At 43.0% G+C, this 72089-nt stretch overlaps 2 protein-coding genes across 3 annotated transcripts; both read right to left on the reverse strand.

The window, feature by feature from the left end:
* Positions 1-299: 299 nt before the first annotated feature.
* LOC309554800 (C-terminal-binding protein 2) lies at positions 300-37567 on the reverse strand. Of its 2 annotated transcripts, none has more exons than XM_082256503.1 (10): positions 37526-37567; positions 21512-21581; positions 18517-18671; positions 17490-17634; positions 17200-17406; positions 16833-17047; positions 10474-10604; positions 10257-10384; positions 10023-10143; positions 300-1408 (listed from the first exon to the last, which is right to left on the reverse strand). In XM_082256503.1, exons 2-10 carry the CDS (start codon positions 21558-21560, stop codon positions 1246-1248), a joined length of 1314 nt encoding a protein of 437 aa, XP_082112629.1. In that variant the 5' UTR covers positions 21561-21581; positions 37526-37567; the 3' UTR covers positions 300-1245. The 2 variants fall into 2 exon arrangements, with proteins under 2 accessions (XP_082112629.1, XP_082112630.1); XM_082256504.1 differs by having other exon boundaries at positions 21512-21578; positions 37526-37545.
* Positions 28241-29994, reverse strand: LOC309554464 (protein BANP-like). The gene has a single exon (XM_082256208.1). It carries the CDS (start codon positions 29870-29872, stop codon positions 28352-28354), a length of 1521 nt encoding a protein of 506 aa, XP_082112334.1. The 5' UTR covers positions 29873-29994; the 3' UTR covers positions 28241-28351.
* Positions 37568-72089: the final 34522 nt, after the last annotated feature.

Raw genomic sequence — 72089 nt, forward strand, 5'->3', positions numbered from 1 at the left:
TCCCCATTGATACCAATGATGGAGCACCACTCCAAATCCTACTAACCACCAACCCTGAAGCCATATTTATTCTCACTGATGCTAAGCCATGGATATTTTCTACCCCGTTGGCAACAATTCAGCCCCCCTAAAGCCTGAAGCACAGTAAATCAGCCCTTTGTTTGAAAAGTTTGGCGACCCCTGGGCTAGAGGAAAGAGCAGCTACAACATCCATATAGCCAATTATACAAAATCAAATAAATGCTTTGGCATTGCATTAATATCCTGTGGCAAATTAAAAAGTTAAGATGTGCAATAAAAAAAAAAAACCTACATACACTGATGATACCCTATCTTCAGCAATGATTTTCTATAATAAAATGCCTGTGGGGCTGTGAAAATATACCTCTACATAAAATATTGGAGTATGAAAAATCCTGAAACAATGCTGCTGAACTCTCAGTACATCGAAAAGATTTAATGGTAAAGAACAACTGAATGAATGCCCATGCTCAGCATTTAAAAAATCATAAGACTTTCAGCTGGTGTGCAATTAAAAAAACAATTGCTATCCAGTTACTGTTTCCTTCTACACAGAGATGGTAACAAGGAATATTAGAACCCATTGTAGAAACTTTGCAAATCATTTACCTCATTTTACATAAATCCTTGATGAAGATTAATTCTCTTAAAAAACAGATGATATAAACACCCCTGCCTTAGTCAACCCTTGGGTAAGGAGGAGAGCAACAGACTATAAAAGAACACATTACAGATCCTCCAGCACTAAAGGGGGTTAACATGCAGACACCTACTGCTAATAAAAAAATTTGGTGATGCCTCAGCTCCCTGAGACAACTGGGCATGTCTTGTACTAGAGGAAGCAGAAGAGATCAGCATACCCCAGCACACAGAAGCACAACCCACCCGTATCATATTTCACTTAAAACTAAATCAGTTAAAAAATAGATCTGTTGAAAGGCATTATCTAAAGGTTTCCAGACATTGGTAAGAACATTCTCCTTTCCGGTGTGAGGAGAGATGATACACCTCAGGGCTTGCAGCCTGATTCCATCAACCGGGTTAAGCTGCTGAAAAAACCTGGATTCCTGCCCTTGACCCCCAAACTACACTGAGGGGGAAACAGAGCACAAATATGGGAGTGGTGGTTAAAAAAAAACAAAAAAAAAAAAAAAAAAAACCAAAGAAAAACAAAAAGCATAACAAACAAAATAAACAAAGGAGACCAAACTAAGCGCAGTATTGCTACTGGTCAGTAGGAATCTCTCTGTCTGGGTCAGGTTTGGTGGTCTGTCCAGGTGACGGAGTGTGAGAAACAGTGGGGATTAACGGGTGTGAGGCAGCCACCAGCGCTTCCACTGCAGCTGGGTGTCCTGGGGCAGCTACTCCAACAACTCCTGGGGGAAACCTGCAATGAGAGATAACAAAACTATGAGAAAGAAGCTGCAACTTTGCCAGTAGGAAATGCACAGCAGTAGCAAACATTCTCAAAAAAAATCATTAGTAATGCCTAAAGCCCCGTATACACGATCAGATTATCGTAGGATCGATCGTCTGTTTTTTGTGGCATGCTAGTCTGATGTGGAAAGGGGTTATTTTCATACGAATTTTCCCGTATGACAGAATTCTACTTCAGAAGTGATGTCATGTGCTGGATTGTTTTGTATGTGTTCGTTCGTCTCTGAGCATGCCTAGTCTTGCTCTTAAGTTTTTTTTCCATCGAAATCTGTACTAATGAGACAAAAATCGGACGTTCTTTTGACGGACGACAAAAATTATATAGCCTTCACATCAGGATTTTGTCAGCCAAAAAGTCAAGAGTCGGCTGCCGAAAGCTCCATACTAACAATCCGAAAATCGGCAGATGGGTCGTCGGATGAAATTTCCCATCAGATTTTCTTATCGTTTGTACGGGCCTTTAGGCTCATGTTACACTAGCAACAAGTTGCCAGTTTCAGGATCATTAAGAGACCACACCTTCTCCTGATGTTGCTGCCTTGCTGGCTGGTCCAGTGAGATGTTGATCTGACACAGCTTCCTTGCTAACAAGCAGGGTATCCACACAGAAGCCTGACCAGCAGCTGGCTCAGCCCCTCAGCGGACAGCCTGAGCCAGCCGCTCCTGCCTCTTCTCCAGCCCAGTGCTCTAGTGGGCATTGCCAGGGCAGAGCAGAGAGGGGTGACTGACAGCTGAACTGGGTGATCAGTAGTCATGTGACCGCATCAGACCGAAGCTGCAGCATCGAGGCAAGAATACATGTATGTCTTTTAAGAATCCCACACTTCTTATCTCTTAAAATCTTCAATAAAAATGCATTAATCACTTCAGCTCCAGAAAAGTTTACTCCATTTATGACCAGGCCGATTTTTGCCATTCAGCACTGCGCTAATTTAACTGGTAAATGCGTGGTTATGCAATGCTATATGCTCACAAAGTGTATATTATTTTTCCCCAGAAATATAGAATCTCTTTTGGTGGTATTTGATCACCACTGGGTTTTTTAGTTTTTGCACTACAAAAACAATAAAACATACATTTTGAAAAAAATAAATAAATGACACTGTACTAATAATGACACTGGCTGTGAAGGGGTTAACATCAGGATCAAAGGGTTAAGCCCCTTACACACCACTAGTTTTTCATCCAGCGGGCTGGAAAAAAAAAGAAAAAAAACTCACAGCTCAGATTGGGAGCCTCTGTACTAACAATATGATGTTAGTACAGTGATCTCCCTGCCGAATGTCAGCCCGTTGTAATTGAATTTGGCGATGTTGCCCTATATTCGACCAGTGTGTACTAGGCTTTAACTGTGTGCCTAACAAGGTTTATTGTGTGCTGATTTTACTAAGCAATGTGCCAGTTTTTATTGCCCATACAAAAAACAACACATCGCCGCTGCCAGAAAATGGATTTTTGTAAGATCTTACCGTAAAATCCTTTTCTCTTAAGCTCATTGACAGACGTAGTCTTCTTGATTCTCAAGAGCTGGGTTATGTTGTCTCCGCAGGAGTAGGACTAGGCAGAAAGACAAAACGTTCTGGCTCCACCTTAGGGGCAGTCCCTGAGGGTATATCCTCCCTCTCTCTGATACAGGGAATCAGTTCTGTTTAAAGCAGTACAGAGAATTTAACCCAACCCAACTCAATGATAGAGGGGCGGGTACTACGTCTGTCAATGAGCTTAAGAGAAAAGGATTTTACGGTAAGATCTTACAAAAATCCATTTTTCTCTATCGCTCATTGACAGACGTAGTCTTCTTGATTCTCAAGAGCTGGGACATCCAGAAGCAGTGCCACAAAATGAGGGGTGGGATTGACAAAATCAAATCCAATCTAGAAGGCCCAACCGGTGCCAAACTAGAAGTTTTAAAGGCTCATTATAAACAAAGAATGAGACTAAAGAAAAAAATTTTCCAACGGAAAAAAACCCTCGAGGTAGACCACTGGTCTCCTCAAATTGCGGCCTGCAAAACCTTGCGGCCAAACGAGGCATCAGACGATGCCATTACATCAACTTTATAATGTTTAGAAAAGGTATGCACCGACGACCAGGTAGCCGCCTTGCACACCTGGACCACTGACGCCTGATGGCGAAAGGCCCATGACGCACTAAGTGCCCGAGTGGAGTGCGCCTTAACAGGGAACGGGGGCTCCCGACCCTTAATAGAATAAGCCTGCACTACCGTCTGTCTGATCCATCTGGAAATGGTCGCGGCAGATGCAGGCAACCCCTTTTTGGGTCCATCTGGGATCACAAAAAGTGAATCCGTCTTGCGAAACGAGTCTGTCGTTTTCAAGTATACCCTGATCGCCCGGACCACATCCAAGGAGTGTTAAGCCCCGTACACACGTACCGATGGTCGGCTTACAAATGTTCCTCTTTTCTCCCCGGGATGTCGGTGTCTGCTGAAAAGTGCAAAGACAGCACAAGGACAGCACAAGAATTTTGTCCGCCAACTGCAGAAGTGATGTCATGTAATGGTTAACTTTCCCTGTGTTTTCTATTTTCTGAGCATGCCCAGTCTTGCAAATCTGCGGTCTGTCGGCCGAATTGTGTACTGACAGGCGAACAATCGTCCGTTCTGGTGTCGGCATACAAAAATTTTCATGTTTGCAAGAAAGACTTTTGTCCGCGGATTGTGCGCAGACATCTGTCGGAGGCACCATACTAACACGCGTACAATCGGCAGATCCTTCGTCCACCGACGTTTGTATGCCGACGATCGGTACGTGTGTACGGGCCTTAAAGCAAACTCCCGAGGATGACTGGGCTTAGGACACAGGGAAGGTAATACAATTTCTTCATTCAGATGAAATTCTGAAACCACTTTTGGTAGGAAGGATGGATTCGGACGAAGAACCACCTTATCTCTATGAACCACCAGATATGGTGAACGACAAGATAATGCGGCCAGTTCTGACACCCTGCGTGCAGAAGTAATAGCCACCAAGAAGGCCACCTTCTGGGACAACGTGGGTAGAGGAATCTCCCTAATATGTTCAAAGGGAGGTTTCTGAAGAACCGACAACACTAAATTAAGATCCCAGGGGGGTAACGGCGCGTGTACTGGCGGAGCCAGATGTCGCACCCCCTGGATGAAGTTCCGCACCAAGGAATGAGTAGCCAAAGGCTTCTGAAAGAAGATGGCTAATGCTGAGACCTGACCCTTGATAGTACTCAAGGCCAGTTTCTGCTCAACCCCTTGTTGCAGAAAAGCCAATATTCGACTAATCGAATAAGACCGAGGACGGAACCCCAAAGGTTCACACCATGCAATGTAGGACTTCCATGTGCGATGATAAATCTTTCTGGAAGTCGCTTTCCTTGCTTCAACTAGAGTAGGAATAACTGAAGCTGACAAACCTTTGTCCTTCAGCACCTGGGTCTCAATAGCCAGGCCGTTAAAGCCAGCGATCGTAAAGCAGGATGGAAGATCGGTCCCTGAGACAGTAGATCCTCCCTGAGAGGAAGTCTCCACGGGACGTCCGCCACCAGTCTGACCATGTCGGCGTACCAAGCTCAACGAGGCCAGTCCGGAGCTACCAGGATTACTGGGATTCCTTCCTCCTCTATCCTGCGAAGAAGTCTTGGCAGTAACGCGAGAGGAGGGAAGGCATATATTAGCTGGTATTGCCCCCACGGGGCGATCAGTGCGTCTGCGGTTTCTGCTAGAGGATCGCGGGAGCGAGCCACGAATCTCTGAACTTTCCTGTTGAATCGTGATGCCAACAGATCCACATCCGGGGTGCCCCACCGTAGGCACAACTGGTGGAAAACGTCTGGATGGAGGGACCATTCCCCCTGATCCAGGGTCTGACGGCTGAGATAATCTGCCTGCCAATTCTCCACCCCCGGAATGAACACCGCAGAGATTGCTGGAACAAATCGTTCCGCCCAGCGAAGAATGCAAGCCACTTCTTTGGCCGCTCGGACACTCTTGGTGCCCCCCTGGTGATTGACATAAGCCACGGCCGTGGCATTGTCCGACTGGATCCGAACCGGGCTGCCCTGGAGCTGCTCGGTCCAGTGAATCAGACAAAGTCTGATCGCTCTCAGTTCCAATACATTTATCGGTAACCTGGATTCTTCCGGGGACCAAAGTCCCTGGACAGATAACTGACCGAGAATTCCTCCCCATCCGGATAGACTGGCATCCGTGGTCACTATCGTCCAATATATTGGCAGAAATGACTTTCCCTGGCTGAGCATCGGAGACCGAAGCCACCAAACCAGAGACTCTCTGGTCTGTTTGCTCAATCGTATCTGATTGTCCAGGGATTCCGGATTCCGATTCCATCTGAGAAGAATCTCTTGCTGGAGAATTCGGGTATGGGACTGGGCAAATGGGACTGCTTCGAATGAAGCCACCATCAACCCCAGAACCCTCATGCAAGTCCGAAGGGAAGACCAGTTGTTGGACAGTAACAACTGGACTGCTGATTGAATCTTTCGGAGTTTCCCTACCGGAAGAAAAACTCTTGTCCTGACTGTGTCTAGGATTAGACCCAGATATTCGAGCCTCTGGGTGGGAACCAGAAATGACTTTTGCTGGTTCACCAGCCACCCGAATTCCTGTAAAGAAATCATAGTAATTTCTATGTTTTGTAGCAAGGTCTGAGGAGACTCTGCATGAAGCAGAAGATCGTCTAGGTAACCAAGAATCGATATACCTCTTTGGCGCAGAAGTGCCAACATTGGGGCCAACACCTTTGTGAAGACCCGCGGAGCCGTGGCGAGACCGAAAGGTAACGCCACAAACTGATAGTGGTTCTCCTCTACGGAAAAGCGTAGAAACCGCTGATGTCCTGCGAAAATGGGAATGTGAAGATAGGCGTCCTTGATGTCTATGGACGCTAGGACATCCCCTGGATGCAGGAAGGCTGCTACCGTGCGAATGGACTCCATTCTGAATCTTCTTATGTTGACGAAAGAATTGAGTGCTCTTAAGTCCAGAATTGGACGCACTTTGCCCTCTTTCCTGGGTATTGTAAACAGGTTTGAATAAAACCCTTGAAACCGTTCTGTCCAAGGAACGTGGACTACCACTCCTTGTTGTAGTAGATCTGTGACTGCTCTCCGCAGATCTTCTAAACGATCTGAGGATAGTCGGATATTGGAAGGGAAGAATCGCGCCGATGGGAGAGATCGAAACTCGATCTTGTACCCTGACCTTATGACTTCGCAAACCCATTTGTCCGGGATTCTGGAAAGCCATGGATCCGGGAACCGGCGAAGACGTCCCCCCACCCCAGTTATGGGTGGGGGCGCACCTTCAGGCTTTGGATGGTTTATCTTCAGGTCTGGAGGGGGCGGGCTTTTGCTTGCCCGACCAACGACCCCTGACGCCTCCTGCAGGAGCTTTGGAGGACTTAGTTTTTTCACCCGCTGGACGAAAAAACCTCTTGTGAGCAGAAAAAGAAGGCCCTCGTCTTTGACGAGTTCCTCTACCTTTAAAATTTTGCGGTAAAAAGGTGCTCTTTCCACCGGTGAGATCCTTAATGATCTCATCTAAGTTGGCTCCAAATAGACGCTCTCCTGAAAAGGGGATATTAGCCAATGCTTTTTTGGAACCTTGGTCGGCTAACCAACCTTTTAGCCACAGTGTACGCCTGAGAACCACTGCTGAGACTGATGCTCGCGCCATTAAAGGAGTGGCGTCTAACGCCGCATCACACACAAACGGTAACCCCTGTATCATTTGTTCCAACAAATCTGATACCGCCTGAGGGACTTCTTCTAAGTCCCGGCGTAACCACTTGGTCCATTCAGTTACAGCCTGCGAAACCAGACCAATAGCTATTATAGGTCTGAAAGCTGATCCAATCAAGGAAAACATGGTGCGAGTCATAGCTTCTATCTTGCGATCCACTGGATCTTTAAAAGACGGAGCGTCTTCTAAAGGAATAACCGTGGCTTTATTCAATCTAGCAATTGGTGAATCCACCACAGGTGGTTCTGTCCATTTCTTAATAAGGGTTTCCTCAAACGGATAACGCCTGTCAATGCGTTTAGAAATAGTAAAAGTGCGTTTTGGCAGACGCCATTCTTCTTCGATTGGATTGCCAAAACATTTGGGCAATGGAAAAACCTTCGCCACTTTGATGCGTTTTTTAGTCCCAAAAGGGATTTCAGTTTCAGTTATTTCCGATGGAATACCCTGTAACCTTAAGGTCTCTTGAACAGATATAATGAGTGCGTTTACCAACGCTTCCTCTCGGGCTATGGCGGATGCCGAAACATCCTCCTCACTGTCTGAAGAGACAGGACCCGAGACACCAATCCCAGATGAAGTACCTGCAACTGCAGAAATAGGCTCAGAGTCTGAATCCGAGGTTTCAGATAATAAGGGGTTAGGCGGGGGTCGCTTTCTTGCGCCCTGTCCCTGACAAGCCACTTCCACCCGGGACACAAAAGTTTCCATAATAGCTGACAATGATTCAATTGTCAATGGGGTGCTGGAGGATCCCGCAGACCCCTCGAGGGGATCCGGAGGAGATACATGAGTGGCAGGGTCCATGTTAATACAGGACACCTAGCAAAACAAAAAAACTTTTTTTTTTTTTTTTTTTTGTGTGTCTCCCCCTAGCGCAATAGCGCCCCTCAGAGTACCTGCTTCTCGATCCCAGAGAGAGAGAGAGAGGGACCCCCAAGGCTCACCAACCGATGCAGTGCAGTTTCCAACCAACTGCAGTCAGCGTCTGTCTTACACAGACTGGAAGGAGCTGTTTGCTTTTTCCCGGGTAGAAGGCGTGGCTCCGCCCCCTGTGTACGCCTTCCGGCGTTCCCAGCCCTCCACGAGGTAGCTGGGCTCACAAAACATGGCCGCCCCCATAGAAGAGACATAAGACTCCAAAAACATGGCGGCCGGCGTGACCTGAGGACATACATGCATTCGGTCTACGGCAAAATGGCGGCGGACCGCCGAAATAGTCTTCCCAGCACATCCACCTGCACTCTGCTAAGAGGTGATATATGGATCTACAGAGATACACTACACATAAGGTAGGATTATACCTCCTATGTCTGCTGTAATGTTACAGTCTGCTGGGTAGAGTGTTAGCTCTTAAACCAAGTCCACTTCCCACAAACACATGCTGTATTACAAGGGGGACTTGTAAGTATCAGATATATACTGACCATATATGGAGGGGCCCATAATACATACTGCCTCATAACGAGGAAAAAAAGGGAACGTTTACTCACCATACCGAACCGACAGGCACCCTCTCTTCACAATACCCTCTCCACCGGGGTGGGGGTTTGTGGACGCCTCGACTCTCTGGTACCTGGCGTCCAAGCGAGACTTCTAACTCGCAAAGTCAGTCCCTTCACTGGGACTCCGTCGCGGCCGACCCAGCGCGGAGCTCTGGTCTGCACGCGCTCGTAGGCAGAAACCGGGGTGACCACTGGATCTCAACATCCAGCCCGTCGCCCGGCCCCGCATACTTACTTGAATATGTCGCGGCCGACCAAGCGCAATGCCATGGTCTGCGCGCGCTCGTAGGCCGGCTGGGGTGACCACAAGTGTCGCCCAGTCCGGCATTTTTGCTTGAAGATCTCACAGGAAAAAAACACTGGAGAAAACTACCTAAAAAATGTCTTTTTCTTAAAGAAAAAAAAAAGTCTTGCCAGGACCAAAAGATCCCAGCAAGGAACTTGGGTCCTTACTCCTGACTAGACAGAAAAAAACTGATTCCCTGTAGCAGAGAGAGGGAGGATATACCCTCAGGGACTGCCCCTAAGGTGGAGCCAGAACGTTTTGTCTTTCTGCCTAGTCCTACTCCTGCGGAGACAACATAACCCAGCTCTTGAGAATCAAGAAGACTACGTCTGTCAATGAGCGATAGAGAAAAGGAGTTTTGTGTTGTTTACATACACAAAGCTCTCTCCTGTCAGTCGCTCAGACGAACTGCTGATCGGCATGTGCCAGAGCCAGCGACAGCACAGCCAGGCGGTTGGAAAGCGAGTGCTCTCTACCTAAAAATACACACACACACACGCACGCACACGTGCGTGATTATGCGCAGCTGGCCCACACTGTAGCAGTAAAACTACAGTGCGCGGTCAGCAAGGGGTTAAAACAAAACATTCATGTCACTAGAGTAAATTTATGTTTACCACACAAAGTTCCATTGACCCAGTTTCATCAGTTTATCATATACTTGTAACCTTATAATCTATTAGAAAACTCTAAATAAAAACTAAAGCTCTCACACACATTACAATCTGATTGTACAATCTTTTAGATCTATCATCAAATATGTAGTTCAAGGCCCTGCCTGATTGGATACTTTAGGAAAGCCCTTTATTAAATAATTATGGTAAACCTAAAGTTGATTGTACAGTTAGATTTTAACATGTAGAATGACTCTCAGATAAGTACATAAAAAATGCTTAAAAATAATTAAATGCATGTTATTTGGTTTCAGTTGAAGCTTGCATGTTTTATTTTGAAAACACATAGGGGCAGTGACTAAGTTACCAATTTAATATTTTCATACGACTACTTGAATTCCACTTACCTATATCCTGCTGCTGCTGCCCCATTAAGCTCTGGATGAACAGACTCCATTCCTGACCACTGTGCAGCTGCCAACAAATACTCCTTATTTACACAATTTCTCAAGCAATCTGGAATTGGACCTGCAAAAAGAAAAATCAAAGCCCATGTTCAAGTTCAATGACAATGAAGTACAATACATATTAAACAATGCTGCATACTTTATAACACAAATACGTTTTCTTTTTATTTATACCTGCAATGGCTCTACGAACTTCTTTAGCTGCCTCTTCTCTTGCTTCAATTGAAGCGTGCTCACTGTACCAAGCAGTATGTGGGGTACAGATCAAATTAGGGGCATCTTTCAAAGGTCCCTGAGAAAAGCTAAAGGTGGACATTTAAAATTAGAGTAGTAATGCTTTGCCATCAGAGCGAAAAAATAAATATATCAGCTTAGAAAACAAAATACACACCTAAAAGGTTCAGACTCATGGACATCCAGTGCAGCACCACGGATTCGGCCATCTTTTAAAGCCTGGGCTAGCGCTTTCTCATCCACAAGTCCTCCACGAGCTGTGTTTACCAGGAAGCAACCCTGCCTCATCTGTATAGAATGTAAAAAAATCAAATGTAAGAACAAAGCACAGCACAATTATTGAGCAAGCACAGAACTCCATATTACTTTTATTAAAAAGATCCAAGGGATTTTTTACCAGCATTTAACTATTTGAGCTTCAGAAAGTTTTACCCCTTTCATAACTAGGCCATTTTTTGCCATTTAGTACTGCGCTTTTTAACTGGCAATTGAGCGTTCATGCAACACTGTACCCAAATTAAATTTATATCATTTGTTTTTTCACTAATAGAGCTTTTTTTTTGGTGGCATTTGATCACCATTGGTGTTTTTGGGTTTTTAACATATAATGAAAAAAGAAGCCTGAATATTTTGAAGAAAAAAAATCGAAAAAAAAAAAAAAAAAAACACACACACACACACACACACACACACAACATGTATTTGCTGCTTAAAAACCTATCCAAAAAAATAAAATCTAAAATTTCTTCATAAATTTATACCAAAATGTATTCTGCTTCATGTCTTTGGTAAACAAAAAAAGTGTATATTTATTGGTTTGTGTGAAATATATAGCGCCTACAAGCTATGATTTGTATATTGGAAATTTAATTAATTTTTTTTTTTATACTTGTAATTGGTAGTAATCAGCAACTTCTAATGTGACTTTGATAGTACGGCAATCAGAAGGTCTCCACCATGAATCACTGGTGGAAACCTGTTAACAAAATCCTACTGCACCCTATCACAGCGGGAGTGGGCCAGGGGCATGCGTGTGCTCTGAACCAGCAAGACAATGCCGACGTACAGATATGGGATTGTGCCTGTACGAGCCGCCTGCCTGGTCAGCATGTGGTTAATTATACCAGTATATCTATAATCGAACACCTTGAAAACTGCCGCCAAACCAAAATATTAAAGTACTGTGGCAATCTTGAAAATGAATGCCCCGCCCCCCCCTCTGTCACTGGATTTGATTGACAGTAGCAGGAGCCAATGGCTCCTGCTGCCATCAATCTACCCATTGAGGACCCGAGACAGCGTCTGGAGCTGCTGGGCTTGTGCTCGTCTCTGGAACGTTCGGGTTCAGGTAAGCATAACGGGGGTCTAGGGGGTAGCTGCAAACAAGAAGGTTTTTCACCTTAATGTATAGAATGCATAAGGGTCCTTTCACACAAACGATCCAATCAGATCCGCCTGTCAGTTTTTCAGGCGGACCCGATCGGATGCTCCATGCATCCCTATGGGGCAGCGGAGGTCAGCGGAGACATCTCCGCTGACACCCGCTGCTATCCGCTTCCGATCCTATCCGTGAAATCCGGATGGAGGATTGGATGAGAGCGGACAGGCGGTCCATTCTAATCCGATCTCCCCATAGAGGACAGCAGGGATCTGACAGCTCCATCTCCGCACACAGAGCGGAGACGGAGCTGTCATGCGCCTGCTCAGCGGGGATCAACGGATCGATCCCCGCTGAGCAGAACAGATTCCGTTGGCTGATGCGGAACGTGTGAAAGAACCCTTAGGGTGAAAAACCTTGAGACTTTACAAACTCCTTTAAGCACTGAAAGGCTCAATGTAAACAAGCCTCAAGGAAGACTCTTGTATTAGATCATAACACAGACAAAAATTGCTTTTATTTTAATACTCCTATTTGATATACTTCTATCTACAGGATGCACCATAAAACTTCTCCAGTTTAGGTTAAAGTAGGGTTTCAATAGATGATGATGATAATAAAAATGTAGATTACTGCAGGATGTCCAGAAGCCATGGGATATATCTGACTTTAAAAACTAAACCATTTAAATAAGACATTGTGTCACTCAGAGCAGATTGTCTCCTGGGAAAATGGCAAGTCAGAAACCTATGATTTAATATGGACATTTGGACTTATTTCAGGCACTACTCTGACTTTGCATTCTTTAACCACTTGCTGATCACCTGAGAAAATCTGTCATTACTTTGACATAAATACTGGGGTTATGTCAGCAGCTAGGATTCCATAACCCCAGTATTTTCTTTTCCCTTAGGCACTGCTCTTTCAGATAAATGTGATCTCTGTGACCAAATCGCCACAGGATCACTTTTAGGTTCCCCCGCCGCTTCCCGGTGGTTCCCAGGTTTATGTTATCAATCTCCGAGCCCAGGAACCTCCCGCACTGGTAGGGCCTTGCCATAGAGATACGTCACTTCTGATCCTTGGGACATGTAAACATGTTTTTTTATTTTTTTCTTAAAAGCAAAAGAAAAAAAAAAAAAATACAATTTTGTTTTTTTTACTTTTAAGGGTAGATGAGGGATTTGGGGTCTTTTAGACCTCAGATCTCTCCATAAAGATAACCTGTCATGCTGTATTATCGCAAGGGATGTCTACATTCCTTGCAATAGCAATAAAAGTGATCATATATTTTCTTTTTTAAAAAGGGACAGTGTAAAAATGTTAAAAAAAAAAAAAAAAAAAAAAGCGCCCCTATCCCTGTATTCTCACGCACAGTAGTGAACGCATACGTAGATCACCACCACATATGTAAAAACGTGTTTGCACCACACGTGAGGTATCGCCGTGAACGTCTGAGTGGGTAGAAAAATTCTAGCACTGGACCTCCTCTAACTTTAAACTGGAAATCTGTAGACATTTTTAAAGCGTTGTCTATGGAGATTTATAAGTACTGTAGTTTGGCGCCGTTCCAAAAAATATATATAAATGTTTGGGGGTTCTAAGTAATTTTCTAGCAAAAATTACTGATTTTTATTTTTTAACAACAAAATGTAAGAAAAGGGCTGGGTCCCTAAAGTGGTTTTAAACCCCATTCATAAAAATTTGACCTGGGCATATCTATCTGTAGTGTTTTGTTATCTTTCTTCAAAGCCCTAAGTCCTGTGGCTTTCTCCTGCTCTGTTCTTCTGTTATCAGAATGATAACTTCAGACAAGTTCTCCGTCAACTGAGAAGAACCAGGCTGAATTTTGTGTCGGGGTGGGTGCTATAAATAGATTAGCAGAGAGGTGGTCTATTCACAGCACATCTCTTCATGATTCTGCCTATGTGGAAGGGGGGTGTGTGCCTTTTCTCCAATCAGCTGTCTTACAGTGTATAGCCAAACCTCCCTCCCACAAGTGAATCAGGACGAGAGAAAATTCTAACAGGATGTGCACTTTTTAAACAGTCTAGAAAACTAAAGACAGCAAATATACAAGTAAAACTTATGTAACTTATGTAGGGAGATTTGTTTCACCTTCGTGTATCATCTGAGGCTGGTAACTTCACTGGGTATATTTGAGGGTTTACAATCACTTTAAGTGGTTAACTGACAAGCTTTCTGGGGATAGGTATGCTAAGACCTGGTGTTGTACTATAGATCGGAAGCTTGTGGCGGCGCCGAGTTCCCTCTGCCCCGCCCTTTTTTTTTTCTCTTTTCTTTTTCTATCCTATTGTCAATTTCTAGCTTTTCACAGCTACTCATATCAACAATAGGTTTCTTATTGATATGACAGTCTACAGAGGGGATCGTCTCCCTGAAACTTGTGAAGGGTTATGGGCTTACCCTGACTAGATCATATCTCCATAACTCCCTTCTAGGAGACCGCTTTTGTATCCATGTACAAAGGCTCTTTTATTGCACCCAATATGTCTGTATATATTGTATTTGGTTACACTGGTTGTGACCGTCTATACGACATTTCTATATGTTTGTGCTTGGTGGCCTGTTTTGTTACCTCCCAAGATACGCTGTGTTGACTCTTCATATTTTGCCCTGTAGGGCGCTGTTTGTTTTAGTTTTTCATGAGCTTTCTCTGCTTGTCCAATATTGTACTGGAATTTTCTGTATGTACCACACTGTTACACTTTGCAAAAACCAATAAAAATGGATTTAACGCATATGACACTGTACAGCTTTTCTATTCTAGAGAAACCACTGCACCAGTTTTTGTAATTGTGAAATTTCCACAACCACACAAGGTTGTTTGCAAATAATGCAAAAGCAAAATCTGTCAAATCAATAAAAATCAAATTTATGCAGTGCTAGCATCAGTGATAATAATCAAGTGAAAAAAAATATGATAAATATTCAATTCATCACACACAAATTATATGAATAAACTCTAAAAAGTGATCAAAGTAAAGTGCTCAAGTGCTGTAGATTATCATATAAGTCCATATAAACAATTAATGCCACGTGAATATAAAAAAGTCCTTAATCGTGATCCAAAATAAGGTGCTGAGGTGCCAAAATATATAAAAAGTGCTTCAAAGTGATAGGTGCCCCTCTCGGTTCCCCACTCACCAAATTGGCAATAAATAGAAGCCTTGAATAGTATTGCACAGTAGCCCTTGTTGCCAGGATCTTTTAAGGAAATTTCTCCATATAACCTTCGATATAAATAAATGGGTCCGCTTCCGCTTCCACCATTAACCACTTGCCGACCGCCGCACGACTATCTACGGCGGCGGTCAGCCCCTCACAGGCAAAGTGACGTAGGTCTACGTCGCTCGCCTGTGAGGGTTTAGGGAGCGAGCGCGCTCCCGCGTGGTCACGGACCCCCCCGCGCGTGTGACCGGCGGACCCGATCGCCGCCGGCCACTCTGCGATCGGCAGGGGAGAGGGAGAAAGTCAGGCAGCTTGTGTAAACAAGCTGCCTGTCATTCTCCTCTCTGTATGAGAGATGATCACATGGATCTACTATGTAGATCCATTGATCACTCTGCATACAGTTGAAGCCACAGCCAATCACAGTTAGAATCACGCCCCTAGGGACACACACAGCCCCTCCCTCTCAAATAAAGTTAACCCCTTCACTACCAGTGTATTTTTACAGTAACAGTGCATATATATAGCACTGATTACTGTAGAAATGTCACTGGTAACCCCAAAAGTGTCAAAAATGTCAGTCAAGGGTCCGATCTGTCCGCCGCAATGTCACAGTACCGCAAAAAAAAAAAATCGCAGATCGCCGCCATTACGCGTAAAAAAAAAAAAAACAACAAAAATGACAAAAATCTTTCCCTTTGTTAGTAAACGCAATAACTTTTGCGCAAACCAATCAAAATACGCTTTTTGCGATTTTTTTACCAAACATAGGTAGCATAAAACAAATTGGCTGAAAATATTAAAAAATTTTGATTTTTACATTTTTTTTGGGGGGAATTTCATATAAAAAAAAGGGAAAAATATTGCTATTTTTGCAAAATTTACGCTCTTTTTTTGTTTATAGCGCGTGATCAAAAAAAAAAAATCGCACAGGTGATCAAATACCGCCAAAAGAAAGCTCTGTTTGTGGGAAAAAAAGGACGCCAAATTCGTTTAGGTACAGCGTCGCACGACCGCGCAATTGTCCGTTAAAGTCACGCAGTGCCGAATCGCAAAATACCCTCTGGTCGTTTAGCAGCCAAATCCTCCGGGGCTTAAGTGGTTAAATAAAAGAAAGGCCGTACATGGTGAAGTATGAACTATTTTTATTTCAACCATATAGCCAAATGGATACTTACAAACAAAAAGAACGTTATGGCATATACAGAAAAAAACTAGTGTTAGCAGCAAGTTTTTTTCTGTATATGCCATAAGGTTCTTTTTGTTTGTAAGTATCCATTTGGCTATATGGTTGAAATAAAAATAGTTCATACTTACTTCACCATGTACGGCCTTTCTTTTATTTAATGGTGGAAGCGGACCCATTTATTTATATCGAAGGTTATATGGAGAAATTTCCTTAAAAGATCCTGGCAACAAGGGCTACTGTGCAATACTATTCAAGGCTTCTATTTATTGCCAATTTGGTGAGTGGGGAACCGAGAGGGGCACCTATCACTTTGAAGCACTTTTTATATATTTTGGCACCTCAGCACCTTATTTTGGATCACGATTAAGGACTTTTTTATATTCACGTGGCATTGTTTGTATGGACTTATATGATAATCTACAGCACTTGAGCACTTTACTTTGATTACTTTTTAGAGTTTATTCATATAATTTGTGTGATGAATTGAATATTTATCATATTTTTTTCACTTGATTATTATCACTGATGCTAGCGCTGCATAAATTTGATTTTTATTGCTTTTACCTAAGGTTTGCTTAGTGTTGCAGCAGCTGCATACACTTTTCACATATTATGTATCTAGTCACCTAATTATCCAGTAGAGCGGGTTTAAATTAGTTTAGTCACAAAATCTGTCAAATGTCACATATTTCAAGCAGTGTTCATTTCACAAGCATAGACATAAATCTAAAAAATTCTGCTCAAAAAGGTAGCATACCTGCTTTATGGTAAAATCATTAATGAGGTGATGGTTGTGCTCATTCAGACTGCAGTGAAGTGTAATGCAGTCACTATGCATTAGCAGTTCCTGAAGAGTTCCCATTCTCTGCAGACCTAGAGAGCGCTCAACTCCATCCGAAAGATAGGGATCATAAAATATGATGGTAAATCCAAATGCTTTTGCGCGCAGAGCAACAGCTTGTCCAACCCGACCTACAAACCAATAGGCCATCAAAACTCATTATTGATAAGTGTCCCACTGCACAAACCAAAATAATATAAAACTTAAAAACATTGCAGACTATATTAATCAAGTAAATGGTTATTAATGTTGAAGTCTGTTTGTTTATTAGACTGAGTTTTACCAAGTCCAATGATGCCTAGAGTCTCTCCACGGATCCTGGCAGCTCCGCCAGCCACCTCTCTTATTTGTTCCACACTAGATGCTCGGTTCCCCTCCCTCATAGCTTGGTGCAGCCATGTAACCCGTCGGTACAAGTTCAAAATGTGGCAGAGGGTTGAATCAGCTGTCTCCTCTACTGAGGACGAGGGAACATTGCAAACTGCAATACCTAATAAAGAAAAAAAGTGCCATAATCAGTAATGTTAGTTTGATACAACTATGCAAGAAAAAAAAAAAATACTTCCAATTTACCTAATTCAGCTGCAGACTTAATATCAATATTGTCATATCCGCTGCCAATCCTTATTATGATACGAAGTGCCTTGAATTTCTCCAAGTCCTCTCGAGATAGGGAAATTGTGTGATACATAAGGGCTCCCACAGCTTCACTTAATACCTATACAAAATAAAGCATGGCGAAGAAAACACTGGTTATAGAAAACGAAAATTCAAAGCATGGATAATTACAATTGTGTGTCATTAGTGATGAGTCTCATATAGCCATCATATACAGCTATTGAGACGTGGGCTAGGATTTAAATGCTCTGTATGAATAGTAGAACTACTGAAGTCACAGAGGCTGCAGCCTACTGACTGGGTAAAGTGCAATCCTGAAACCCTAATGAGACAAGGGAGTAACGAGTAAAGCTGGTCATATAATCATATAACTTAATTTTTATTTTTAGCAATGAAAAAATTTGAAGGAGCAGGATGGAAACATTTTCTTGAACAAACAAAATTCTAACAGTGAATATGGTTCTCTTTTGGAAAAAAATCTTTATTAAAAAAAAGCTTTAAATGGTTAGGGAAAGATATTGTAAATCCAATGCACATAGAATATCCGAATAAAAGATTAAAAAACATTTAGGCTGGATTTAAACATGTCTAAATCTGTTGCTTCTATGTAGAGCGATCCACGTTCGGAGGTGATTGACAGGAAGGTAGGAGGCAATGTGATGCCTCCCCAACTCCTGATTCAACCCCATTTTTCCCAAAACACACACCGCAACTGCATGCTTTGCAAGCAGTTGAGGGGGCATATGTAGCACTAACCTAATTTGTGGTCACAAAATGTTGAATAGATTTTGCCACAGGCACGAAGCATCCTGACCACAGCATGTAAATGCCCAACTGCTGCCATTAACATGTCTAAACTTAAGTTGTCTCTTAATTCTAACAAGGCAAAAAAAAAAAAACTGAAACCAAGAAGGCTTTTATTCCATCAGTAAGAGAAATTTTAAAGAACTGAAATAAAGCAGGGGAAAAAAAAAAATATTACTTTCTCATGAATTTCTTGTGTAGATTGAGCATCACAAAATGCCACTGTAGCCACGTCCTTTAATATAGGCATTTCTACTGTGCAGTCTCTTCCATCCAAAAGAGCCACCAAAGGACGGACTGGCATAGGACCATTAAGGATTGGTGGTCGGATACCTACAAAAGGCAAACAATAATAAATATACAGCAAGAATACCTTTATTACAGTAATACATTTACAGTAAAGACAAAAAAGGTTGACAAAGTCTTGATGCTATTCCATCACTTTACTTAGTATATACCTTGTTCAAAATATTGTTCGGTCTAATTACCAAGGGGTTTTTAGTTTACCATAAAATCCTTTCCAGTACATAAAGAAAGACTATAGATACCAGAGTATAGTCATTTTCCCTAAGTGGCAGAGAAAGAAAAATGGAAGACCCCCTCTATTATAAAAGGCAATCGCTACTCTTTTTAGGACTTCTTAAAAAACTTAAAAATCTAGGATAAAATCAGAGAGGAGCTTAAAGCGGTTGTAAACCCTATAAAAAAAAAAAAAAACCTGCAAGACAAAGGCATAATGAGCTAGTATGCATCGCATACTAGCCCATTATGTGTAACTTACCTTATAACGAAGCCCCGACACGGACCCCCGGACATCGATGCGGGCGCTGCCATGATCCCTCGTCGTCTCTTCCGGGTTCGGCGGCTCCGGCGCGCTGATTGGCCGGAGCCGCGATGACGTCACGTCACGTGATTTTTCCGGCAAGCTCCCGGCAACTTAATTGAAGGTCCCCCCGGACCTTCAGAGCGCATGCGCCGCTCGCGCGAGCGGCTGCATGCACTGTAAATATCTCCTAAACCGTGCCGGTTTAGGAGATATTATTTGTACCTACAGGTAAGCCTTATTATAGGCTTACCTGTAGGTAAAAGTGTCAAAAAGCGGGATACTACCGCTTTAAGCATTTTTAAGGAACATCCAGTAGAAAAGAAATTAAAAAAAAAAAATATGGATGTTCAAAATATCTCAGAAAATCCTGGAAAAGTGACAGCTAAAAGAAACCGAGAAATAGCAGCCTGCAGCACATCATTCTCGTTGAAGCCTAATTAAACCAGGACCAAAGACAGCAGTCCATAGTATTTAGTGAAACTGTGAAAACATGTCTGGGTGTCTGCACTGTAGATTTGTTCAGCAAAGGCACCATAACCAACATGCCAAAAAGCAGCAAGTGCTCAAGTGCAGATACATGGGAAATACTAAAGTGTACACCCATGGAGGGCTGTGTTTACCAATTAGGGGATAACACAGGTGTCCTGTGCATCTATGTGCATGTAGTCCCAATGATGTTATTTGGGACAAGGCGGCTGCACGGACACAGCCGCTGCTCTCAATCTGACATCTGTTGGTGCGTGCCCCTGAACTCACACTGTTTGCGTTCCGGGCCATGCACCTGCAGGTCATCAGATGGGAAGCAGCGTCTGCTCGTGCACACGCTGCGCCCTGACAGGAATGAGTCTGCTTGAACGGAAATGCACGGAACACCAATGTAACTCCGTGCGGGCAAACACAACCCTCCATGTGTGTACATTTTAGTATGTATTAAACTAGATTTTACTGATCATTAACTTTTTCCTTTTCTATAGAACTAGAGAAGACTAGACTTTTATTCTTTTGCATGTGTTTACTTTATTCTTATTACATTTTCTGTATTTAAATAGCATGATTTATGTGAAGAACATAGGGGGCCATTGGGACTGCTCTAACAACGCATACTTTTAAGGACAACCTCTCATATCAACAATATGGTGCTAAATGTACAATATATGTACAAGTGCTGCATAAACTGGCAGCGCTATACAAAGTACCTGAAATAAATAAAATCATTTTTATGTAAATACTAGTAGCTTACTTTACATTCAGAGTTACCAAACCAGTGCAAATACTCATAATGAGAGGTTTAAAAAAAAAAAAAAAAAAAAAAAAAAAAAAAAAAGCATATTTGTTCTAGATTTCAAAGTATTAAAGCCACTGGTCAGCATGAATAGAAAGGCAACTAGTATTTTATAATACCTTTCCTGAGCTCTCCTAAAAAAATAAAAAAAAAATAAAAAGTTTGTTTCTGCTAAGAGAGTAAGGTAAGGCTAGAGCCCCTGTCTGGTTTTTACTGTATGTGACCTTATTACAGATTCTCCTCGACTTTTTGCATGGAGTTGATAAGCCTCTGCTCCTTGTAAAAATGATTGGATCACCTTAAAAAAAAAAAAAAAAAAAAAAAAAAAAAGAAGAAGAGGGGGGGCAGCATCGCCAGCAGAAAATGCCAAGATCCTGGTAAAACCACTTAAAAAACCCAACGACATACGGGTACATCCTTTTGCAGGAAGTGGTTTTAATTGCTGGCTCTTTCTGGTGTCACTGATAAAAAAAAAAGATAAGATCTACCTAATAAACTCACTGGGATTGATAATCTGACAGAGCCTAACCTATTCCCTCTATTCAAAACCAAAACATTTAGGCTAGATTTGGACTTAAAAGAAGAACTATAGGCAAAACTTTTTTTCATTTTGGATAGAGTAAGGGAGAGTTATAACACCTGTTGGTTAATTTTTTGCCATCTGTGCCACATTCGGGAGATGAACCTTCACTTTCTGCACCATTGTCAAAAAATGAAGTGAGAGAAAATCCCTGCAAATTAGGGGAATCCCTTAGGGCCCTCCCCCCCAGCCCACCAGAACTAGTTTCCCCATTGGAAGATTTCCCCTCTTACATTTCTGGGGACAGTCACAATTTTGAATTTTCTTTTAACTTTCAACGATAACGATAAACCGGACAAATAGAGAGGGTTAATCTCCCTAATGGGGGAACAGACAGCAATACAATTGACAGGGGCTCTAATCGCTCTCCGCTAAAGAAAATGTTTTGCCTTAGTTATACGAAAGAATGGAATATGATTCTATTCTATAGGGCCAGGTTAACACAATATGAAAGACACAACAAATTGTAAATTATATTTTCTAACCATCACAGATTCGGTCCAGACGCTGTCTTTTCACTTTGTGTTTGTCCATGGTTCGGTTCTTTGAAACCTACTAGAAATAGACAAAGAATAATAATTTTACTATCAAGTACGAGAAGTTAATTATCAACAGGATACGTTTAAATAAATCAAAGCTATGGCAAATACCAGGATCCAATGGAAATTTCCTGTACTGGATTTCTTAAAAAGAGCCACCCAGATTTAACTGAATTACCCATCCAAGGCTATAAGACACACAATTAAGAGATCAATGATGGAGGCTATAAGAAAAAATTAACCAGGTGGAATAAATGATACAAGCCAGAAAAACTAAAAATATGACTTACTTTAAAATGTGCAAGAAACTGCATTAGCAATTGTTCAGAAATCTAGCAGGCAGCTGCTTAACTAAGGATATTCATATCCCCAAAGCTATTTCTTCCCAGCAGGGACAACAATTTTGAACACCTGGCTTAATTGACAGGTAGGCTAAGAATAACAACCATGTCGTCCAGCAGCTTGCAATGTCCTTTGGGACCCTTATCCACAAAACTGTTGCTTTCATTCACAAATAGAGAACATATAATCTTTACTGATAGACATTTTTAATATTGTTGAACATGGACAGTTCCTATCATTTAACCACTTAAGGACCAGGCTCATTTCAGACACTTGTTTACAAGTATTTTTTGCTAGAAATGACTTTGAACCCCCAAACATTATATTTTTTATAAATTTTTTAGAATAAAATGGCGGTCGTTGCAATATTTTTTGTCACGCGGTAGTTGCGCAGCAGTCTTTCAACGAAATTTTTTGGGAAAAAATACATTTCACTACATTAAAAAAAAAAAAAAATTAACAGTAAAGTTAGCCGAATTTTTTTATAATGTAATTTGATAATGTTACGCCGAGTAAATAGATACCCAACATGTCATGCGTCAAAATTACGCACACCTCGTGGAATGGCGACAAACATTGGTACTTTAAAAATCTTCAACGGCGATGTTTTAAAAATTTCTACAGGGTACCAGTTTAGAGTTACAGAGGAAGCCCAGGGCTAGAATTATTGCTCCCGCTCGAACTATGGCGGCGATACCTCACATGTGTGGTTTGAACACTGTTTACAAATGTGGGCGCGACTTGGGTGTGCTTCTGCGCGCGAGCTCGGAGGGATGGGGCCCTTTCAATTTTTTTTTCCTATTTATATTTTACCTTTTCGTTTTATAATTTCCCTTTAAAAATTTTTTTTTTCGATCACTTTAATTTCCATTACAAGGAATGTAAACATCTCTTGTAAAAAAAATAAGCAGGACAGGTCCTCTTTAATTTTGAGATCTGGGATCAAAAAGACCTCAGATCTCACATCTATACTAAAAAGCAAAAAAGGTCTTTTTTTCAAAAAATTTAAGGCCGTTGGGAGGAAGCGACGTACAACGTCGCTCCGGTTCTCCAAGGCCATAGAGTCGAGTGGCGGCCAGCTTGCCTTCACTCGACTTCCTGCCTAGGAGGGGAAAGGACCAGATCATTTTCCTCGATACTGACAGCTCCGGTAAGTGGGGGGGGGGGGGGGCACCCTTTCCCGCCGCCCATAAAAGTGATCCCACGGCGAATCCGCTGCGGAGACCACTTTTATGAAAAAGATGACCGCCTGCCCGCTGCCATAACCCTAGTATTTAACGTCAAAAGTACCGACGTATAACTGCGGTGGGCGGTCCGGAAGTGGTTAAAGCTGGCCATAGACACAGAAACCAGGCTAAGAGTCCTAATTTTAGCAACACCTTCACAGATTTGGCCATACAGTATATGCATGCTTTTGCACATGACAAAATCAGTATATCAGGAGATTATGTACAGTGCTTTCCTTTTTCCACATGTTAGGTTACAGCCTTTTTCCAAAACGGATTAGATTCATAGTTTTCTTCGAAATTCTACAAACAATACCCCATGATGACAACGTGAAAGAAGTTTAAAATTATTATTTATTATTGGAGTATGATGCTACAAGCTTGGCACACCTATTTTTGGGCAGTTTCCCCCATTCTTCTTTGCAGGACCTCTTAAGCTCCACCAGGTTGGATGGAGTGTCTGTGCACAGCAATTTTCAGATCTCTCCAGAGATGTTCAATCTGGTTTAAGTTCTGGGCTCTGGCTGGGACATTCACAGAGTTGTCCCATAGCCACTCCTTTATCATCTTGGCTGTGTGCTTAGACTTGTTATCCTGTTGGAAGATTAAACTTCTACCCAGTCTGAGGTCCAGAGCGCTCTGGAGCAGGTCTTCATCAAGGATGTCTCTGTACATTGCTGCATTCAGCTTTCCTTTTATCCTGACTAGTCTCCCAGTTCCTGCTGCTGAAAAACATCCCCACATCATGATGCTGCCACCCCCAGCTTCACTGTAGGGAGAATATTGGGCAGGTGATGAGCGGTGCCTGGTTTCCTCCAGACATGACACTTGCCATTCGGGCCAAAGAGTTTAATCTAGGTTTCATCAGACCAGAGAGAATTTTGTTTCTCATGGCCGATGAGTCCTTCCGGTGCCTTCTGGAAAACTCAAGGCGGCTGTCGTGCTTTTTACTGAGGAAGTGGCTTCCGTCTGGCCACTCTACCATACAGGCCTGATTGGTGGAGTGCTGCAGAGATGGTTGTTCTTCTGAAAGGTTCTCCTCTCTCCACAGAGAAACGCTGGAGCTCTGTCAGAGTGACCATCGGGTTCTTGGTCACCTCCCTGGCTAAGGCTCTTCTCCCCTGATCGCTCAGTTTGGCCACTCTAGGAAGAGTCCTAGTGGTTCAAAACGTCTCGCATTTACGGATGATAGAGGCCACTGTGCTCATTGGGACCTTCAATGCTGCAGAAACCTTTCTGTACTCCTCCCTAGATCTATGCCTCAATATAATCCTATCTCGGAGGTCTACAAGACAATTCCCTGGACTTCATGGCTTGGTTTGTGCTCTGAGATGCACGGTTAACTGTGGAACTTTATATAGACAGGTATGTGCCTTTCCAAATCATGTCCAATCAACTGAATTTACAACAGGTGGACTCCAATCAAGTTGTAGAAACATCAAAGATGAAGGGAAGGAAGGAAACAGGATGTACCCGAGCTCAATTTTGGAGTGTCATGGCAAAGGCTGTGAATGCTTATGTACATGTGATTTTTAATTTTTAATAAAGTTGCAAAAATTTCAAAACAAACTTTTACAATGTCATTATGGGGTATTTGTAGAATTTTGAGGAAAATGATTAATTGAATCCATTTTGGAATAAGGCTGTAACTTAAAATGTGGAAAAAGTGAATCGCTGTATTATAAGGATAGTATGTATTCCCAATCAACGTCTGGATGCCATATGCAGCAATGAAAAGATGCATGAGAGTTACACAAAAGGCACTCATATGGTCACTGGTATTTTTTTTATTTTTTTATCCTGCCCACTCAATATCTGAGAGAAAAAAAAAATGAACATTAAACAAAAAAACGAATACATGGGTGAACATATGTAGAGAAATCGCATTTTCACTACACTCTAGCAAAATCAATGGTGCTTCAGTCAACCTTGTTTGCGCATTACTGTGAGCTGCAGCGAAGTTTATTACAGCGTGTTACTGTTATGCACATTAGAACATAGGTGCAACAGGCTGCTCAGATCTGAATCCAGTCAAATTACAAGAATATGTATCCTTTAGGATCAGTGTAATAAAATCAGCTTTCTAGAGGTGGAAAATTTCATAATGGTTTACTAATTATATAACGGATGCAGGATAAGGTTTGATAGGAAAAGTATTTTCTGCAGTTTTGTTGATCTCAAAGGGATGATATATTCAAGCTATTGTCAGTATAATTTGCTGGATATCATTGTTATGGTTACATTTTTTTTCTGTGGAGGAACACACAGAGAATTATCAAGAAACCAAAATCTGAAAGAACATTGGCTTATTGTAATCTTATACTCACAGACGATGGTGGGCACATCTGTTATGTCTTAATTAAAAGGGAAATTTCACTGAAAACTGACATTTTCGTTTTTGGTAAATATATACCTAAATTGGTATCCATGGCAGCAACTCCCCTTACAAGTCTCCTGTCCCACCAGGCCAGTCAGGGCCCTCTGGTGGAAGTTAATGAGCTGGAAGCTGTAAATCCCTGAACACACCCTACTTTAGAAATAAGGAGTTTAACACTTTCCTGGGAGAAATTCATTAACCACTTGACCTTCACAAGGTTTTGCCCCCTTCATGACCAGAGCATTTTTTTGATATTCAGCACCACGCCAACTTAACTGGCAATTGTGCAATGATGCAACACTGTACCCAAACAAAAATTAGATTATTTTTTTCACACAAAATAGAGGTTTCTTCTTTTTTTTTTTTTGCTATATAAAATATATACCGAAAATTTAGGAAAATAAAACAAACAAAAAAAACACACTTTTCGGTTATAACATTTTGTAAATAAATCTTTCTTCAAAAATATAGGCCAAAATGTATTCGGTTACATTTCTTTGGTAAAAATAACAGAAATCAGTGTGTTTTATTTAGTTTGTGTGAAAGTTATAGTCTACCAACTATTGGATATATATTTGAAAGTGGATTCATTCTGATGTACTGACAACCCATTTTATTTCTTGAGGCCCTAAAATGCCAGTACGGTGTAAATTCCCCCCAAAACTAGGGTATTCAGTAAGAGGATGGCAAGTTTTTTGAATGTGTAATTTTTTGGAAGAGTTAAGTTAAAAAAATAAAAAAAATTTCCCACAATTATTATTATTGTACGGGAATTATATAGCGCCAACAGTTTGCACAGCGCTTTAGAATGTTAGGGCAAACATAGTTACAATACAATACAATACAGGAGGAATCAAGAGGGCCCGCTCAGAGCTTACAATTTAAAAAGGCAGGGTCAAGTGATACAAAAGGTAATAAAAGACTTGTTTGATTTTTTTTCCCCATATACTGTCACTAGTGCAGTACAGCATAATCATAACTGGCATGGCAGTGATCAGGGATACTGACTGTTGACAACAGTGTGTATATAAAAAAATTTATATATATCACACATACATACACACACACACACACACAATATATATACACACACACACACACACACACACACACTTCAGAATAGTTCAGTGTCACCATAGTGACAAAGTACTCTTCTGGAGGGGGGTTTAAAATTTTTTTAAGACTGTGATTTGCTGTTTAACATCCTTCACTGTAACAGCATTGATTGAACTGTCATGAACGGGTTTCCGAATATATATTTTTTAATCGGAACATGTAGAAACAGTAAATATAAAGACTGCCACTGCTGACCTTTAAACATGCTAGTTGCCTGGCTGCAATACTTTGAGTCACTGAGCTGATACTATAATGTGGATTAAAAAAGGGTGTACCTATTCTGAGTCTGTGATTCAAATTACAGAAGCTACCAAATAAAGTGTTAAAACCTTAAAGTGTTTACCTGTGAAAAGCAAAAAAAAAAAAAAAAAAAAAAACTAAGACAAAGCTAAATGTAAAAACAAGCATTGGCGGGAAAAAAAAAAAAATCCCCCCCCCCCCCCCAAAATCTATACCAAGCCCTTCGCCAATGCCAAAATTAAATCTATACCATGCCCCGCCAAATCTATACCAGACCCTTATCTGAGCATGCAGCCTGGCAGGTCAGAAAAGGGGGACAAGCGAGCAGCCCCCTACCCTCCTGAACCATACTAGGCAAATGCCCTCAATATATTGGGGGGGGGGGGGGGTTTCCCCACCGACGGCTGATGACGCATCAGTTAAATGACACAGTGGCCAGCTTCCCAGCCACATCCTTAATCACCAGAAAATATTCTCATTGTACCAATGTGCCACAACCACGCTGCAAATGTGCCACAACAGTATGCAAGTGCGGTTGCGACGTGTTACTATAGACTTGAATGGGAGGCGTTGAAAGACTTCAAACGCCTCCTGACTCGACACGAGTTCCTCAAACAACTGCTTTTAATGCCAGTGTGAAATTAACTTTAGAGTTCTGATGTCAACAAAAAAGTTGGGGTTATCTTTTATGTTCACTTTTGATAACAATGGTAAGCAGGACAAATAGAGAGGGTGGCTCTCCCTAACGGGAAAATTAAAAAAAAAAAAAAACACAGACACATGTTCTAATTCCTTTCCACTCGACCCAAAACTAAGGCGAAAAAAAAAAAAAAAAGTTATGCTTTTATTTACACTTTAACTACTTGACCTCGTGAACCTTTTACCCCCCCTTCATGACCAGGTCATTCTTTGCTATTTAGCAATGTGCTACTTTAACTGGTGATTGAGAGGTCATGCAACACTTTACCAAAACTACATTTATACCTTTTTTTTTTTTTTACAAAAATAAAGCTTTCTTTTGGTGGTATTTTATCACCACTGGGGTTTTTTTTTTTTTATCTCAAAAAAAAAAAAAAAAAAAAATGAGAACATTATTTTGTTTTCTAGCAGTTTTAGTTTATTGGCCTATGAATTATTTCACACATGCAGAACAGCAAATAAATTGTTCCTTGATCATTGCATATTTTTTTTCTGCCAATCAAAGATCTATATTAAACAGAAAATGTAAATTTAAAAGATAGAATTGTTTTTTTCAGATACAAAATAACAAAAAAAAAAATAAAATAATAATAATAGCATATTGGAGAGTACAAACAACTGAATGAATTCTGCACAGCTAGTTGCTTCCATTGCAGTTTGGTCCTCTGAGATATTCACATTAAAGTCTGCTTAGTGGGTTTCATTGGTGGGTTTGTACTGCTCCTGTGCCTTCCATGCTAATAACGGCTGGCACACACTTGCTCCTGACATGCTCAGCTGCTGGGATTATTGGATCTGGATTGATTCATGCTCAGTATGCATCTCCGGCTGAAGAGTGGACTGTAGAGTTTCTACAGCCTGAGCTGTACCCGATGGTTCAGTGACAGGTGCGAGCTGAACATACTGGACTTGGATGTCATTGGCCTGTAGTGGAGAGCCATTAACTACACCAGATGTCGGGTCAGAGGTGACGGCGATGAGTTGTGCTCCTTGAAGAACCTGGCCGTCCTGGCCCATGTGGACTTGATGAATCTGCAGGTTTCCCTCGCTGTCTTGAGTTATTTGTACCTGCTCTCCCTGCGGTACCTGTGCAATATGTAGGTGTCCCACCTGGACCTGGCCATCTTCCCCAATCTGGTGGATCTGCACCTGCTGGGCATTGGCCAGAGCGTACTGAAGCCCCTGAGGCGGTGATTGCTGTAGGTCACTGGAAGATGAAACAGTATTCTGTACACCATCAGCTGCGTTGTACGAAGTGTTTGAGGGGGTTCTGCGTGAGAAGCTTTTTACAGCCAAGCTCTGTCCTCTCTCCTTCCTGCGCCAAGCTGTGCGGCACTTGGAGTCAATGCTCTGTTTCATCCGGTACCAGTCGGACTCTGTGATTCGGAATTTGTGGAATAGATGACATCTTATGCCATAGATCATCAATGGATCCAGCTGTTTCTTGCCGTGCTTTCCTAGTCCTGATAGGTTAGAGACAGCCTGCACCTCACGGGGGAAGAGGTAATCAAGCAGAGTAAGGGCCATTTTCTCTGCTGTCCGGCAGTTGGTGCTTATGTGCAGCATATTGGCTGCTGTGATTGGACATCTCACTCGCATCTCAGGGTTGTTTTCATCACCAAGCCATGTGCCATTGGGGTAATCGTCTTCAGAGTTTAGAGTGATCAGGGTAACCTTGTTCCCCATGTTGGAGTTTCCAGAGTTGGACAGTGTATCACTGGCCTCTGATCCGCTGTCATTATCATCATGACTGTGGCTTTCATCTGGATCTGGTAGCTTCATCACGATAGTGTTATGTCTTCGTCCAAGGACCGCACTATTAAGTAGATTTTCCAGACTTTCTGTTGTCTTGTTCACTGAATCCTCCTGACTCTGCAGCCGGGCCACTACAGAATTTTGCCTTTCACTATTCAGGATAAAAGTTGTCTGAGGAACCACGCATCGCACTTTGTTCCAGGTCTGAGTGGCTCCAAGTGGTGATCCCGCCACCATGGGTACTTGAATGGGGTTTGATTTTTTGTTCATGATCATATCCAGTTTCTCCTCCAGTGATTTACAAGTGGCCTCCAGAACCTGCAGCTTGGACTCAATGCTGTCCAGCCTCAGACAGATGGTCTGGTTGATTGAGAACAGAAACGACTTTATGGATGGGTCCTGAGAGTTGATTTCTATCCTCTGACGTTTCAGTGAAGGCGGCATGTTGTCTTCTGTTACCTCATGATTTTCTAACATGACAGGGTGGTGGTTACCATGTAAATCATCAACTGTTATTTGAACCATTTCTGTCAGCTCCTCGTCTGACATCATTGATAACTGCCCAAATTCTTCGCAAATTCAATGCGATGAATTGTCCGTGTGGGCTCTGCGAGTTCTCGTGGTGTTTTGATGGATGATAATGGCGTCCTTCCTCACGTGAGAATCCAGGCACTCCTCGCTGCCGCCGATACTCAAGGACAAAAAATTTGAAAAAAGAATATTTTTACTTTCTGATATAAAACATATCCAATCAAAAAAAAAAAAAAAAAACAAATTTCTTCAAAAATGTTGGCCAAAATGTATTCTGCTACATACAAAAAAAAATTCTAATAACTGTATATTGACTGGTTTGTGTGAAAGTTATAGTGTCTACAAATGATGGTTTAGATACTGGAAATGTTATTAATTTTTTACTGTTAATGGTGGTGATCTGCGACTTATAGTGGGACTGGAATAGTGTGGCAGGCAATCTGACACTAACTGCCAGTGACTTTAATACAGTGATCAGTTATATTAATATACACTGTCACTGTACTAATGACACTGGCTGGGAAGGGGTTAACATCTAGGGTTGTGGTCCTCAACTCCAGTCCTCGGGGCCCACTACCAGGCCAGGTTTGCAAGATAACTAAATTACATCACAGGTGATCTAATTTGCTGCTCAGTGATTGCAGTATTCTAGTCTGCATCTCCCCAAGGTAATACTTAAAATCTGGCCTGTTAGTGGGCCCCGAGGACCGGAGTTGAGGACCACTGATCTAGGGCGATTAAGGGATTTAATGTGTGCCCAACTATATGTAAATGTGTTTAAGGTGTGCTGCTTTTACTAACATCTGTTTCTTATCCCTGTTTTATAACATTACATTTTCAGTTAGTTTTCTTATTCATTGCACGATCAAACTTAAAAAATGCTTAGTGCAATACTAAAAGGTCTTTCGCAACTTGTACGAGTTACAATTCACTTAATATGTTTATGGGATTGATATAATAATTACTGTTCACATATGTATTAGCATTGGTTTGCACGTTTTCCCAAATTATTATTGGCATTTAAAAGGGTTAGCGCACCTAATTAAGTTTCATATGTTTTGAGTGTTTTATTCAAACACTGTGTGCTGCTTTTCTACAAAGCAAGATTCATTTTCACATATTCTGAATTTGTTTAATGTACACTAAGCCAGGGCTTGACAAATTTGCTTTCAATCTAGGAGCCAGCCATAAAAGCTAGGACCCAGTTTTTTTTTTGACTGGCAGGGCTTTGCTTTGGGCGACAGAGATGGCCAACTCATGATCTCTAAAGAGGTCACTGATAAAAAGGGGACTCTGATATAATGGGGGGTCTCTAAGGGGAGTTCTAGTATAAAAACACTGATCTAATGGGGGTGCTAACCAAGGAACTGATCTAATGGGGGGGGGGGGTGCTATCAGGGACTCTGATCTAATAGGGGTGGGGGTGGGTCTCTATGCAGCCTGTCCTAAAATTGCTGGGGCAATGTGGTCAGAGTAATACACTCCTCTCACAGTGTCATCCCCCTTCCCCATACACTCCTCTCACACAGTGTCCCACCTTCTTTTACACTGTGGGTGGGGCCCCTGGGGTGTCTCCCATCACCTGGAGAGTAGAGTTCTACCAACTCCCAGGCCCCATTTCGGGTTGCCCTCCCTGCGGGGCTCAGGCCAGGTCCCTCTCAGCCATCGGGCAGAGCCAGGGCACACTGTGGGCTCCTCCACGCACTGTCCTCGCCATCTTCCCAGCCAGCCAATCGCAGAAGCCGTCGTCCCAAGCTCGCCTCCTGATTGGGGGGGGAAGGCCAAAAGGGGATGGGAAGCTCCAGCTAATGGAGGGGAGAGGCTGACAGGCTGCCCACTCATCGCTTCCCCACGCAAGGGAAGAAAGAAGGTGAGGAGTTTAGTGGGCAGCAGCATGAGAAGTTGCTCGTGTCTAGTGCCACAGCCAGCGGTGGATGGGCTCGCTGGAGCCTGGGCACCGAGATCCCATTTCAGGTCGCCAAAGCGACCTGGCACCTGGGTTTTGTCGAGCCCTGTATTAAGTGCAGTAGTGTTACATATGATTTACAATTATCACTGATGATGAAAGTAAAAGAAATTACCAAATTGTGGGTTGTCCCCAGAAAAGAAAGTAATAGAGGTGAAATCATCCAATGGGGACACCTATTTTGGTAACCTGGGGGGCCTCACTTTCTGCTTTGGCTATATGACAGGAAGTGAAGGTTCTCCCAAAAAATACGTAGATGGAAAAAAACAAAAACTGACAGGGGTTATAACTCTCTCTTACTCTATCCAAAATTAAAAAAAAAAAAAAAAAGATGTTTGTCTTTAGTTCTACTTTAACCCCTTCACGCAATCACACAAATATGTGGCCTCACTGGACTGGGCTTTTCTTTGCATGGGGCCGCATATTTGTCTATCTCCCTTTGTGCTGGGAGCGTGGCACCTCATCTGCAAAATGCTGATTTTTGGCTGCCGAAATTTCAGTGCCTCTCATAAATATATATAATTTCAAATTAAAATTGGGATCATGTGCACTGCTACCCAAACAATACATGCTGTCCTGATGTACTCTGAATAACAAACCATCACAACAATATAAAACATCATATATCTAGTAATTTTGCTAATTGGCACCCAACAATAGACCAGCTACAATCTAGTCCATGGCTCCACAGTCCAGACACAAATATAAATTAAAATAAAAACTTTGGGTAATTGCAGCTCGCTGGGTACCAGACACTATGAAAAAAAAAAACTGACAAAGAGTGCACAAACCCTAGTACAACTAACCTTTTAAATTTCCCTTGTTTGCTTCCTCCCCCCTCCTCTTACAATTGGCCCTTTTGACAGGTACTCGCTCTCCCACTTCCCCCCCAGATCACCTAGGCGATCCGAGCAGAAGTTCACCTTCCCCCTTTCGCCAACAGCCTTCTAGGACATATCACAGGTCCCAGAAGAATGTGGGACCATTCCCAAAGCGCAGCCTGCACTGCCTGCATCTAGGTTTAAGGCAACTGCATGGCACCTACTGTGAATGTATGCCGAAGGATTCTGTCAGCAAGTCCAGGCCAATGGTTTACGACCGGGATCTGCTGATCGGCTGTGTACAATTAAAGGCCAGAGCTCCGTGTTGACAATCAACACAGAGCTCTGTATAGAGAGAACGATCTCTCTGCAAAGCAGGAATGAGAAACTTGGAGATCTAGTAGTAAAATCAGTATACTGTACACACATTACACAGTTCGGTACACATTTAACGCCTTCCCAGCTAATGTCATAGTACAGTGCCAGTCAGTTCCCCCCGTCAGTTAGTGTCAGATTGTCCGCCACACTATCGCAATCCCATTATAGGTCACTGATCAGTGCCATTAGTAGTATATAAAAAAAAAAAAAAAAAAATCCAGTATATATACATACACAGCATAAGCGTTTGTAGGTGCTATAACTTTCACACAAACCAATCAAAATACACCTATTGTGATTTTTTTTTTATTTTTTTTTATCAAAGACATGTAGCAAAATACATTTTGGCCTAAATCTATGAAGACATTTTTTTATATGTTTTGTAGCAGAAATTAGAAAAAAAATTTTTTTTTTTTTTTCAAAATTTCGGTCTTTTTTCTTTAAATCACAAAAAGAAAAAAAAATGTGGTAATCAAACACCACCAAAAGAAAGCTCTCTTTGTGTGAAAGAAACTATATAAAAAAACTTTGTTTGGGTACAGCGTTGCATGACCGCACAATTACCAGTTAAAGTAGCATAGTGCTAAATAGCAAAAAATTGCCTGGTCATGAAGGGGGTAAAATCTTCCTGAGGTCAAGTGGTTAAATAATAATATATTGCTACACAATGCTTGAAAAACCTCTTGATATATTTACATATGTTGGTTCTTGCTTAGATTTAAGATAACTTATGAGCTCTAAGCAAGATGTGCCTTTGTAAGTGCATTAGATTAGGCTGTTAATTGAGTTTTACAATAAAAAGGTTAATCACACTAGGGTCTGTGTGCTCTGTTTTGTCAACTCTGCATGACATCAATAATGTTTTGGGCAGCATAGCAGCAAAAGGAACTTTTAGTGCTCATATGTAGGATTCAGCTACCATCAACACAATTTTAAAGAGCTTAGGCTTAGTTACCAAAGCTAGACAATTGATCATTAATGTGTATGTATACCTGGATTTTTTTTTTTTTTTTCAATTTTGGAAAGAGTACCATTGGAGATACTTCCACTTCACGCCCTGTCCCAGAGTTGTAAAAAAAAAAGTTAGAAGAAATCCTCTCTTAGATGGCTGAACAGGGGTCTCCACTGGAAGATGTAACCTCACCTCTTGTTCTGGGGACAACTCCAACATTTTGGATTTCTCCACACTTTGTATTTCTGACCATTGTCCCTGAGAAAAACCGAGGGGGGGGGATTTCCAAAAGGGAAGAGAAACAGAGGGGTGAACTTTCTCTTCAGGGAGTGATTACACCAGGCTCATTGCTCCAGCCCCTCCCACCGTCTGGTGCCCATCCGTTCCCAATCTCTTCTTTGAAGTAAGAAACCACAAGTGACAAGGATTTCATCACTACCGGCTATTTACTAGCCGTTATTGGCTAGTGAAGCAGCCAATCAAACCGATCTTGGTCCAATAGTCCTCAGATCTTTCCTTAAAGAGTACTTGTCGCTGCCTATGCTATCACAAAAGATGTTGCTCATTCCGTGATTGCAAAAAAGTTGAATTAAAAAAAGGGCCGGGGGGGGAAACAGTGTAAACAAATGCTAATAAAAAAACATTAAAGCCCCCCCTGTTCCCTCTGTGCACATAGATCCTGCATGTATGTGTAAACGGTGATGGCGCCACACATGAGGTATCGCCACAAATGCCAAAGTTACAGCAATAGTTCTAGTGCCAGACCTCCTGTTTAACACTAAACTACTAGCCGGTAAAGTATAAAAGCGTCACCTATGGATAATTTATAATACAATGGTTTATCGCCATCCCACAGGCATGCGCAATTTTAAAACACGTTTGGAGTCTATTCACTTGGCATAGCATCATCTTTTATATTTTGCAAAAAATAAATTGGGTTTGTGTGCACTAAGATTTATTAAAAATGTATTTTTTCCTGATAATCTGCATTTAATAAACAGCTGGGCAAATATTGTGTGACATAAAAAGTTGCAACAACCACCATTTTATTCTCCAGGGCCTTTGCTTTAAGAAACTACGTAATGTATGGGGGGGGGGGGGGGTTCGAGGTAATTTACTAGCTAAAAATAAAAAAAACTGATTTTAACATGCAACATGCTTTTAAAGTGGTTCTAATGGCAGACCTTTTTTATCTTATTGCATTCTATGCATTAGGATAAAAAAAAACCTGTGTTCAGGAGCCCCCCTAACACTTACCTGAGCCCCATCTCGTTCCAGCGGTGTTGCACAAGAGCCTCAGCGGTCTGGGGACTCTCTTATTGGCTGAGACAGCGGCGCCCCTGCTCTCAAAGTCAGTGAGCCAATGAGGAGAGAGAGGGCAGGGCCGAGCCATGGCTCCATGTATGATTGGACACACAGAGCAGCAGCTCGGGTGCCCCTATAGCAAGCTGCTTGCTGTGGAGGCACTCGTTAGGAGGGAGGGGCAAAGAACGCAAAAAAGGGACCCAAGAAGAGGAGGATCTGGGCTGCTCTGTGCAAAACCAACTGCACAAAGCAGGAAAGTATAACATGTTTGTTTTTAAACCGAAAAAAAAGTCTTTAATATCACTTTAAAAAGAAAAACCCAGATATAACAGCCCATTCAGACTGGCATGATCCGACTTTGAGGGGCAACCTATGAAGTCACAGTGCGACTTGCAGGGACTTCACATAATGGAAGTCTATGCAAGTCACCCCAAAGTAGTACAGGACCCTTTTTCTAAGTCGGAGCGACTTGTGTCGCTCCTATTAGAACGGGTCCTGTACTACTCAATGGCGAGCAACGGACCGCGACTTGGTCGCCTGACAAGTCGCGCTAGTCTGAATGGGCTCTTATACTCTGTAAGGTTTGCCCACACCTTTCATTCCGGAGACAGAAGTAAACTTCTGTTATTGCTTTCACTCTCTGTTAAGCCCCTTTCACACTTGTGCGACTTGTCCTGTGACTTGGGACAGTAAAGTTGCATGACAGGTCGTGCCACACGATTTCCAATGAGTACCGTTTATATCTGTTCAACTTCAAGTCATAACGACTTTGATGCGACTTGAGGTCCATAGACCTCAAGATTACACAGGCATTGCTTCAAGTCAAGTCAAAGGCGTGCCAACATCACAGCCAGGTGTGAAAGGGGCCTTAGAGTGACAATGGCGAAGAGTAACTGTCCCCAGTGAGGTCGCAGCAATAAAACCAAACAACATTCTTCTCCCTCCCCACTCTGTTTAAAACTAGAAAACAAAATGTTTGGCCGGAGATCTACCTTAACATAAGCGCATCCGCGGCTGTGATTGGCTGGACTGACGCAAAAGGTTTGGAGACCGATGTAAATGGCTACAGAACACGTTGGGGAGACATGAAAGGAAATAGAATACAATTAGGGCACCTGGGGATGAGAATGGCTGCTGTGTAATTAGACATAATGAACATACTGACTAATACCTCGTACACACGATGAGATTGGAAGAATTACCGCCCCCCCCCCTTTTTTTTTGGCATGCTAATCTCACACTAAAGTTACGGAAATTCTTGTACGACGGAATAATAATTTAGAAGTGATGTACTGTACTGTATTTTCAGACAAAGACTGTACTGACTCAACAAAAATCGTACGATCTGGTATCGCACAAGAAAAACTTTTTTTTTCGGATAAACTTTCGTGATCGGCTCTCGAAAGCTCTGTACTAATAATCAGATTATCGTTATGATCACTTAAGCTGGATACACACAATACAATTTTCTTTAGATTTACCAAAAACACATACGAGGTCAAACCTAAACACTTTCAAATTTGTTTGCATTTAGGCAGGCCCTTGCACTACATGATTGAAGGTAAATCTAACAACAAAAGTTGCATAGTGTGTATCCAGCTTTAGAAAGCGGAATTTTGAATCTGATCGTTTGTAGGGGTCTTTAGACTCCTAGAGATCAGCGGTGTCCCCCCTTCCAGGACAGCAGTGCTTCCCAGTCCTATAATAGAACATACCCCTGGCCAGTACATGTTTACCAACAAGCCTTTGTGTCAGTCAGACCAGCTAATGGATGGCAGAGCTGTGTGATTTTATGAGTAGCCCCATCTGAACGTAGAGGGGAAACTCTGATGGCTTTTTTATATGAGCCAGGAGCAGAAGTCTACAAGTGTTACCCAGTACAGAGCAGGATGAACACACCCCATCAGCCCCCGGGCAACGGCTGCCCTGCTAAGGACAACCGCGTATCACACAGCGCTGCTGCCCGGCTACAGCAATAAGCCAAACAGTGCACTGGGGGCAGCGCAGAGCTCACAAGCAATGCCATATGGATGCATGGCTGGGGGCGGCAGATGTGCCCGGAGCCCAGCGCTGCTCCTCCACTCGGAGTAAGTCACTACAATGAGAAGACACCACAAGCGGACAGCAGAGAACGTGTGAGGGTTAAACTGTCCTTTCTAAAGCCACACAGCCAAGGCGCGCCCTTATACCCGCCCCGCCGCCACCTCCCCGGTCCCCCACTTCCCTCCGCCCCCTGTCCCTCGCCTACTCACCTTCTCCTCCCCACCGGACCCGTCGCGCTCTCACCAGCTGCTCACGCAGGAACCAGGAAGTGCCTGCTGGGAGTACCACCGAGGTCACTAGTGTTAAGAGAGGCTATGTGCCGGTCTATGAACGCCCAGCGCCATCTACAGCTTAGAGTCAAGAAATACAACTCGCCCACTCCTAACACCGCCAAGAGACCAGAGATTGTATTTCAGGCAATTTCAGCTAGTATTAACCACTTTACCACTGGAGGATTTTGCTGTCTTCCGTCCAGGCCACTTTTTGCGATTCGGCGCTGTGCGACTTTAACTGACAATTGCACGGTCGTGCGACGCCGTACCCAAACGAAATTTACGTCCTTTTTTTCCCCACAAACAGAGCTTTCTTTTGGTGGTATTTGATCACCTGTGCGATTTTTACTTTTTGCGCTATAAACAAAAAAAGAGCGTTTATTTTGAAAAAATAACAATATTTTTCACATTTTTTTATATGAAATTCCCCCCAAAAAAATGTAAAAATCTAAATTTTTTTTAATTTTTGGCCAATTTATTTTTTGCTACATATTTTTGGTAAAAAAAAATCACAATAAGCGTATTTTTATTGGTTTGCGCAAAAGTTATTGCGTTTACTAACAAAGGGAAAGATTTCTGTCACTTTTGGTGTTTTTTTTTTTAACGCGTAATGGCGGCGATCTGCGATTTTTTTTTGCGGGACTGCGACATTGCGGCGGACAGATCGGACCCTTGACTGACATTTTTGACACTTTTGGGGGTACCAGTGACATTACTGCAGTAATCAGTGCTATATATATGCACTGTTACTGTAAAAATGACACTGGCAGGGAAGGGGTTAATTTTATTGGAGAGGGAGGGGTTAATGTATGCCTGGTGCTTACTGACGTGTGGGGGGGAGGTGACAGAGTGACACAAGGACAGATCCAGGGTTCAGCTATGCTGAATCCTGCAATCTGTCACTGTCTGTCACTTCAGACACACAGCGGGCGGATCTCCAGACTCGATCCCCGACGATCGGGTAAGACCAGCGGCGATCGCCGCTGCTCCTCCCCTGGCCCGACTCCCGCTGTGACTGAAAACAGCGGGAGCAAGCCTCCGGCGGCGCGCGCGCCGCCCACAAGGGGCGGAGTCCAGCGACGTAGGTCTACGTCGCTGGACGGGAACGAGCCACTTTGCTGCAGTAGCAGCAAAGTGAGCGGGGGTAAAGTGGTTAAAGCGTGACTCCACTTTTGTTGAGAAAAAAACCCATCCCCCTCTGGGTGATCTATGTACATTGCAAGGATTTAGTCCCGGTTCACATTTGTGTGATACGGGAACGCTGCGAATATGCACCCGCACCCCTGGCAGTTCACATTGCCATATGCATGACACCCCCAGTTGCGATCGCATATCGCAGTGCGATCTGCAAGTTCGCACAGAATCGCATAGTTGCCAACATTTAAAAAAAAATTCCAGGGACACTTTGCAGCACAGCTATCAATTACCACACTTCCCTGAAGCTCCGCCCACTCTGCATAATTAATCTCGCCTACTTATAAGATTATAGAGTCTACTAAATATAGAGAGAATTACAGGAAATTAAAAAGGGAATTTCAAACTTAAGGCCACAGTAGCAGAGTTGGAATAAGTCTCCCATTCAGCTGCACTTCTTCTGCGTAACATTTATGGGCAGCCCGATTAACAGGCGCTTCCAGGGACAATATAAATTACCTGGGACAGGCTCCTATTTGCAGGGACTGTCCCTGGAAAAAAGGGACAGTTGGCAAGTATGGAATCGGATCGCACTAGTGTGAACCACTATGCAATCCGATTCTGCTGCGGATAAAAAAAGGGTCAGGTGCGTGTTTAGTGCAGATGCGGTGCAAATTCAGCCTTACAAAGTGTATGGCTGAAATTTGCACCGCACATGAGATCGCATGTAATTTAGGAGCAGTGCGCTCCAAATTACATGCGATCTCTGTGATCACACTAATGTGAACCGGGGCTTAAACAAACTTTGATGAAGATTTCTACCTTTTGTTATTCGAAAGAAATCCCTGTGTTTGTCTGCGTCCACGTGGGAAAATAAATCTAAGTGGTTTCATAATTGTCAATCAGCTGTTTCACTTGCAGGGCACAAATGAGGAAAGCTACTGGGTCTGCATCCCTTTAGGCCCATTTCAAACTTGTACAACCTGAAAGTCACGCTACTGTGATGCCTCTTTGACGCAACTTTCACCTGACTTGAAGTAATGTTGAGGTCTATGGACCTCAAGTCTCATCAAAGTCGGACCAAAGTAGTGCAGGGAATTCTTTGAAGTCGCACAGGTATGAATGCATAGCTCTCAACTGTCCCTGATTTTGAGAGACTGTCCCTGATTTGGAATAAAGTCCCTCTGTCCCTATTTCCTCCTCATGTGTCCCTCATTTTGGTCTGCTCTATATAGTTGTATATAAAATGCACTTTTTATCTTTCAAAAAGTGTTTCCCAGTACTAAACCTGTCACCCCGTTTGTAAATTGCTGCATTTGTAAATTTCAAAACCCAGTATAAAGGAAAAGTAGTGGTCAAAATCAAGCACTTCTAGGGTTAACTAATATTTTTTTGTATAATTCTCCTTTAAGGGGGCATGACAAGGGGTGTGTCCTATGCCTACATACTTTTCTTAAAAGGTGTCCCTCATTTCCATCTCAAAAAGTTGGGAGGTATGTGAATGGGCCTCATTGGAAATCATGAGGTACGACGTGTCATGCGACTTTGCAGTCTCAAGTCGCAGGACAATTCGCACAAGTGTGAAAGGGACCTTAGATGTGATTCCCTTTGGGAGTATCTCACCAAAAATGACATTTCTGTTGCAGAGGATCATGGCCAGAGTGGGAATAAAAACCAGCCCTGGAAATAATTTCATGCCAGCCCCATAGCTATATATAGTATACCATCCCAACAGCATAACGTCATTGTTTTCTTGTTCATAAAAGGGAAAACCATGCATTTTAAAGCACATTTGAAGAGTGTATTATATATAAATAAGATAGATATGAAAGCACATAGGGCTTTATATATATATATATTAGAGCAATCTCCTCTCCAGCCTCCCCCTCAGAGACTGCAGACATGATTAAAGACAAGAGATGGTCAGAGGTTGTGGACATGGTATAGATGTCAGAGGCTGCAGACATGGTGCAGGTGGTGGTCAGTGGCTGCAGACATGGTGCAGGTGGTGGTCAGTGGCTGCAGACATGGTGCAGGTGGTGGTCAGTGGCTGCAGACATGGTGCAGGGGTTGGTCAGCGGCTGCAGACATGGTGCAGGTGGTGGCCTAGTCAGAGGCTGGGGACATGGAGCAGGGGGTGGTCAGAGGCTGTGGAGTGGTCCAGGGTCTGATCTTACCTGCTGATGTGACAACAAGGCACCTTCGCTGCGCAGAGACCGCATGCCTATTTAGTGGCTACGGACATGGTACAGGGGGTGTTCAGAGGCTGTAGAAATGGTGCAGGGGGTGATCTGGTCAGTGGCTGCAGTCATGGTGCATGAGGTGTCCTGGTCAGTGGCTGCGGACTTGTTTCAGGGGGTGGTCAGAGGCTGCGGGTATGGTGCAGGTAGTGGTCTGGTCAGAGGCTGCAGACATGGTGCAGGTGGAGGTCTGGTCAGAGGCTGCAGACATGGTGCAGGTGGTGGTCTGGTCAGCGGCTGTGGACATGGTGTAGGGGGAGGTCAGAGGCTGCGGACATGTTGCAGGTGGTGGTCAGGTCAGAGGCTGCAGACATTGTGCAGGTGGTGGTCGGCGGCTGCAGACATGGTGCAGGTGGTGGTGTTGTAAGCGGACATGTTGCAGGGGGTGGTCAGCGGCTGCGGACATGGTGCAGGTGGTGATCAGCGGCTGCAGACATGGTGCAGGTGGTGGCCTAGTCAGAGGCTGGGGACATGGAGCAGGGGGTGGTCAGAGGCTGTGGAGTGGTCCGGGGTCTGGTCTTACCTGCTGATGTGACAACAAGGCACCGTTGCTGCGCAGAGACCGTGTGCCTCACATTAAAAAATGGTGGCGCCATTACTTTACGGCGCATTCGCCCGCTCGGCCGAGCGTGTATGAGCTTTCTCAAGCCCGGCAGGCTTTGGGAAGGGCGCATGCGCAGTTGCACTGTCGGTCCGCAGCCATACTGTTTACGGGCGCTGCTGCCCATAACCGACATATGCAGGCGGTTGGCAACACTGAAGCGGCCTACTGGGAAATCTCCCGCTATCCCGGTAGGCCAGTCCAGCCCTGCAGGGGATGCCTGAAATCTGACTTGTATGTTAGGCAGACTTCTGGGAAAATCAGTGAGCCAATCAAACAAGCAGGAAATTATGTTTCTGGGGTGTGGTCAGAACACATTCTGTGTACAGAACACCTCCAGTTAGCCGTATTGAATTGCATTTTCAGAAAATTACAGAGCTGCAGATTGAAAAGGAAAGGTCATTTTTAATAATCGATAGAAGATTTTGTCTGGAAAAAGAACCCAAAGGCACCACATTCCAATTGTAAAGATAGGAAAACTCAACCACCCATACGTATTGGGTGAAAGAGAAAATTGGGTTGGGGATTTTTAAGGTGCCAAAAAACAAATAAAGATTTTAAAATATACACATTCTATTGTTATGTTTAAAATAGGAAAAACACAGATGTGAAAGACATATAGTAAACATACAATATTAAAATCAATTTATGAGCTGCATATACACTCATAAGCAAAATATATATGTATTAGTATCACAGAGTAGCAATCCATGATAACTTCAAGTTTGTCTTGCCTAAGAGCAATGTCCTCCCGAAAGTGGAGTGGGGGGGGGGGCACAGCTGGAAGGGGCACTGTGGTGCCGCTGTCAGGACTCTAAGATCCTAGTCATGCTTCCTCTGTGTTTACCTCCCCTGAAGGGCCAGAGGCAACTAGCCAATCTCAGCCATAACCGTTGTCAGGCATAGTAGCCACATCTTAGCCTATGTCACTAAGGATGATTTGGCATCGGCCAGCCTTGAGGGTAAGATTACTGGCATGATTGCATCATCGCAAGGAGGGAGGAAACATGATAGATCCCCCTCACCTGAGCCACCCTTTGAATCAGTTTAGGATTGGGCAGAGAATGTGGAAGAAGTAGCTGACAATGACCTTATGGATGATCAAGCTGAGGTTTCCACTTCTGGGGAGTCAGGGTCAGAGGAGTCTTTATCAGTCTCTCAAACCCAGAGATTGTTGGTTCGGTCTCTTACTGAAATGCTTCGGTCTGGATACAAATTTCCTCCCTTAAAAATTTCTGAAGTCTCTTTTTCCTCTCTAGGCTCATTGCACCCTCCTCATATTCCTCAGGCTTTTCCCTTACATCCTCTCTTGGAGCAGGTAATGTATGCTGATTGGGATCATCCTGATAGGATTTTTGTTCCTCCCAAAATATGTTCTCTATTGTATACTTTTGAGGAAAGGTTAACAAAAAAATGGAGTATACCTACTGTGGATGCTGCCATTTCTTCTGTTAACAAAAGTTTAACCTGTCCTGGGGATAATGCCCAGGTTTTTAAAGATCCAGGTGATAAAAAGTTGAAATCTTTGCTAAAAGCCTCCTTTGCTGTTGCAGGGTCTACAATTCAACCAGCAGTGGCAGATATAGGATTTTTTTCAGTCTTTAAAAGACCGTATTAAACGAGTTTCCAGGACAGTTCCTTCTCAAGGAGAGTCTGTGAAAGATTTGACAGATCTACCTCGCACTTTATGTTTTGCTGTAGATGCTCCTAAAGACTCTATACAGCAAACGTCATGGTTTGCTCTTTTTACATAGTGCATATACGCAGAATCCTATGGCTAAAAAGCTGGTCTGCGGAATTACCGTGTAAAAAAAAGTTGCTGGCTGGCTTTCCCTTTCATGGAGAATGCCTATTTGGTGATAATCTGGATAAATATATCCAAAAGATTTTTTTTGGGGGGGGGAGGTGCGTGGCTACCCGTTAAGAGGAAAAGTAAACATCCTTCTTTTAGGATTCCCAGCAGTCAGACCCCCAGGCAGTTGCGGCGGCCCCAGCTGTCTGGATCTAGAACCAAGCCTTCAGGGCAAGGGCACAAGAAACCCTGGGACAAAGACCGACCAAGTCTAGCTCTAAGCTTACCTTGTGAAGGGGCGCCCCCACTTAGTCGGGTGGGGAGAAGGCTCCTAGGGTTCTCAAAGGTCTGGGTACATATAACTCTAGACAACTGGGTTATTCCCGAATGGAGTCAATTCGCTCAGTCATGGCCACCCTGCAGGGAGAGGAATTGAATTTTTAGCATTCATAGACATCAAAGATGCATACTATCACGTGCCTATCTTTTAGGTGCATCAAAGGTTTTTAGGTTTTGCAGTAGAGGACCATCATTATGAGTTTGTGGCTCTGCCCTTCGGGTTGGCCACGACTCCAAGAGTGTTCACAAAGATCTTAGCTCCAGTATTGGCTGCTCCAAGGTCTCAAGGGATATCAGTGATAAGATATCTAGATGATATATTACTAATAGATCGATCAGCTTCAGCTCTAAGCCAGAATGTGTTCCAGACAGTTCAGTTCTTAGAACGTCTGGGTTGGATTCTGAACTTGGCCAAGTCAGCATGACAGCCGGTCCAGAATCTGGAATATCTGGGTTTCCTTGTGGACACAAGACAGGCAAAGGTATTCTTGCCATCATGAAAGGTCACAGACCTGAAGGATCTGGTTTGGTCCATAAGAAGGAGAAAGCATCCTTCTGTATGTCTTTGCATGATGTTATTGGGAAGATGGTGTCCTCATTTGGAGCAGTTCCATGTGCACATTTCCATGCCAGACCTTTACAGAACAACATTCTGACAGCATGGACCAGAAAGGTCCAGTCCCTAGACTGGTACATGGCTCTGGTTCCAAGAGTACACCAGAGTCTAACTCTTACTTTCTGAGTCGTCAACAGATATTTCCGGGGGAATGGTCCCTACACCCCGAGATCTTTGCATTGATCTGCCAATGCTGGGGGGTACCAGATGTAGACCTATTGGCATCCAGGTTCAACAACAATTTTAGGAGATTTGTGTCCAGGACCAGGGATACACTCACAGTTGGAGTAGATGCCTTGGTGACTCCTTAGGAGGAGTTTTCCCTGATCTATGCCTTTCCTCCGGTTCAGCTGCTGCTGTGTCTGCTACACAGAATCCAGGTAGAGGGCAAACTAGTAATCCTGATAGCTCCAGCATGGCCAAGGAGGTTTTGGTATGCATAAATTCAAAAATTGGCAGTGGCAAGGCCTTGGGTTCTTCCACTACTTCCGGATCTGCTCTCTCAAGGTCCGATATTCCACCCTGCTTTACAGTCTCTAAATTTGACGGCTTGGCTACTAAAGCCTTGATTTTGAAAGAGCGGGTATATCTGGCCCTGCAGTCTCTACCCTAATAAATGCTATAAAACCAGTCTCTAGAGACATTTTTTTACAGAGTCTGGAAATCTTACATTACCTGGTGTGAGGCCAGGAAATTACATCCCTGCAAATATATCATCAGGAGAATTCTAGCCTTCTTGCAAGTAGGGGTAGATATGAAATTAGCCTTAGGCTCTATGAAGGGTCAAATTTCAGCCTTTTTTTCCAGAGACTGATCGCTTTACATTCCTTGGTTCAAACCTTCGTTCAAGGGGTGTTACGTATGCTTTCACTAGTAAGGCCACCATTGTGTCTTGGGATCCAAATTTGGTGCTGGCAGTTTTACAGAAACAGCCTTTTGGGCCCATGGGGCATATTCCCCTGTTTTTTTTAACTAGAAAATTGTTTTTTTTTTATTGGAATAACTTCAGCCAGAAGAGTATCAGAACTAGCAGCTCTTTCTTGTAAATAGCCTTTCTTGATTTTACATCAAGATAGGGTGACTCTACGTCCACACCCAGGTTTTTTGCCCAGGGTGGTGTCCGCTTTTCATTTGAATCAGGACATTATACTGCCTTCCTTTTTTCCAAATCCTCAAACAACGGAGGAAAAGTTATTACATTGTCTTGATGTAGTACGTGCACTTAAGATTTACTGGAAAAGGTCAGCTCAGATTCGAAAGACCAACCTTTTGTTCGTGCTGCCAGAAGGACCCAGGAAAGGGGAAGCAGCATCTAAGTCTACAATTTCTCAACACATTCGCCAGGTTATTATTCAGGCATATGGTTTGAAAGGGAAGGTTCCACCTTTTCTGGTAAAGGCACACTCTGCCAGAAAAGTAGGTGCCTCTTGGGCAGTTTGCCATCAAGTTTATATGGCTCAGATTTGCAAGGCCGCGACTTGGCCTTCGGTGCAAACGTTCACTAGATTCTATCGAGTGGATGTTAGGACCCAGAAGGAGTCTGCATTTGGCCGCAGTGTTCTGTAGGCAGCTATGTAGATCTTTTGTGGTCTGATGGTGGTATTTATGGTGTCCCCCTCCCCTCAAGTGCATTGCTATGGGATGTCTCATATGGTAATGAATATGGCTCTTTGTATTGTGATGTACGATAAAGAAATATGGATTTTTTCCTACAGCTTACCTGTAAAATCCATTTCTTGGAGTAATTTACGGCACACAGAGGTCCCTTCCCTCTTGTATGGGATGTTTATTGCTTGCTACAAAACTGAGGTACTTCCTGTGTGGGAGGGGTTATATAGGGGGACTTCCTGTCTGATTGGTTGCCTATGTCCATTCACCTGTAGGTGGCGTATAACCCACATGGTAATGAATATGGCTCTGTGTCCCGTGATGTACTCCAAGAAATTGATTTTAAAGGTAAGCTTTAGGAAAAATCCATATGTTCATAAATCATTAATTTTATAGTCCATATAAAAAGATTATAGCAATGTGATAGGTTGTGTAACCATAAAATGTCCATCCACAAATGGCAGCCTCCACAAGGGGATTAGAAACAAAATCTAGCGGGAGCTACAGTGTATAAAAGAGAAGAAAGGTGCCTCTAAGTGTAGCAATATAGTTACATTTAATGAAGGTACAACATTTAGCAACTCACATGGTTGATGATTAAAAGAGGCACATCTAAGAATGCTGGAATCCAGGGTAAAACTGTCCACATAGACCATCCTCCGCTCTTAGCGCAGTCAGTCTGCAGTCATGACCGGGAAGACTACCCTGCTGTAGAGCGATCTGAAAGCGAGCCTTGAAGCACTCATGAAGCTCAGCGCGGAGGGGAAAATGTCGATGGTGGTGCGGAGGATGGTCTATGTCTTCCTGAATACTTAGATGTGCCTGTTTTAATCATCAACCATGTGAGTTGCTAAAAATTGTACCTTCATTAACTGTAACCATATTGCTACACTTAGAGGCGCCTCTCTTCTCTTTTATACTCAGTTGTGACATGACACTACTTGTATATCAATATATCGTTTGTATATCAAGTCAAAATTTATAAAAAAAAATAAAAATTTGCTTGTTTTGCAAAACACTCTTAGACCAAATTACTCTCAATCCAAGATTTCACTGTATCTTCATACATGTAAAATGTGATGATCAATCGTGCCAAGTGCTGTCTCTATAATTAAACTGCACATTGTGCTCCCCTTTAGTGTCCCCACTTACTCACTGACTGGTGTGAATTCCTATATTATAAGAGTCACAAGCACTTTATATTGCCCTGGATATGCTGGAACTTGTAGTCCTCCTTGCTGGGTATGTTCCCCAGTGGTGTGCCATAATGCAGTATTTTTACTCGTTGTTGTTCAGTTGTTGGTTTGTGTTGTTTAGTCTGACTCTTCGTGACCTCTTAGACCATAGCGCGCCAGGCTTTTCTGTCCTCCCCGTGTCATCTATATTGTCCCCCCCCCCCTCACTGTCATCTATATTTTCCCCCATGTCATCTATATTGTAACCCCCCCCTCATCTACGGTATATTGTTCGTCTGTCCCCCCAGTGTCATCTATATTGTCCCTCCCCCCCAGTGTCATCTATATTGTCCCCCCCATGTCACCTATATTGTCCCTCCCCCCAGTGTTCTATATTGCCCCCCCTATGTCATCTATATTGTCCCCCCCCAGTGTCATCTACATTGTCCCCCCCCCCCCACTGTCATCTATATTGTCCCCCGTGTCATCTATATTGTAACCCCCCCCCTCCCGTCATCTATATTGTCTGTCCGTCACCCCAGTGTCATCTATATTGCCCCCCCCCCCCCCAGTGTCATCTGAATTGTAGTAATCACAAAGCTCAGATCAGCGCGGAGCATGGCATGATTTCCCTCCTCCTCCCCGACTCCTCCTGTCTGTGTACAGGAATACATCAGAGCCGTGGGAGGAGGAGAGGGCGGCTGCAGTCCGCTCTCTGAAAGGCGGCTGGTGGGTGGGGAGAGTGTGGAGCCGAGCGGAGATCATGGCACAGGCTGCGTTGGGTAGGGGGTGAAACTGGTGCTGCCTGGTGCCCACATTAGCGCGCTCCTCCCGGGCAGATGACTGGAGCCAAGTGCCGGAACTTGCTCTGCTCCAAGATTCGCCAGGACTCCAGGACCAGTAGGTATGAACATTTACCGCCCCCACCACCCTGCCGCCCTCAGGCAGCTGCCTGAGCTGCCTTATGGGTAGCGCCGGCCCTGATTGCCTCCTGGAGCTTGCTTAACTTCATGTTCATTCTTTTGATGATGCTATCTATCTATCTACCTTGTTTTCTGTCGCCCTCTTCGCCTTTTTCCTGCCATGTTTCCAAGTACATTCAAGGGTCATCTCCAACACCATAGTTTCAAAGCATCTATACAGCCTTCCTTCTTTTTACTCACAACAACTAACAACATAGTAGGGAGTATCCCTAAATGTGGCATGGAAAGACCCAAAGGCCAAGAGTCCTCCAAACCTGGAGAATAGAGTTGAGAACAGTACCAGCAGCCCAAAGGCAAAGTGAAGACCCAGAAATATAGAAAAGAAAAGGAAGAAAAAAAAGGTTGTGCGATGATGTACCCAAATAAAATGTATGTCTTTTTTTTCCCTCAAAGAGAGCTTTCTTTTGGTGGTATTTGATCACCTCTGTGGTTTTTATTTTTTTGCACTATAGACAAAAAAAAACAACAATTAAAAAAAAAAAAAAACAATATTTTGTACTTTCTGCTACGAGAAATTTTCCAAGAAAAAAATTTAATGTAATTCATTTAGGCCAATTTGTATTCTGCTATTTATTTTTGGTAAAAAAAAAAAAATCCCAATAAGTGTAGGTAATGATTTGGGTAAGATTTATGGACTTTTTATTTTTTTATTGTTTTTACTAGTAATGGCGGCGATCAGCGATTTTTAGCGGGACAGCGACATTATGGTAAGTGACACTTTTTGGGGACCAGTGATTCCAATACAGTGATCAGTGATTAAAAAATGCACTGTCACTGTATAAATGACACTGAAAGGGAAGAAGTTAACATCAGGGGCAATCAAAGGGTTAACTGTGTTCCCTGGGTATGATTTCTTACTGTGTGGGGATGGCATGACTGAAGGAAAAGAGACACTAGTGTTTCTGATTAGCAGGAACACAAGATCTCTCTCCCCCTCTGTGACTTGTTTACTTGCATGCGGGACCCACCGTTCTGTCTCTCCTACGAACGATCGGCCACAAAACCCGCTGATTGGCTCCCGCTGTGTCCAATCACAGTGGGAGTGTGGCTCTGGCGGCACGCACCTGCCCAGAGAGCCGACAGTGAGAATCCCGTACACGTATGTGATTTTGCACTTAAGGGCCGCCCTGCCACAGTAAATGAACGTTGGGCAGTCCTTAAGTGGTTAAAGAGACAGCACAAAAATTGCACGATTGATCTTTACATTCTGCATGTATGAAGATACAAGGATATGAACTAATTTATGAATGACACACACATTAATGTATTTATCCGTTCTTTATTTTACATAATTTCACATCATTTATTTTTTCAATTGTTTATTACAAAATTGGTTTAATTGCTTATTGCAATTGTATTCATCATGAGTACACACGTGAGAATTTTTTTCTATGTAACCAGGTAGCGCTCAAAACACCTATGTAAGTCATTTAAAGGTACAGTACCTTAATAGAGCAGCAGCCAGTGATTTGGTTATTATCCTAAGCGCGTGAATATATCGACACAGAAAAAAGTACGGTGTAATGAGGCCCTTACCCCTAATTGTTATACAAAATAGGAGGACAGAAAAAAGTGGGGCTTTGTGGGCCAATGGGAGGAGAAGGATCATGCCAAAACCAATATATAAAAATTTACATTTTATTAAATTAACAGATAAAAAACAGGGGCGGTCACGCACATGTTGGCAAAGACAAGACACAGAAAGAATTGTATAAAACCAATTAATAAGAGTCATTATGGTATAAATACATCCCAAAAGGGGGAAACCAAAGCCTGTTTAGGATGAAAGGTAGGTCTCAGATGGAGCACGGTCAATGTAGGTCCCCAGCAAGCCGACATGTGAATATATCATTAGTTCTAGTTTCCTTCTTTAGATTTTCTTTCTTCTATATTTATCTGCTGATCCAGCTAGCAAGTCTGTTGTTTTTCAAAAGTACAAATTCTCCAGAAAAAAATACAATATTTTTAACTTTTTGCTATAAAACATTCCCAATAAAAAAATCAAAATGTTTTATCAGTTTAGGCCAATTTACCACAAAGCATATTTTAATTAGTTTGCGCAAAAGTTATCGCGTTTACAAACTATGGGATAGATTTTTGGACTTTTAATTTATTTTTTTGTTTTGATTAGTAATGACGGCGATCAGCGATTTTTAGCAGGACTGCGACATTGCGGCGGACAAAATCTGACATTAAGTGACACTTTTTGGGGACCAGTAACATTAATACAGTAATAGGTACTAAATAAAATGCGCTGTTACTGTACTGTATAAATGACACTGGCAGGGAAGGGGTTAATACTGGGGGTGATCAAGGGTTTAAATGTAAGCCTAAATGTGCTTACTAACTGTGGAAGAGGGGGGGGGGCTCTGTGACAGGCACACAGAGATCGGTGTTTCAGCTTAGCTGAGACACACAATCTCACTGCGCCTGTGTGACAGGAGAGCCGTCTGCTTTGTTTACATAGGCAGGAGGCTCTCCTGTCAGTTTTTCTGAAGATTGCGGGAGGCCGGCGGCAATTGAGCCCGCTCCTCCCGCGGTTTGTGCCGCTGAGACCGTGTGCACATAATCACGTAGCTCTACGTGATTATGTGCAGCAGAGCCGCCCTGCCGCAGTAAATCTGCATGGGGCGGTCAGCAAGTGGTTAAAAGAGAAGTATGGCTAAAGCTTTCTTTGCTCATACTTTCCTTGTGGGTCCACTCCTGTGACCCAGAATCGGGCCATTAGCAGGCTAAAGCCCGTTGTTGACTAACTTCACAGAGCTGGACCAGCATCCGAAAGGATCCCAACGATATTGTCACGATCCACCCAGCTGCTTATTAACAGCTGGCGCGGGCTCTCCATGGGTAGCTTAGAGCCAAAGTCAGCTGCGCCTTCCCCTTCTGCAGCCCGGTGCTCCACTGAGTTCTGGAGGAGCAGAGCGGAGAGCAGTGACTGACAGTCTCTGCTCTCTGCTTTGAGAAGACCGACAACTGAATGATCAGCAGTCATCTAATCGCTCAGTTCTTAGTCTTAGAGCCATCAGGGAACAGCATCACAGCAATGCTGCAGCAAAGAGATATGTACAGTATGCCTTTTTAGTAACCCATACATTTTCTTCTTTAACCAGGGCTTTTAAGAAAAATATTTGGAATTATCTCCATACTTGCACAACTCAGGGAGTTCTATTTTGTCCAAATATAAATCCTATCAAGTGGAATTATTTACATATAAGGTTTATTTTCTGAACAAGGTTGGGGAACTATGACAATAACTAATACAACTGCATTTAAAATAGATCCTGGAATGCTTAATAGTGCTTGTCTTTAGCATCTTCATCCTCGTTAATTCTTTTACAATCCAGCAAATGATTTTAGCTCTGTAAATATTCTTGTAACTTTTCTTTACTAAGAATTTGATAAAGGTATTTTAAATAACTGATCTGATGCCTGTTCTTTCATTTTCTGACTAGATAAAGTGGGCCATAACTAAGGTTACCATTTGTCCAGTAGCTTGTGCCAACCACTTTCACTGTCACCTGCTGGACAGTTTTCTGGGTTCTCCAAACTATGGCCCTCCAGTTGTTCAGGAACTACAATTCCCATCATGCCTAGTCATGTCTGTGATTGTCAGAGTTTTACAATGCCTCATAGGATGTGTAGTTCCGCAACAGCTGGAGGGCCGTAGTTTGGAGATCCCTTTACTTAGTATGTGAAGGTGGGGAAAAATATTTTCATACTCTGCTAAAAAATAAGCTTGAAAAACTGGTGTAATGCACATTATGGGTATTTATTTAAACAGCGAAAGTGAAAGAATAGAACCACATTGTGGCTTATTGAAAGGTATCTGTTGAGGATATATTTCCTCACTTTCTGTCCCAATGACCACACAGGAAGTGAGGGAAAATCACAACAAGGATACAGAAAACAAAAAAAAACGTGAAAGTCCTAACAAAAATGGCCCTTGACACTGGACTATTTATCTTCACTGTCAAAAGAAGGAACTTTCTGGTGTTTGGAAGCTGGTAGGCTTGGCAAAGGAGACATATTCCTCATGCGTATGGGGTTTGTATTCACAAGCATTTTTTTGTTGTCTTCCACAGACAGGTGCATGTAAGTACAATGAAACATGGAAGAGCTGAGAAAGAACTTGGGAATGGAACTCAGCAGGACTACAAAAGGAAATATATTACTTCACAAGAGCCTTGAAAGGAACTCACCTTAATTTAAGAAAATCAAAAGGATTTAGAACCCTCCTGTTGAATGAAAACAATGTATAATGTATGGCCTGCCTTAGATAGTTAAAGGATGGTCAGGGGAGGAGGTATCTTTATAGCATTCCATGCTATGAAAGCCAAAGTACTAGTTATGTAGGATGGGAGGTCAATGGTGAAAATTAACGACTGCCATCAGTGCTGTATCTTGGCCTAGGCCAACAAGGCCCAGGCCTAGGGCAGCACTTTGCAGGGGGGCAGAAAAAAAGCTGCACCCCACATGGAAAAAAACAGCCTCCTCCTGGCTCCCGCACGAAAAGGGTCCCCACCGGCTTGCACTACACTTTTAGTATAGTGCCAGTCCTATGGGGCAAATCAGTCTGGCACCCCCATAAAGCAGTCACACTGCTACCTGCTGGTACTGATGGGCACTAGTAGGCTTCACTGATGGCCACTGATGAGGTGGCACTGATAAGCTGCACTGATGGGCACTGATAGGCTGCATTATTGGGCACTGATAGGCTGCACTGGTGGCCACTGATCGGGCTGTACTGATCAGGCTGCACTGATGGGCACTGATAGGCTGCATTAATGGGCACTGATAGGCTGCACTGGTGGCCACTGATCGGGCTGTACTGATCAGGCTGCACTGATGGGCACTGATAAGGCGGCACTGATGAGACTGGACTGATGGGCACTGATAGACTGGTTGTGGTCTGTGGTTTACAGATGACAGGGCGGGTCATAAACAGGAAGGGGTGTGGCCTTAACAGGAAGAGGTGGGTCATATTTAAATTAGGGACTGCACAAGTTTAGTCAGGCCTAGGGCAGCACAAATCTAAATACATCAACTGGCTGCCATATTTGGATTTGGAATTGGGAAGGAATCCCCCCCTCCTTGAAGGAGACATAGAGGGGCTGATTTACAAAAGGCAAATAGACTGTGCACTTTGCAAAGTGCAGTTGCCCTCTGCAAGTGCAGTTGCTCCACAGCTTAGTAAATGAGGTAAAGTCTAAAGCCCTGTACACACGATCAGATTATCGAACGATCTGTCATCTGTTTTTTGTGGCATGCTAGTCTGATGTGGAAAGTGAAGGGGTTATCTTCATACGAATTTTCCCGTAGGACAGAATTCTACTTCAGAAGTGATGTCATGTGTTGGATTGCTTTTATGTGTTCTTTCGTCTCTGAGCATGCCTAGTCTTGCTCTTAAGATTTTTTTCTGTCGAAATCTGTACTAATGAGACGAAAATCGGACGTTGTATTATGGACGACAAAAATTATATAGCCTGCAAATATGGATTTTGTCAGCCGAAAAGTCGGAGTTGGCTGTCGAAAGCACCATACTAACAATCCGAAAATCGGCAGATGGGTCGTCGAATTTCTCCCTACAGATTTTCCTATCGTGTGTACGGGCCTTTACTTTGCAAAGAGTACCCAATCACGTGCAAGGAAAATAAAAAGAAACAGCATTTTTACTTGCGCATGATTAGATGACAGAAGTCAGCAGAGCTTCTGCTCATTTACTAAGCTCTGGAGCAACTCCACTTGCAGAGTGCAAATGCAATTTGAAAAGTGCATAGTCTTTTTGCTTTTAGTAAATCAACCCCATAGGGTTGATTTACTAAAAATGGAGAGTGCAAAATTTGGTGCAGCTGTGCATGGTAACCAATCAGCTTCTAACTTCAACTCCTTCAATTAGGCTTTGACAAAACAACCTGGAAGCAGATTGGTCTCTATGCAGAGCTGCACCAGGTTTTTCACTCTTCAATTTTAGAAAATCAACCCCACTGTATATCTCTAGGATTTCTCTTCTTCTTCTAGAACAAGATACATATCACTGACATGTGTGTTTGCTTCCAGGTTCGGGGTGCCATTAACAAATAATGGCACTGTAAGTGCGACTAGTTCATTTTAGGTATATAAAGGTGGCCATGCAGTATACAATCTGATTGTAAAATCTCTGTACACTTTCCTTTAGATTTACCAAAACTTTAGAATAGGAGGATCCACCTATCTCTCCATTCACTTTGTGTCCAATCAGACAGGCCCTTGCACTACATCAGGGGTGGTGTCCAACCCACGGTCCCAGAGAGTTTAGCATGCAGCCCATCTGGAGGGATCCTGGGGATGCCGTGTAAATATAGCAACTGTGGCAGCTTACATTGACAAGCCAGGCAAATTCACGTGTGGAGGGATGTCGGGATGCCATGCAAACCTAATTGATGGGTGCAGGGTGTGTGCCAATGAGGTCAGCTAGTAAACTGCTTCCTGTGTCCTACTGGCCCTTACGTCCAAAATCTACATACCAGGAAATCATGAAGCTTTCTATGGAACACACCCAGGGCTAAGGTAAGGCCTTGTTTTCAAAATGAAAGAAAACTTTTATTTTTCTGAAACCGAGGTACATTAGCGATATATTGGTGCATTGAGGAGCTTGATTTTAGAGAAAAAAGGTGAACTTAGCCTTTAACGCTAGCAGGGGTGCTTGCAATGATTAGGTTTTATTTATTTATGGAAAATTTTTATCCCAAAGGAAAAAAAACTGTTTGCTGTAACTGATTATAAAATATTAGATAAGTTTGGCTTCAATTTGTTAGTGTATTTAAATTTTTGCTAGTGCATCTAACACTCCCCTCCCCCGAGACTGACAATGCTGCTGTCCTAATCTGCCCCTTGTGTTTCTTCATCCAGAGTAGGGCACTCTAAGATAGGGGATGTGTTACTGGCCAAATCACCAGATGAAAACAGAGGAAAAAAAAACCTTAAAGTGATATTAAAGACTTTCTTAAAAAAAAATAAAAATAAATTAAAAATAAACACGTTATACTTACCTGCTCTGTGAAGTGGTTTTGCAGAGAGCAGCCCCTATCCTCCTCTTCTCGGGTCCCTCCCTTCTGCCGAGGACCCCCAGAGCAAGCTCGTTGCTGAGCCGTGGCTCTGTGTGTCCATTCACACACAGAGCCATGGCTCGGCCCCAACTATTCTTTCCCCTCATTGGCCCAATGGCTGTCTCAGCCAATGGGCAGAGAGAGTCCCTGGAGAGCCAAGACTCTCGTGCACATCGCTGGATCAAGATGGGGCTCAGGTAAGTATTAGGATGGGCTGGGAGGGCTGCTGCACACAGAAGTTTTTTACCTTCATCCAAAGAATGCACAAAACCTTGAGCCTTTAGAACCACTTTAAAAAAGAAAACAAATGCAGCTACCATTACTAAGCTAATATATTACATTTTTAGTTTTGGGTTTAACACCACTTTAAATGCTCTCAGACGTGTCTTAAATTGAAGTCATGACTCTACATTTGGTCATTGAAGCCTGAGAACACAGAATCTAAAGAAAACTTTGTCATGTTTTTCAAGCTGGGTAAAGGCCCCTGACTATAGTTCAGCAATTGGCCTATGTAATTTTTAAACATTGATGCAAAACCCCTGTAAAAATATTGACCAAACACATTGGAATGATCATCAGGGAAAACCACCCTGAGAAATGCCAGGTAGCTATCATTGGAGTTCATACATATAGAAAGCAAGTGGCTAGAAAGAGGCTGCAGCACTGACTTGCAACAAAAGATAAAAAGGTGAAAATAGATATTTAAATAAAACAAAATGGCAGTTTATGATTCAAGCTGTTTCAGCCAACTTGTTCTACTTCTGTTAGTGTTTTATCTACTTTAACCATTGCACACATCGCTAAATTTACACTCAATCAACCCAATGGTTCCAAGGTTGTAATTCAACAGGTATGGTCTTCTGTAATTAGTGGATGTGTCGTAAATTCATGGCTTTTGGGTAGGTTCCATAATCTCATATTAAAGAGGAAGTAAAGCTTCCTCTGTAACGTTTACTTATAGGTAAGCCTATGATAAGGCTTACCTATTGGTACTGTAAATATCTCCTAAACATACACCGTTTAGGAGATATTTACTTTGCATGCAGCCAGTGACATCATTGGTGCATCCACTCTGAAGGAACAGCCGCCCATGCCGTTCCTTCAGAGCCCTGTGCCGTGAACGGCGGCTCCATCGCGCATGTACGGGAGTGACGTCATCACGGCTCCAGCCAATCAGATGGCCAGAGGACGCGAACCCAGAAGGAAGACCGGTGAACATGTTGGTCGTGTCAGTGGTGAGCGGGCGGCGATGCGGGGGCTTTGTTCTAAGGTATTTCATAATGAGCTAGTATGCGATGCCTTTATCTTTTCAGGTTTTTATTTTTTTTTATTTTTTGTTGGAGGTATACAACCTCTTTAATGATGTTAGTAAGTACGACCTTTAGAAAAAATCCAAGTGAGGTATGTACCTCTTTAGGGCTTTTCTCACAAGAAAGGCTAAATTTCTACATTTATCTCTTCCAGCAACTTTGAATAAAATATTGAAATATATTTTCCAAACTTTTATTTCAAGCCAAACACAAGAAGAAGAAACGAAATGTGTACAGTTTGTAGGCTGGTAGAGGTTCCTTTAAGGGTCACTCCTTCTACTGGGGGAGTGTCATGTTGGCGGAGTTTGTACTAGTGGGTCTTAGCTGGGAATCAGAGAGAAGAAAGGAACTGACAAGGATGCTAATGCTCTCCCCTTTGGGGGAGGGGCTTCAGAAGGTTTTCTCTCGATTAAGCCAGGGAAGAGACAAAGATCTGCAGAGAGGGAAAAGTTTGGTGTTTCCCCTAGTTCTCCCCTCCAGGGAGAGGTGGTAATTATCATGTGAGAATCTTGTAACAGGGGACTGAGAGAAGGAGATATCTATTCAAGCCAAAGCCTAAAGATACCTAAATGCTGTTGCAGTTCTTAAATACAATCTATTTCATACCATGATTTGGAATTATTGATGCCATTGAATTATTGATGCCATTGTTTGTGTTTGCTGACTAATGCAAGTAAAGAGTTTTATTTCAATGACAAGCCTCTGTGTAATGATTTAATGGAGTAAAGTGTCTAATATAGTCAAAACCTGGAGAGTGGAGTGAGTTATGTGCTTTACTAGTGCAAGCCTGTTTGGCGCTGGAGTTGATGGAGGAAAAGGAGTCCCCTCGCTTGGCGGTGAGAGAAAACCCCCTTGGGTGACCCAGGCCCCCATATGACATGAGCCCTGGAGGGTAGGCTGGATTTCTGCAGCTTCTGTCTGAACCACATGTCAAACATAGTACTCCAGGTGGGAAGGGGTTAACTGTGAGGGGAACAGGAGGATGGGAAGAGAAGGTCTAGGAACACCATCCATACACATTATAGTATGATGTTTAGAAAGGTACAGGTGGATTGATCAAAAAAAGCGGCCTACATCCCAGACAGATAGACATTTTGGAAAGGAAAAAACCCCCTTGGACGGGACTTTAATGGCCAATCTATATATGTATCAGCAAATTATAAACAATATTATGCATCATGTATAAAATCACATAATGTCCTTTTACAGAGTCAACCCTATGTTTATTTTCCCTCTTTTTAAACTCATTGTCAAATAAAATTATGTGATTTTTTTACATGATGCATATTATTATATATAATTTCCTGATACACACATAGATTGGCCATTAAAGTCCTGTCCAAGGGTTTTTCTCCTTTCCATCATAGTATGCAGGTTATTTCCCTACTTGAAACAAAATGGATTTTTGACTTAAAATCCTATGTCCCTTATGGTCATATTATAGAGTGGAACTTAAATAGTTTAATCAACAATAGCTAAATGTTGATAATCTTTTGGTATAGCATCCTTTGGGATTTTATAAGTGTATAATTTTTATATATCTCGGTTTTAAAAAGCTATTTTTATACATTTTTAATTTAAATTGCATTTGTATACAATGGTAGCGGTTATCCTTCTCTGGGTTTTTTTTAGCAACTAGTTAAGCAATAATTATATTGATCACTAGAGGGAGTTCAGTGTCCCCTGGTTCAATTATGTATTACTATTTTACTAATACTTTGTAGCACCCCCTAGAGTTGCTAGAGTAGGATGTTTTTGTTTTAGTGTTGGTAAATTATCAGGCTTAGCTGGTGTGGTTTTTCTGGGTCGGATGAGTGACACGGGTAGACTGGATGATTTAGCAGCAGCTTTTCTGGCAACTCCTCCCTGCTTGCTGGAAACTCCTAGAAGATTCCAGAAGCAGTTAGGAGGAGTCTAGGAGGAGTTAGCTGGAGTATTTTGAGGGCCCTGACTAATCCCTAACAGAAGGGTTGGCAGGGGGCAGGCCCCCTCAAATACTTGGGGTCAGCCCAGTTAGGGCAGTGCGAGTTCGGGTGGAAGATGGAGATGGAGTGTTAGGCTGTCCGAGGCCTTTGAGAGTAGCCCCCTAATCTGGGGGGGGGTGAACTCAGGCCTGGGCCTGGGTGCGGAAGTGACCCCACTTCATGATACACAGAGGTATCCTGACCAGGAGGCATGGAAGACACTGCCAGGCAAATCTCCAGGGAGGAAGACATCCACGTGGGCTGGAGCGGCATGCCTGAAGGCACTGGGTGCAAGCAGTCTGGGATGGATGCAGAGTCAGTCTGGGAGGACTGGGAGAAGTAGCCAGGAGGGCTAGTGAAAGGGGGGGCTGCTGCCAGGCGGGCTGGCAGTGCCCAAAGAGGGGATACTGGAAGCAGCAGCCACAGAAAAAGACAGCTAGCACCAAAGATCTCTATTTTTTCTGCCCTACTAAAGGGGCCCGCAGTTCCTGCCTGCAAAAGGTATTCACAAGGATCCAACTGAGTATGTGTTGGATCAAACAATCAGTGCTAGCTAGTCCTGGGAGTTGTAGTTCTAAAAGCAAGACTGTGCTGAAGGTAGGAGAGAAGTGTGTATATACCAGATGTATAAAGGTTGTGTCCCTGAAGGGCTTGTTTCTAATCAAGTTGGTATCCCATAAGAACTCCCATCCCATCCAAATTGAATCCCCCTAAATAAAAACAAAAACAAAACAAAGCTGCAAGGACTGATTCTTGTCTCAAGTGTGAATGGAAAATTCATGTGCCTAGCTGTGCAGGGTGGGAGATACCCATATTTAGCAGCAGCCCCTATGGGGGTAGCGTTACAACTTTTTTTTTTTTTTTTTCATTTATCTGAATATAAGTATGATTCCTCTTTTTCAATAATTAGGCATTTATTCATTGGCACTTTTTTTTACAAAGTTCTGTGCTTGTTTGGATAAGGAGACAGCTCCCATTCATTCAGGCTTTGTCTATTTATACCACTGTAGCACATCAGCACAACCAGTTGATCCCCTTTGACAACAACTGTTTGGACGAAATGTATATTGAGGTGGGGCAGAGCTTGTGCTGACGTCACCCACACTTTACTGGAGCTGGCGTTTTTTTCTTTATGCACTTACAAGATACTTTGTAAGTAGTTGTTCTTTGGCTAATGATAAAAATTGATTTTTAACCACTTTTAGACTGGAGGATTTTCCTGCTTAATGACCAGGCCACATTTTTCAACTTGGCACTGCGTGACTTTAATGCTGTACCCAAACTAAATTTACGTCCTTTTTTTCCCCACAAACAGAGCTTTCTTTTGGTGGTATTTGATCATCTCTGCACTTTTTATTTTTTTGTGCGATATTAATAAAAAAAAGCAAAACTTTTGCGAAAATATGACATTTTCTACTTTGACTGTAAAAAACTATCCAATATATTACATTTTTGTCATATATTTTGGCCAAGATGTATTTAGCTACATGTCTTTAACAAAAACATTCTCAATGAGTGTATTTTTATGGGTTTGCGCAAAAGTTATAGCATCTACCAACTATGGTGTAAATACTGGAATTTATGCAGCTTTAATTTCTGAATGTCTATCTCAATTCTTGAAGTGCTAAAATGGCAGGGCAATACAACCCCCCCCCCCCCCCGCAATTACCACTTATATTCTGCTGCTTCTCCTGAGTACAGGGATACCACATGTGTGAGACTTTTTGGGAGCCTAGCTGTGTATAGGACCCCGAAAACCAATCACCACCTACAGAATTTCAAATTGCGTAAATTTCTCATTGCACTTTCTCCCTGCCTATCACGGTTTCGGAGGCCCTGAAAATTCAAGATAACACCCCCCCCCCCAATGACCCCATTTTGGAAAGTAGACACCCCAAGCTATTTGCTGAGAGGCATGGTGAGTCCATGGAATATTTTATATTTTGCCACAAGTTCCGGGCAAATTATTATTATTATTTTTGTTTTTTTACACAAAGTTGTTACTAAATGATATATTGCTCACACATGCCATGGGTATATGTGAAATGACACCCCAAAATACATTCTGCTGCTTCTCCTGAGTATGGGGATACCCCACGTGTAAGACTTTTTGGGAGTCTAGCTGTGTACAGGACCCCAAAAACCAATCACCACCTTCAGGTTTTCTAATGGCGTAAATTGTGCATTTTACTTTCGCACTACCTGTCACAGTTTCAGAGGCCCTGAAATTTCTAGATAGCACAAAACCCCCCCAAATGACCCCATTTTTCAAAGTAGACACTCCAAGCTATTTCCGCGTACAGGACCAAGCCTTTTCTGTGACTTTTTGTTTACATGAAAAAATGTTTTTTTTTTTACAAGAAAATTACTTTGAACACCCAAACATTATATATTTTTTAAAGCAGAGGCCCTACAGAACAAAATGGTGGATGTTGCAATTTTTTTCGTCATACGGTATTTGCGCACAGATTTTCCAAACGCAATTTTTGCGGGAAAAAAAAACACTTTTTTTAAATTGAATGCAGAAATACACTATATAATTCATAATTGTTTGGTAAAATTTAAAAGATGATCTTCTGCCGAGTACATAGATACCAAACGTGACATGCTTTAAAAATTGCACACACACCCGTGCAGCGGCAACAAACTACGTACATTTTTAAAAGCCTTTAAAAGTCTTTACAGGTTACCACTTTGGACTTACAGAGGAGGTATACTGCAATAATTACTGCCGTTGACCTGGCGTTTTCCTCACACCTCACATGCATGCTGCAATTGTAGTTTACATTTGACACCAGACCAGCGCTTGCGTGCGCCTCTGCGCGCAAGCACAGGGGGACAGGGGGGCTTGATTTTTTTTTTTATGTTATTTTGACACCTTTCCTTTTTTTTTTTATCATTTTTATTGTTATCACAGTGAATTAAAATATCCCCTATGATAGCAATCTGTAGTGACAGGTACTCTTTTGTTTTAAAGAATTGGGGTCTTTTAGACTCTAGATCTCTCCTAACCGGTGGGACAGGAGAGCCCGAGAAAAACCGCGGAAGGGGGGGGGGAGTCCCCTCCCACTACTTCCACTACTTGTAAAAGCAGTCTAGCAGCTAATTATCCTGTAGGTTAACTTTTACATGTAAGCCGACCACTGGCTGTAAAAAATGATACCAAGATGATGCCTAAATCTGCAGGCATCATCCTGGTATAACCACTCAAAGTCCAGCAACAAACCAATACATTGCTGGTCCTTGTTTGGCATGTATTGTATTTTTTTTTTTTTCATGCAGCCTGTGGGCTGAACGAAAAAAAAGAGAAACTAACAGATTCCTTCATCCACATCGATCAATGTGGATGAAGAAATATCCACCAGAAAAGGTGTAGTATACCCATCATTAGCCGCCCAAAACATCCAAACCTGCTTTCTAATGACGGGTATACGTGACCAAACGCCATGTATACCTCATATTTTACCCCCTTCCTGACCAGGGTTTTTTTTGCGATTTTTTACTGCGTGACTTTAACGGACAATTGCGCGGTCGTGCGACACTGTACCTAAACGAATTTCACGTCCTTTTTTTCCCACAAACAGAGCTTTCTTTTGGTGGTATTTGATCACCTGTGCGATTTTTTGATCATGCGCTATAAACAAGAAGAAAAAAAGAGTGTAAATTTTGCAAAAATAACAATATTTTTCACTTTTTTTTTATATGAAATTCCCCCAAAAAAAATGTCAAAATCAAAATTCTTTAACATTTTCGGCCAATTTGTTTTATGCTACCTATGTTTGGTAAAAAAAATCGCAAAAAGCGTATTTTGATTGGTTTGCGCAAAAGTTATCGCGTTTACTAACAAAGGGAAAGATTTTTGTCATATTTGGTGTTTTTTTTTTAACGAGTAATGGCGGCGATCTGCGATTTTTTTTGCGGTACTGCGACATTGCGGCGGACAGATCGGACCCTTGACTGACATTTTTGACACTTTTGGGGGTACCAGTGACATTACTGCAGTAATCAGTGCTATACATATGCACTGTTACTGCAAAAATGACACTGGCAGGGAAGGGGTTAACTGTATTGGAGAGGGAGGGGTTAAGTGTATCCTAGGGGCGTGTTTCTAACTGTAGTGGGACAGGTCTACTATTGTAAAAACAGAGATCAACGGTTCTACATAGTAGAACCGTCTGATCTCCATTTTTACACAGGGGAGAATGACAGGCAGCTTGTTTACATAAGCCGCCCGCCTTTCTCCCGCTGTACCGACGATCGTAGTGTGACCGGCGGACATCGGGTCCGCCGGTCACACGCCCGCACTCCTCTGTGAACGAGCCGAGGCGGCCCGCTATTGGCTCAAAACCCGGTGACAGGCTAGCGACGTAGATCTACGTCACTCTGCCTGGCCGGGGCTGACTGCCGCAGTAAATATACTGTGCGCAGTCGGCAAGTGGTTAACTTGGTGGTGAAATCACCTCCTACAGCGCTGCCATCAGAGATTTCCATATATGCTGAGCGCAAACGCTGTTTGTGTCAGAATATATATAAATCAGTGTGGCAGCTGATGAGTGTACCTGCAAGGCAAAGTGAACAGTAAACATAAAACATTACATTGGTACCTGAAAAGTACCAATGAAAAACAGTAAAAGTAGGAAGAGTATAAGTAGAAGAGCAGAGTAATAACAGAAAAATACCTCAGACAACAACTATTTTTGGCTTTTTTATTTTATGTTTTTTTTTGTAATTTTTATTTTATGTTTTTTTGGAATTTTTTTTTTTTTTTACACTTTTTTTTTTTCTTCAACGTTTAAGTTCCAGGTTAGGGTCTCTCAAAATGACGATAGCCATCGAACATCTTTTGAGACCCTGTGTAAGTGTGCCCTAAACGGTGCCGTGCTGTACTCTACGCTAATATTCCACTAGTGTGTGGTAGCGACGGAAACAGTCACCGTGGCAAAGACCAGGTCGGTCAAGACAGTCGGGATAATAATTACGGGAGTCACGCCTAAATCCGCGCTTGGTGCAGACACGGCATCTTTTTTGGGGGTATCTTTAGGTAGGGGTACTCGGGAGGAATTCCGGAAAATGCCTCTCATGCAGCCGTCTCACTGCATCTGGTTGGGGAAATTGGGCAGGAGCACCTGCTGGATACAGAAGGGCTCTGATTATCTCTTCTTGGTAGTGTAGGAAGGATAATGTTCCGGCAGACGCTTAGTATAAGACAAAAGCGTTGCAAATAGCCAATTGAAATAAGCATACAGACACTTTTTTGTACCAGCGTCTGACCTTACGGGCAATTTGGTACGGTCCCATCTTCTGGTCGTTGAAGTCCACCCCTCCCATTTTACGGTTATAGTTGTGGACACAGAGGGGCTTCTCAACACCAGTGGCCGCAGTAATTTCGACTGCGGTGTCTGGGTGAATGGAGGACAGAACGAAAACGTTTTGTTTGTCCCTCCACTTCACTGCAAGCAATTCATCGCAACCTCAAGAAGGCTCTCTCCCCAAAAATCAGAGGGCATTCACCAGCCGTTGGGGGAACCCCCGGCGTTTGGATCGCACGGTGCCCCAAGCACCCATTTGTAATTGAAAGAGGTGTTTAAAAAGTGGCACACTCGAATATAAATTGTCCACGTACAAGTGGTACCCCTTTCCGAATAAGGGTTACACCAAGTCCCAAACTATCTTCCCAGTTGGTGGGGGTTCCACAGTGCTATCTTGTAAACACGGAAACTAACTGTATAGCCTGTGGCCCTGTCACACAGCTTATACAGCTTGACCCCATATCTGGCACGCTTGCTGGTGAGATACTGTTTGATAGCAAGGCGGCCAGTAAACTTAATCAGGGACTCGTCAACGCAGACATCTTGTTCGGGGATAAACAAGGCTGCAAACTGCTGATTGAAGTGGTCTACGAGGGGCCAAATTTTGAGGAGCCGGTCATATCCAGGGTCTCCCTGAGGACGACAGAGTTCATTGTCGTTGAAATGCATGAACCTTAAATATTTGTTCATATCGAACCCTGGACATAGCAGCAGAGAACACGTGCATTTGGTGAATTGCGTCAGTGGACCAATATGACCGCAACCCACATTTTTTTGTAATGCCCATGTTGAAGGATAGGCCCAGAAAGGTCTTAACCGCCTTAGCGGTATCCCCGAGCGTGACTCGGGGTAGGAATTTTCTGCTATTAGCGGTATCCCCGAGTCACGCTCGGGGTCAATGGGCAGAGCGTGCAGACAGCGCAGTGGAGCTTCTCTTACCTTATCCTGGCGATCCAGCGATGAGCTCTCATTGCTGTGACCGCCAGCCGAGATCTCCGCCGCTCGTCTGTCGGTAGGAGGACTTCCTAGTTCCGTTCCCTGCAGCAGCAATGCTGCATGGGAGCGGAACTAGGGAGGGAAATTCAAAAAAAAAAAAAAAAAAACGTTGCACAAAACACATAACACATTTTATATTTTATATATGCATATATATATATATATATATATATATGCATATATATATATATATATATATGCATATATATATATATATATATATATATATATATGTATATATATATATATATATATATATATATGTATATATATATATATGTATATATATATATATATATATATGTATATATATATATATATATATATATATATATATATATAAAATTATATTATTGATTCGATTATAATTCATGCATTATATATATATATATATATATATATATATATATACACACACACATATATATATATATCTATATACACACATATATATATATATATACATACACACATATATATATATAATATATAACGCATGAATTATAATCTAATCAATAATATAATTTTATTATATATATTATATATTAAATAATAAAATAATATTATTGATTTGATTATAATTCACTTGTTTGTGTTTCAAATTTATCACATCTGGGATGTCTACTAGAGACTTGTTTTGGTCAGGTTTAAGTCAGTAATTACTAAGAATTGTAGGCCTATAATACATAACGCCAAATTTCCATGAAAACAATTGTACCGCTTTTGGAACAGAATTCCTGACAGAATCATACCGCCAGGGAGGTTAAATTCGGAAACCGTTATAGGTTTCCAGCCAAATTCTCTGGCAAGGGGCAAATTTGAATTGGCGGTGATAAATTGGTTAGCATACAAATTACTTTGATCCACAATAGATCTGTAAAGATCCTCAGTGAAAAACAGCTCAAAAAAATTAAGGGGATTAAAACCAGCTGTTTCCACTTGAATTCCGGGTTGGGCAGTGCATGGGGGGGAAGTACGGGCGCTATAGTATCAGTGGGCTGCCAATTAGGATATGCCAGCGCTTCAGGGAGGGCACTATGGGCTCTACGGGCCTGTCTTCGAATACGCTGTGGCTGCGGGCCACTACTCGTGCTAGCCACCGCACTAGCTTCAACTGCACTTATGGGACTCGCCACGTCACCAAGTCTTACTACAGTGCTGGTATGTCTAGGTCCAGGGTGTACTAGGCCGCTGGTGCTTGCCAGATCACCAGAATGTTGAGCGGCACTAGTACTGGCACTATGCTGCATACGAGAAACATCCGGTTCTTGCATCTTAGCAACTGCAGAATGGGGTCGGGTATGCCTGACCTTAACAGGGACCCATCTGTTGTCTGAGCTATCTGTCAGGGAGCCACTGTTCTCTAAAAGTTTGTATACTGACCCTGATTCTGCCAGTGAGGCTTCCCCATCGCTCTCATCTGACATGGTCAGTATACTGTAGGCTTCTGCACTACTGTACCACCGTTTGGACATTTTAGCAACTAAATTTACAGGTACAGTAGTGTGACTAACAGGTGAAAAAGTACCTGGTTGTCAAGGACTATTTGGTCGCTAGCAGAGATCGGGGCTGACTCTGCTAATGCAGTGGTTTTGTGTGATTTGTGTTTTTTGGAAGTGACAGTAATCTATCGATTACTGCAATTGCCTGGGTGGGGTGGGCTGGGCGGAGGGGCTAAATGCAGGTGCTGGCGGGAATCAGTGCTGATCGTGCAAACACCGCATTTTGGGACCACTAAACTATGGGGATGCTAGTATAGTTCTGATCAGATAAGATATTGATCTGTTCAAACACTATACTAGTAATGGAGGTGTATGTATGTGTGTGTGTATGTGTGTTAGTGTTACTGGCAATCTGTAATTGACGCTAAATAACGGTGATGTGATGGGACCCTGACGCTAACTAGCCTAACTAGCGTCACCCGTGACACTAATACAGTGATCAGTAATCACTGTATATAGTGAATACTGTGACAGGGCAGTGAAGGGGTTAACTGGGGGAGATCAAGGGGTTAAACCTTTATAGGGGATGTATGGCAGGTGGCCTAAACCTATCTGGGCTTAGCACAAGTGCAAACTGGGGTCTCTAGTGACACTAATACAGTGATCAATAGTTAGCTGATATACTGTATATATTAGTGCACAGTGTGATAGGGAGTGAAGGGGTTAACTGAGGGAGATCAAGGGGTTAAAAGTTTATTAGGGGATAGATGGCGGGTGCCCTAAACCTATTTGGGCCTAGCGCAAACGCAAATTAGGGTCACAAGTGACACTAAATACAGTGATCAGTAGTTACCTATATACTGTATTTAGTGCACAGTGTGATAGGGAGTGAAGGTGTTAACTGGGGGGTGATCAAGGGGATAAAAGTTTATTAGGGGATAGACGGCGGGTGCCCTAATCCTATTTGGGCCTAGTGCAAGCGCGATTTAGGGTCACAAGGGACACTAAATACAGTGATCAGTAAAAGATCTGTATACCACTGTATATAGTGTACACTGAGGTGATCAGGGGTGATCAAGGGGTTAAATGTGTACCTATGTGTGTTAGTGTCAGTGTAGTGTTTGTGGAACTCATGTTTAGCTGTCTCTCCTTCTCCTGGAACCGAAAGGGCTCCAGGAGGGAAAATTACATCACAGGCAGGGGACATGATGCCATTGGGCAGAATAGATCACCAGATCCAGACCAAAAATCATCACACCAGGATCGGGCTCGGAGCCATGAATGCGCGCGACGTAGGTCTGCAGTAGCAACAATGTGAGCAGACGTAAAGTGGTTAATACATACTTACCTGTAAAATCCATTTCTTGAAGCACATCACGGGACACAGAGGTCCCGGCCTTGCAAATCTGAGCCATAGAGGCTTGATGGCGAAGTGCCCAAGAGACACCAACTCCTTTGGTAGAATGTGCCTTTACAGGAAAAGGCAGAATCTTCCCTTCTAAATCATACACCTGGGTAATAACCTAGCGCATCCAATGAGAAATCACAGACTTAGATGCTGCCAACCAGTGGCGACTGGTGCTCAAAATTTTTGGGGGTTGGGGGGGGCGCAAAAAGAAACATTTGCGGCAAAAAATTGCGTGATTGACGTCACACAAGTGTTAAAGGGGCGTGTGTGTGTGCTGCTAGTGTGCCTGCAAAGCCAGCCACAGCGCCACTCTCCGCAGAACTGTGAGCCCAGCCTGGTGTGAGGATGGATGGTGCCTTCCAGGCTCTGGCACGGTGAGAAGTGCCCTGGAGGGGTTGCACACAGCTAGGAACAGGGACTGGCACACACACACACACAGGCTGGCAAGCCTGCTTCATCCCTTGTCATTAGGTGAATGGGATATATAAGGCACAGCTATTCCATTGCCATAGGAACCTGCTAAAGGCTCACCAACCACCAACCCTGGGATTATCTACAGCACCTGGAATGGCATCCGTCAGGTAGTCTACACCTCCTTTGTCCGCTGCACATGGACACATCTTTTGTGCTGATCTGCTTGCTGGATGTGTAGGATGGAAGCAGAGGAGGACTATAAGTGCCTGCTTGTGGGTCTGTTAGCAGTGACATGGTTATTGGAAGTGGTGGGTGTGTGATCCTGTCCATTGTGTGTGTTGTGTACAGGGGACCTGCATGGCACTGCTGCTCTCATGGATCTTCTTCCAGGAGGATCCAGCACTTTAAGCTGCTGATTACAAAGCATGTGATGATATGTATGTAGGCGTCTGTCTCATCTCCTAGGCACATGTTGCCCATAGTACACTCTCTGTCCTAGTGCTCCATCAGCTCAGCTATTGATCCAGCCAGGGTTATTAGCGATTAATCAGATATTGCTAAGTTCAGCATGCAACCAAGACATTCTAGGAACTGTACTGTCTGGAGGACATTTTGACTTAGAGCCGAAGCTGATCGATCTGTTACTAATTGATCATCCAGATATCCTATTACAAATATCCCTTGGAACCTTAAAACAGCCAATACGGGAGCTAAGATCTTTGCGAACACTCTTGGAGCCATGGCTAACCCGAAGAGCAGGGCCACAAACTGAAAATTATGGTTTTCTACTGCAAAGCGTAGAAACCTTTGATGAGCCTGGAATTTAGGCACGTGAAAATATGGATCCTTGATGTCTATGGATTCTAGAAATTCCTCTCCCTGCAGGGAGGCTATTACTGAATGAATTGACTCCATACGGAAAGTACCAACATTCAGAAACTGGTTTAGAGCTTTGAGATCCAGAATAGGTCTCATATCCCCGTTTGGTTTGGGGATTATGAATAGGTTTGAGTAAAAACCCCTGAACTTTTCGTTCTCTGGAACCTCCGTTATCACTCTTTGGGCCCTCAGTTGGTCCAATGCCAGAAAGGGATCTTCTTTTTAGGGGATATGTCGGTATACTTGACTTTAAAAACCGAGGATGCAGGAACACCCGAAATTCCAGCTTTTACCCCCTTGCCAGATGGTGGAGTTAACCCAGTTGTTTTGGATCGTTTCCACCCAAACCTTCAAAAACCGAAGCAGCCTTCCCCCCACCCAAGTGAGAGGGGGCACCCCTTCACAGAGTAGGCTTAGAGGAAGACTTGGCTGATCTTTGGGCCCAGGGCTTTTTCTGTCCCTGCCCTGAAGGCTTGATTCCAGACCCAAATGGCTGAGGCCGTTGCCACCGTCTGGAATTAGAAGGTAGTATGAGTGCTGGGGATCTTAAAAGAGTGACGCTTGCTCTTCCTTTTTACATGTAGCAAAATACTCCCCCCCCCCCCCCCCCATATCTTTTGGATATACTAACCCAGATCGGCACAAAAAGGCATTCTCCCTGAAAAGGGAAAGCCAGCCAGCATCTTTTTACATGGCAATTCCGCAGACCAACTCTTTAACCAAAGAATTTTGCGCATATGCACTGTCATCAGAGCAAACCGTGACATTTGCCTTATGGAGTCCGTAAGAGCATCAACTGTGAAACATAAAGTGTGAGGTAGATCTAACAGATCTTCCACAGATTCTCCTTGAGAAGTAACTGTCTTAGACATTCGTTTCATACGATCTTTTCCTCCATAGGATACAATAGTGAAAACCTTTTTTTTTTTATTAGATTTTTGCAAAATACAAGGGTATAACAAAACAAGAAATAATAACTTGCATGTTTGACAGAGTATTGTTCAACAATATCACCATAACTGGATGGATCTAAAAAGGGGGAGAAAAAAGGAAGGGGGGGGGGATAAAGCTCACACATGTCTATGTTAGAACATGAAATCAGGAGGACGCATTTCTGCGGTACAAAAAGGAGTGATTGAAGGAATCCAATGCTTGGTTGGGAAGAACAGAGTCAATAAATGCGCACCATCATTTGCAGAATCGATTGTATGATGAAGGGTGGTTGAAATCCGTAATCATCTTTTCTCTATGTTTTAACAGAATAAGTTCCTGTTTGACTTGGGAAATAGATGGAAAAGGTAGGGAGGTCCAGTTCTGCAGAATCGCTCTCGGAGCAGTGAGGCACAAGAGAATGCAGTATTTGTGTTTGGAGTGATTTGGAAGTGACTGTTGGTGATTGGGTCAATCCCACCTCTTAATACTCTTAATAGTCCCTGACTATAATCAAAGTCTAATCTGTTCTATGTAAGAGCGGAGCCTCCGGGAGGAAACCTCTGCCTCTGAAATAAATCAACTAGTCAGAGTCTCATACAAAGGCTTACTTACATGTCAAAATCTGTATGTCCCAGTATCCGAAAATTAACAGAAGGGGGTCCTTTGGTAGATGTAGCAGCATGACACTGTTGATAAAAGAAATAACTTGATCCCAGAAGGCCGAGATAAATGAACAGGACCAAAAGCGATGAGAGAGGGAGGGTCTTGATTGTTTTCAATGTGGGCATGACGCCGAGTCCGGGTTACTTTTGTCCATGAGGAAGGGGATATAGGCCCTGTGTATAATCTTCATCTGTGTTTCTCTCCATTGTTCGCAGTGTACAAACTGAACAATTTTATTATAACCATGTAGCAGTTTAGCTGTAAGATTTGGGTCCAGAAAGTCTTTGTACCACTTGTTAGCTGACGAGGAGGTGAAAGAGGGAATGGTATCTTTTGCCAACTGCTTGTGTGAAAACCTTTTAAGAGGAACAAAAATCCTATCAGGTTGATCCCAATCATACATTTCTTGCTCCAAGAGAGGATGTATGGGACACATCCAAGAACTATGAAGAAGGCGCAATGAGCCTAGAGAGGAAAAAGAGAGGAAATTTGTATCCAGACCGGACCATTTCAGTAAGAGACTGAACCAACAATCTCTGGGTTTGAGAGGCTGATAAAGACTCCTTGGACCCCGACTCCCCAGAAGTGGAAACCTCAGCTTGACCATCCATAGGGTCATCGTCAGCTACTTCTTCCACATTCTCTGCCCAATCTTGAACTGATTCATGGGGTGGCTCAGGTGAGGGGAATCCATAACGTTTCCTCCCTCCTTGAGATCCTGCAATCATGCCAGCAATTTTACCTTCAAGGCTGTCTAATCCTGATGCCAAATCGTCCTTAGTGATGTAGGTTGCGGCAGAAGCACCTGGAGTAGCTACCATGCCTGAAAACCGTAATGGCTCAGATTGGCAAGTCGCCTCTGGCTCTTCAGGGGGAGTAGACACAAAGGAAGCATGACTAGGACCTTCAAGGCCTGACAACATCACAGTGCCCCTTCCAACTGTGCCTCCCCCAGCCCTTTTGCAGACATTGCTTTATAGCAAAACAAACTTGAGGTACTAACTTCAGTGTACTCAAGGCTTGTGCCAAGCTTATACAATTTATCACACACAAAGCACTAATAATCCCAAGATACAGGACCTGTTTTGTGGGAGTAACATACACCCACAGTGATTCACGCAACCCAGCTGCTGCCGCTCTGTGTCCCCCTTAGTCTCTGATAGAGGCTTGCACATTGGAAACAGTTCCTTATAAATTGCGCTTATTTATACTGTATTGCGCATGTGCGGTGTGCAACGTGGTGTCCACGTGCACTCCAATTGCATTCAAACACGCCCTCCATTCGGCGTATGCCTGTTTTAAAAGGCGAAGATTCGCGGCGCAAATGGGCCTTTGCCACAGACATGCTATTGAGGGAGGAGGCGAACATGCGGGCGCTTATGTGGCAAGGCGAAAACAGCAACATGGGGTGAGAGCAACTTAAGCTGAATCTTGTTTGTCACGGCTGATACCTTTTCAGGTGATCAACCTAGGGTAAAAACAGTGTGTCAAACAGTAAGCAAAGAAATAATGTTTGCACAAACTTTGCATCAATCCCACAACTGCACAAGCTTATATAATCACAATTGGCACATTTAATCCCTGAGGAGAGGCCAGAGATGTATTTTGCA

This window comes from Pelophylax lessonae (genome assembly GCF_965119305.1).
Source record: "Pelophylax lessonae genome assembly, chromosome: 4".
In the NCBI taxonomy this organism is placed as follows: domain Eukaryota; kingdom Metazoa; phylum Chordata; class Amphibia; order Anura; family Ranidae; genus Pelophylax; species Pelophylax lessonae.

Bases quoted from the DNA above. Each gene is read 5' to 3' on its own strand.
- LOC309554800 (XM_082256503.1), bottom strand. From the start codon at position 21,560: ATGGACAAACACAAAGTGAAAAGACAGCGTCTGGACCGAATCTGTGAT. The intron at 17,635-18,516 runs GTAATATTTTTT...TATTTTGTATAG, and splicing joins CACAAGAAATTCATGAGAAA to GTATTAAGTGAAGCTGTGGG. The intron at 1,409-10,022 runs GTAAGTGGAATT...CTCTCATTGCAG, and splicing joins GCAGCAGCAGCAGGATATAG to GTTTCCCCCAGGAGTTGTTG.
- LOC309554464 (XM_082256208.1), bottom strand. From the start codon at position 29,872: ATGATGTCAGACGAGGAGCTGACAGAAATGGTTCAAATAACAGTTGAT.